Consider the following 72,089-nt stretch of genomic DNA (forward strand, 5'->3'; position numbering starts at 1 on the left):
AACACCGGTACCGTGGGTCAAGATTAATCTCGACCAATAAATATACGATGGGGGTTTTTATTTATTTCATTGGGGGTTTATTAAACACCTAAAAATGAACCATTAAAATTGAATTACTAACATCGGACTGCTAACTACGGACTAAGAAATTATTAAAACTATTAAAAGTATAAAAAGTATATATATGTGACGATTGTTTAAAATAGAAATATATTGATAAACTATATATGGATAGGTTCGTGATATCAATCGGAGACCAAGTCGAAATTACATATCTTCAAGACAAAAGTGAGTATATAGTCCCACTTTTAAGCTCTAAATATTTCGGGATGAGAATACATGTATTTTATGTTTTACGTTATGGACACAAGTAACTGAAAAATATATTCTACGTTGAGTTGTACCACTGGCATACTTCCCTGTAGCTTGGTAACTAATATTTACAGCGGTATTGTAAACGCGAATCCTGTTGATAGATCTATCGGGCCTGACAACCCCAACCGGACTGGACGACCAGTATTCAACGGTTGCACAGTACTTCGTTTCGTGACTACACTTGGTACGGTGTAGTAAGATTTCATAATAAAGGGAATATGCGACGTGATTAAATGTTAAGTATGGTTACCAAGTGCTCAACCACTTAGAATATTTTTATTAAAATGTTTACATATGAAATCTTGTGGTCTATATATATATATTGCTGCCGGCATTAAACCTATATCTCACCAACTTTATGTTGACGTTTTAAGCATGTCTATTCTCAGGTGATAATTAGAAGCTTCCGCTGCATTATGTTGAATTTGAGCAGGATCTTGCGTACGCATATTTGTGTCAAAAATAAGACTGCATATCCAAGAACTTGTGTTGTAAAATATGCTAGAAATCGTGTTGTTATCATCATTTGTAAAGTTTGTAAGTCGAAGATTATCGCTAAACGATAATCATCTTTATTTCGTCCAAAGCTTGTATCAAAAATAAGAATCATGGTTTGTAATGTATAATATATGCAGTTTTTCTTTTAAAAATGTCGCATATAGAGGTCAATACCTCGCAATGAAATCATACGTTATCTAACACGTTCTTACGGTTAAGGACGGGTTATGACATTAAGACTTGATTAATTGAAATATGTTTCATATAGACAATTGACCACCCAAGTTGACCGGTGATTCACGAACGTTAAAACTTGTAAAAACTATATGATGACATATATATGGATATATATATATAGTTAACATGATACTATGATAAGTAAACATATCATTAATTATATTAACAATGAACTACATATGTAAAAACAAGACTACTAACTTAATGATTTTTAAACGAGACATATATGTAACGATTATCGTTGTAAAGATATTTAATGTATATATATATCATATTAAGAGATATTCATACATGATAATATCATGATAATATAATAATTTAAAATCTCATTTGTTATTATAAACATTGGGTTAACAACATTTAACAAGATCGTTAACCTAAAGGTTTCAAAACAACACTTACATGTAACGACTAACGATGACTTAACGACTCAGTTAAAATGTATATACATGTAGTATTTTAATATGTATTTATACACTTTTGAAAGACTTAAATACACTTATCAAAATACTTCTACTTAACAAAAATGCTTACAATTACATCCTCGTTCAGTTTCATCAACAATTCTACTCGTATGCACCCGTATTCGTACTCGTACAATACACAGCTTTTAGATGTATGTACTATTGGTATATACACTCCAATGATTAGATCTTAGCAGCCCATGTGAGTTACCTAACACATGTGGGAACCATTATTTGGCAACTAGCATGAAATATCTCATAAAATTACAAAAATATGAGTAATCATTCATGACTTATTTACATGAAAACAAAATTACATATCCTTTATATCTAATCCATACACCAACGACCAAAAACACCTACAAACATTTTCATTCTTCAATTTTCTTCATCTAATTGATCTCTCTCAAGTTCTATCTTCAAGTTCTAAGTGTTCTTCATATATTCTACAAGTTCTAGTTACATAAAATCAAGAATACTTTCAAGTTTGCTAGCTCACTTCCAATCTTGTAAGGTGATCATCCAACCTCAAGAAATCTTTGTTTCTTACAGTAGGTTATCATTCTAATACAAGGTAATAATCATATTCAAACTTTGGTTCAATTTCTATAACTATAACAATCTTATTTCAAGTGATGATCTTACTTGAACTTGTTTTCGTGTCATGATTCTGCTTCAAGAACTTCGAGCCATCCAAGGATCCGTTGAAGCTAGATCCATTTTTCTCTTTTCCAGTAGGTTTATCCAAGGAACTTAAGGTAGTAATGATGTTCATAACATCATTCGATTCATACATATAAAGCTATCTTATTCGAAGGTTTAAACTTGTAATCACTAGAACATAGTTTAGTTAATTCTAAACTTGTTCGCAAACAAAAGTTAATCCTTCTAACTTGACTTTTAAAATCAACTAAACACATGTTCTATATCTATATGATATGCTAACTTAATGATTTAAAACCTGGAGACACGAAAAACACCGTAAAACCGGATTTACGCCGTCGTAGTAACACCGCGGGCTGTTTTGGGTTAGTTAATTAAAAACTATGATAAACTTTGATTTAAAAGTTGTTATTCTGAGAAAATGATTTTTATTATGAACATGAAACTATATCCAAAAATTATGGTTAAACTCAAAGTGGAAGTATGTTTTCTAAAATGGTCATCTAGATGTCGTTCTTTCGACTGAAATGACTACCTTTACAAAAACGACTTGTAACTTATTTTTCCGACTATAAACCTGTACTTTTTCTGTTTAGATTCATAAAATAGAGTTCAATATGAAACCATAGCAATTTGATTCACTCAAAACGGATTTAAAATGAAGAAGTTATGGGTAAAACAAGATTGGATAATTTTTCTCATTTTAGCTACGTGAAAATTGGTAACAAATCTATTCCAACCATAACTTAATCAACTTGTATTGTATATTATGTAATCTTGAGATACCATAGACACGTATACAATGTTTCGACCTATCATGTCGACACATCTATATATATTTCAGAACAACCATAGACACTCTATATGTGAATGTTGGAGTTAGCTATACAGGGTTGAGGTTGATTCCAAAATATATATAGTTTGAGTTGTGATCAATACTGAGATACGTATATACTGGGTCGTGGATTAATTCAAGATAATATTTATCGATTTATTTCTGTACATCTAACTATAGACAACTAGTTGTAGGTTATTAACGAGGACAGCTGACTTAATAAACTTAAAACATCAAAATATATTAAAAGTGTTGTAAATATATTTTGAATATACTTTGATATATATGTATATATTGTTATAGGTTCGTGAATCAACTAGTGGCCAAGTCTTACTTCCCGACGAAGTAAAAATCTGTGAAAGTGAGTTATAGTCCCACTTTTAAAATCTAATATTTTTGGGATGAGAATACATGCAGGTTTTATAAATGATTTACAAAATAGACACAAGTACGTGAAACTACATTCTATGGTTGAATTATCGAAATCGAATATGCCCCTTTTTATTAAGTCTGGTAATCTAAGAATTAGGGAACAGACACCCTAATTGACGCGAATCCTAAAGATAGATCTATTGGGCCTAACAAACCCCATCCAAAGTACCGGATGCTTTAGTACTTCGAAATTTATATCATATCCGAAGGGTGTCCCGAAATGATGGGGATATTCTTATATATATGCATCTTGTTAATGTCGGTTACCAGGTGTTCACCATATGAATGATTTTTATCTCTATGTATGGGATGTGTATTGAAATATGAAATCTTGTGGTCTATTATTATGATTTGATATATATAGGTTAAACCTATAACTCACCAACATTTTTGTTGACGTTTTAAGCATGTTTATTCTCAGGTGATTATTAAGAGCTTCCGTTGTCGCATACTTAAATAAGGACGAGATTTGGAGTCCATGCTTGTATGATATTGTGTAAAAACTGCATTCAAGAAACTTATTTTGTTGTAACATATTTGTATTGTAAACCATTATGTAATGGTCGTGTGTAAACAGGATATTTTAGATTATCATTATTTGATAATCTACGTAAAGCTTTTTAAACCTTTATTGATGAAATAAAGGTTATGGTTGTTTTAAAATGAATGCAGTCTTTGAAAAACGTCTCATATAGAGGTCAAAACCTCGCAACGAAATCAATTAATATGGAACTTTTTTAATCAATAAGAACGGGACATTTCAGGTTTATAGTGTTCTTAGTTTTCCCGTGTCTTTATATTTATATACGCATCGATATACACGGTTTGTAATTTCTGCGTTGTCTTCGTGCTTATATTTTTCCTTATATTTTGGAGTTTCATGCTTCCGTCTTCTTTTCCTGACTTCAAGTCAAGCGAATAATGGTCTAGAATTCATAGATATGAAATTCGGAATGAACATAGCTAATGCTCTAAGAGAGAAATTGTAATAGCACAATTTGACTTGTGAAATTACCAGAATCCAAAGGAAAAGATAGAACTATCAATAAAATATGTTCTTGATATGTTTAGAGATTAGATTGAATGTAAGAGTCATGTAACATGGCACATGATGACGTTATGGTCTGTGAATCATTACGTTCCATTTAGAAACTCAGCATGACTTACTGTAATATAATCACGTTGATCAAGTGTCATTATATTATACTAACTCATACTTCAGTTCCCAACATTACTTCAAAAAACATTCATACTTTACACTCAGAGATTTCAGATATTTAGAAACTAAAACAGTTTTCTTTATGATGTGATACAGATAACGCGAAAGAATAAATGATTTCAGATAAGAATGGTTATGAAAATATCTTCAGAAATATGAAGGATATTTATAATGAAAGATACGATGATATCTTAGAATATTTAAGATAAGAGGATGATGAAGAATATTGTCCGTAAGGGTTTTAGAGTAAGGAGCAAGGTATTTGCTAAGGATTTTAGCAGACACCGAATCATTTGGATTCTTTGAAGGTAGATTTCGTCCTTGTGATTTGTCCACAGCCTCCTTCAGGGTTTGCTCAATTCGTTTTCCAGTTCCAAACCTTCTCTTTTTCTGTGCTTTGCTAACACAATATTCTTTATCATCAACTTTTGACTGTTACGATTGTCTACAGTTTCTGCTGCTTCATTCAGCTTTTTCAAAACTTCATAGTACTGATTCGTAGGCTGAAGTGCTATTCCGGATTTCAGAATTATAATTCCAGGAAATAACGTTATATGTATATGCAGAAATGATGTGAGATTCTAGAATAATTATTGATGCTTCCTGGGGTTTGGTATGACAATTATTATTACAAGATGTAGATGGGTACATGACAAGGTTTTATAGTGATATTTCAGAGAGATTTAAGTCAAAGAGCAATAAAGTTGCTGGTAAGCTTACTACTAATGTGGTGGAATATAAAAGGTTCCCCAGTAACGATGGCGAAAAGACAACGTATATATCAAGGTTATAATAAGGCTACTCCGGATGAAAAGTCGAAGTTGTCTTTTTGGAGCTGTGATAAAATTCGCTATTTTGAAAAGGGATTGTAAAGTTATTTTGAGTAATAATAATGCTAATGGATCTGACACGGATACGTGTTGAACCTTTGCTTAGGTTCAAGTGTCCTCCGAATGCATATCTATATGCATATATTCTTCGTATGTATCGTGTGATTGGTTCATTCTCTCGATTGTTCCTTAGTTGAGACGTTTTCAAGAATTTTGAAGGGTTTAGACGCAGGTTGTCATCGTCAATATCCGTATAATGAATTCGTCGTGAATCTTGAATGATAAGAATATCTTTATGAGTTCTGTGAATGAAAGTGATGTTCTAGTATAGTTTGAATTTAAAGTATGATTTTGAAGGATGTAGGAATCTAAGAGTGTTGTCATCTGTTTAATCTTGACTTGGATTCTGATCTGTCAAAACCAGAATATGTAATTGAATTTGAATGAGAATGGTTGTTCTGGTTTCTATGAAAGAATGTATATTGTTGTGAAAGTAGTGAGTATGGTTAATGATTATTGAATCAGAATTGAAGAATGTTCAGTATAACATATTAATTGTGAATTTGTATAATTCTCGGGTATTACCTACCCGTTAAAGTTTCACAAGTAATATTTTATACAAGAGAATTTTTATTACAGTCTTTATGAAAATATATGTTTTTATATTTTCTGCAGATGTAATATAGATTTAATGAGTTAATATACTATTAAACTCATTTGATTTTTGATGGAGCTAGAATGAATAACCCATAAAACTTTAGAGATTACATAATTTTTGCAGAGTATTTCTTCAACGTAAATGAAATTATGAATCAATACTTCATTATTCATTTTTATTGATATTTCCTCGGTGATTGATGTTGGTGTTCGTAGAATTCTTGTGAACTTCACAAGACACGAATGACATTTTCTAGAAAGTTTCGAGTACATCGAAAATGAAAGTGTGAAATCTAACACGTACTCGAACAATACACTTGTTTTATTATGAAATGGAATCTATTGAGTTGAAGCAAAGATTATAATTAATGATTGTTAAGTCATTAACGAAGGATGTACATCATAGCATATTAGTAATATGAATTAACCGAGTAGTATCTACCCTTTAACATTCAAACGTAATAGCTTAGTACGAAAAGATATTGATGTGTGCGAGGCGTACTAGGAAATAGTTATATTTTTACTAGGAAAAACTATTAAATACGATGCAATTTTACACAAGTTATTTATTTATTTATAGAGTGGATATACCTAAACCTTGCTACAACACTTATAGGCAGTGTACCTAATCGTACAGTAGTGTAGTTTTTAGTAAGTCCGGTTCGTTCCACAGGGAGACTTAAACTAGTTCAACGCTATATTAATTTTAACTTATAATTGTAAAAATATAAATATATAAATAAGTAATATTATTATTATAAAAAGGGGGGTTTTTTTACCGTTTAATGACCGGTTTGTCGATTTTAAAACTTTATTCGCAGTTAAAACCTAATGTAAAATATTAAAAATAAGACTTTATTTAAAAGCGTAAAGTAAATGACAATAATGAAATTGTGATAAATAAAAGTGCGATAAAATGAAATTGCGATAATTAAAAAGTACGATAATTAAAAGTGCAATTAAATAAAATGACAGTAAATAAAAGTGCGATAATTAGAAGTGCAATTAAATATGAAATAAAGGAATTATGCTTATTTAAACTTCCGTAATCATGATGTTTGACGTGTTGATTTTAGTTTATTCCCATGGGTTAATTGTCCTTTGTCCTGAATTATTCAATATGTCCGTCTGGTTTTTGTCCATAACAGTCCATCAGTCATAAATATAAAGTGCGAGTGTCCTCATCAAATTATCCTTATATCCGAAGTTAAATATTCCAACTAATTGGGGACTTAAACTGTAACAAGGTCTTAATACTTTGTTTAATAATTACACTAGGATATCGACTGCATGTAACCCAAGGTTTTAATACTTTGTTAACAATTACGCCAAGTGTCCTTGTACATAATTCACCCCTGTTTTAATAAGTCCATTAGCTATTAATTCATTCCCGTGTCCGGTTAAATGAACGATTATTAGTACTTATAAATATCCCGCCCATCGTGTCCGATCGAGTGTATATAGTTATTTATAGGTACGTCCAATTGTAAATCTTTATACTAAATTAACAAACTATCATTTAATTAAACAAATATAAAGCCCATTAATAGCCCATAGTCTAATTTCCACAAGTGTCATTCTTTTGTCCAAACCCCAATTATGGTACAAAGCCCAATTACCCCGTCTTAATATTTTTAGCCCAACATCATGATTACTTCGGCTTAAATAAGCATAATAATAACTTAGCTACGAGACATTAATTTAAAAAGGTTGAACATAACTTACAATGATTAATAATAGCGTAGCGTTACACGGAAAGAATTTCGACTTACACCCTTACAACATTCGCTAACATACCCTTATTATTAAAATTAAAATTAAAATTATAATATATATATATATATATATATATATATATATATATATATATATATATATATATATATATATATATATATATACGTTGATAGATGAGAAGAAGAAAAAGATGGTGTAAAAGATCAACCAAAACTGCGAAATTTATAGGATGTCACCAGAAACTATTCACCATGCGATCGCATGGGATTTAGGCCTTCAGGCCATGCGATCGCATGGCCACTTTTTCCAGCTCATGTACTTTTGTTTGGTTCTTTGCCGACGGTTTAATAAATAAATATAATATATAAATAATTTTAAGAATTATTTAAATATTATATTATATTTATGTGCATAGTTGACTTGTAATTTTTAGTCCGTTGCGTCGAGCGTTGAGAGTTGACTTTGGTCCCGGTTCCGGATTTTCGAACGTCCTTGCGTACAATTTAATATCTTGTATTTTACGTTTTGCAACTTGTACTCTTGTAATTTTGAGACGTTTCTCATCAATAATTTGAACCATTTTGATTGTACTTTGTACTTTTGAGCTTTTTGGTCGTTTGCTTCTTCAATTCGTCGAATCTGTCTTTTTTCTTCACCTTTTATTATTTAAACGAATATCACTTGTAAATAGAACAATTGCAACTAAAAGCTTGTCCTTCTTGAGGGATAATGCTATGAAATATATGTTCGTTTTTAGCATTATCAAATATTCCCACACTTGAGCGTTGCTTGTCCTCAAGCAATATAGTCTTAAAATAAAAATACTAGAATCACTTATTTATTCTTCACACTTTGTACATCAGTGATTTCTATACGGCGGTATGAACAATGGTAGTAACGTTGTGGTTTACAGTCCCACATGACTATGAAAATTTAGATCCTTAAGGAAATTGGATCTTTATGAAAACATTTGATCTTTTGAAAATTCAATCTAGTTTTTACCCTAGATAAGTTTTCTGGAATAACCCTTCACCGGTGTTTGCGAAATTATTTTTGTGGGTTTGGTGGGTTTCAAATTTGAAAATTTTAGCTCAAAACTTGCGGTTTTGTGTCACCCACTTGCTAACCTTGTATTGGGAAAGCAACACGTCCAGTATACTTGCTCCGTATATTACCTTTCGGTAAACTACCATCCGGTTGTAAAGGAAAGTGTTGAACAAGCAACTGTTAAGGCAATGTCCCATGACATGCTTTTAATTATGGTCTATAACGTGTTGGATGCAATTACTATCCTTGGTAGGAGCAATAGTAAAGCTCACCCTATAGTTTTTTGGTCTGGCACAAGGTCATGTCTTCGACCATGCTGTGTAACCACCGTTCTTACGGTTGACACCCGATTTGGTTCTGGTGACCTAATGAATTCCAGGTGAATTCCTAGAATTTTACGTTCAATGGTAATGAACGCATTGAAAATGGGTTTTCAGAAAACAAATTGGTTTGTAATTTGATCAAAATATTTTCTCGTTCAAGCTCGAGTTTAGATATCATCGAATTCCATGAGTTTGTAATTCTCAATCTTTAAGGGTCAATCTCAAGGATTGAGTAATATCAGGCTTAAAAGCTGATTTTTTATCTTTAAGGAGATTATCCTTTCTGGGGGTCTAATTCATTAGTCTTATCCAGCTAATTTGCACGGCGCCCTCCCTATTTTACGAGACAGATCCTCTCATGGCTAGGATAAGTCTGATCACTTGGTGACCCTGTTTGATGCTGAGGTCCGTGGATTTCCAGCTGATTTTCGAGAAAACTCTTCAAGGTTTTTCGTAGACTCTACAACTGGTCTGGACGACAACTTCCTGACCTAAATCAAGAAGCGCGTATCTTTTTCGGAAGACTTTACTTCCTTTTAATGATGGAATTGATTCATCGTGTAGATCCATCTTTCTTTCAAATATATTACAGTAAATCGGGTAAAACTGATTAGTTTAGTCCAAAGCAAAAGTATTTTCAATTATTTGTACAAATATATTTGACATATGTTTTAAATAACTTGGTAAATTTTTCTCACACTTGGCTTTTATTTTCCTTTCTTTGCCTTTTTATTGTCATCTATTCCATTTTAAATGAATTCTAACATTTTGGGTTGTTTCTCAATTTATGTCCTTTCCGAGGTAACAATAATTTCGGTGTTAACACCTAGTTTAATCGTTCATAAATATGTATAAACATAATTTTGAGTTCATTTATTTGAAAATTTTGAAAAATTTTACTAAATTGGGTAGTCAGTATATAAGACTAGGGCTGTTCTTTATTATCAGAGAGCACTAGATTCTAAGACAACTACTGCGTTACTAGTATTTTTAATGGTAACCAAGTGTATAAGTTAAAATTTTAAAAATTCGAAAGAATTTAACCCCTTCCCACACTTAAGATCTTGCAATGCCCTCATTTGCAAGAAATCAGTAACAATTTAAATTATTGAGGGTGATTAGCGTAGAAAAATGATTAAATTTTACCAAAGTTTTCAAACATATTGGCGTTTGTTTGTTGAATGATAAATGGTGCACATCATTTGTTCATTCCGTCTTGTTGTTACATCACATTTGTTTTTCGTTTTGTCGTCAAAAGTACTAGCTTTTGCTGAACTTAATGCCAGTCTTTGAAAATGCGCTGTTTTACCCTGTTGTGTACAATTGACAATATACATACAATACAAATATAAACATGCATGGTAATTTGAAATGGGACTTAAAATCCCACTTGCAAATCAAATATGAAATATTAGTACAACATAATAAAAATATTAAACTTACATAAAAGTATCAAAATATAATGTGTTTAAACAAAAATAAATAGAAATAATAAAAAGATAAAAATCATAGAAATCACCAACAGGAACTATATCAATCTGGATAGGGGTTCCAGTTCATGTCGTCGTCCGGGTTCCATGGTTGGTGATAGGTGTACTGGTAGGCCTGGTTAGGGTCGTAGAGAGTAAATGGTGGTCTCATCTCAGGCTGGTGTGGAGGATAGTAAGCGGGTCGGGTCAGAACGTAGTGATCCTGTGGTGACAGCCGGCTCATGATCTGACGCTGATGATAGTCCCATCTATCATGCTGTCGTTGCCTGGAATGCTCGTAATCATTCCGGGCTTGCCACTGCTCCATCCGACTAAATCTCTCCTCGTTTGTCATTTCCACCTCATCTACACGCTGGTAGACGTCAGTCATAGCCTCCCTAATGACATCCCTAATGTCATCCGCTTCCTCCATTTCCTCATCTGAAACTCTCTCTACCTAAGGATGACTACCTTCATAGGGTACTGCCTGGTTGCGTCTGCTCTTTAATACCTTAGCACCCTGATAGACCTTCAATCCTAAAGGCTCAACCTGTTCCCTACATACCAAAAGTGGACCCCCTTGATCCCTATCTACACCTAAATACTCTCCAATGAGAGTAACAAAAATACCTCCTCCTATTATCCCCCCTTCCTGTATTCCTTCCACCATCTTAGACAAATAAAAACCAACACAGTAGGGGATATTAACAAAGCCTCTTGGGTCTCGAATACACTTTAGGTAAAATAAATCATGTAAGGTCATTTTCTCCTTGTTGTGACCTCTCTGTGTAATCGAGTTAGCCAAAAATCTATGAATTATATGAAGCTCGGCTTTGTTAATATGTAAGTAGGAGTGTTTTCCTCCCAGCATAAAAATATTATAGTTTGACATACGCCTCCAGATGGCGTTCGCGTCAAAATTCCTATCTACCCTTTCACCACGATAAATCAAATTCATACAATCGGGTAGTAGTAATTCACCAGGAGTATATATCTGCAAAGCCCTGGCCATGTCCAGCATGGACATCCTGTACATCCTACGGCCAAGTATAAATCTAAGAAAACTTCTATCATCTAATCTATCTACATCTACATTCAACGCTATAGTACTCATAAGCTCAACACACCATTTCTTATATACAGGCCTACGAATGGTGAATAGACGTTCCCAATCGGGAAAAGAAGAACTGCCATACCTTTGTATCAGATGCTCCCTAACTGAGTTAACTAGTTAGACCATTTCTAAAAGCTCCCAATCAATTACCCTTGGCACTTCTACATTTTTCGGTATTAGTTTGAATTTGTTACTTTGATATGTCGGGTAATCTCTCCAGCTTCTATCGAATCTCAGATTAGGATGCAACGTGTGTTCAGGAATCGTTGGGTATTCTACTGGCGGATGCATCGGAAATACTATGAAGTCATCAAAAAATTATAGCGGATCATAATAAGGTACGTGTTGATCAGGCTGATGTTGTTGTTCCTGTTGTGGTTCTTGTTTGGGTTCTGGCTCGTATTGCAATTCTGGCTCAGGTTTCGGTTGTGGTTGTCTAGATGATGATGATGCACCTCCAGTTTCAGTATATTTCTACAAAACACATTAAACACAAAATTTGTGCATCCAAATATGCATTAGTGTTAGCAAGATAACAAACTAAAACAATCACAATGACATGTTCAATCAAAATTAAACTTATGCTCATTTTCACAATTTTATCAATTCTACACTTTTTCAAATAAGCATATATGAAAATGTATACAAAGTTCATAAGCATTTAACTCAAATAACATGTCAAAATAGTCATTACTAGCAATTAAACAAGTCTCAAATGGCAATTATATCAAATTAATCAAGTTCATGAATTTTATACCTAAAAAGTCCACTTTAATTCTCAAAAATCATGTTTAGGATCAAAGTTTGGATCCTTTAGCTACCTAAACATGTTACACTACTTAATTTAGCAATAATTCATGAAAAAATCGGCCATAACCTGTTTATATCAAAAAGCCCCAAATTGCTCAAGAACACAAACCCTAGATTCCTGAAAATTTTGAAGTTTTTGGCTTCAAATCATGTTAAATAGCATCAATCTATATTATACATGCATAATATACTAACAATTTAACACTAATTACACTAGAAATTAACAAAATCAAATTAGGTAAAATATTGGTAATTATCACAAAAATTAAGAAATTTAAGAGTTTAGGGGTGTAATTTTTACCTTTTTGTTGAAAAATCCGAACCTATGCATGATTGTAGCTGATTGTAGGACGAAATTTGGTGAAATTTGGGTGAAAAATGATGATTTTTGGTGATAATATGTGTATATGCTCGTGTATGTGTGTGTGTAAAATGTGGAGTAGCAGCAGCAGGTCGATGAACTTTATGTTTCTGGACAGTTTTCCAGCCTCATACGATCGCATGAGGTTACAGGGTAAATCTCATGCGATCGCATGAGGTCTCCTTTTTTTATATATATATAAAACCTTTAACTTATTAAAACAGATAATTAATTAAATTTAAAATTTTGTTTCTTTTTAGGATGAGGGCGTTTCGGATCGTTGTCCTAGTCTGTACCTCAACAAAATTTTAAAATTTGTCATTTTTAAGCGCGGTTTTAAAATCAAAGATTTTTGGGTTTTTTTTAAATGTTTTTGGCATACTTTAATTTCAATAAGATTAAAAATAATGATAATAAAAATTCTCGTCTCTCCCTTGGGTAGAGCAATTTCGGTTCAACGACCTAGTTTTCAACTCACGACGAATTTTTAAAAATTAAATTTTTAACTTAGCGAAATAAAGTAAATTTTTATTTTTAAATTCACACCAAACTTAAATTTAAAATGCATAAAATTTAAAAATTAAAAATTCATACCAAATTTATATTATATTTTTGTTTTTATACATACAAACTTATATGAAAAATATTAATTTTTCAAATATTTACAAACTTAAATATATTGATTTTAAAAAGTTTATAATAATAATTTAATATTAATTTTAAAAACAAAGTAAAAATAAAATTAAAAATCTTTTTGGTCTTTTATCCCACTTTAATCAATCAAATATTATCAAAAATATACGCCCCTCTTTTTGGTAAAGTAATTTCGGCTATATTACCTAGTTTTACTCCTGACGAATTTTTGAAATATTTTGGGTTGATTGATTAAAGATATTTATACCTTAAGAATAAACGGTAAATTTCGCAGTGATGTAATAAATTTTTGTATGATATCAATAATTTCGGTTGCAGAACCTAATTTTATTGAATACCAATTTAATACTTTATAGCGAACGATTTAGCGTTTATTATCAAAAAGTTAAAAATAATAAAAATAAAAATAAAAACTGTACATACTTACCTATGAGAAAGAATTCTCAGTGACCTGCTTTAGCCCACTCATAAGATAGTCGGACTAATTGGTTTTCCATAGCTACATAGGCGTAACCTCGAGCATTCAACGATTTTTCTTCTAAACATATGAACGGTCCTTCTCTGCATAAAGTAACGAACTCGGTATTGGAATATGTCTGATTCGTCGAGCATTTTCCTTCGTGTGACCATTTTCCGCATTTGTGACATCTTTCAAGGTGTCGTGCTCTTCTTTTCGCTGCGGATTTTGATTTTTCTTTACCAAAATGTAACTTATTATTTTCGTTCCTGGATTCTTTTCGTACTCCGTCCAATTTGCCTCTGATTAATGATACCAATTCACTTGGAAGGGTGTCATTATTACGTTTAGTGATTAAAGCGTGTAGCATTAGACCATGGTTTAGTTCACAGGAAGTCTTCATCTTGTAAAACCTAAAAAAAAAAAAATTCAGAATGGGGGGAGAAGACTGGTTCTTTAGGATCTGCTAGAGAAAGACCATTCGGATTCCATTCTCGAAAACTACACGAAAACAGAATATCTAACTCTAACAGAAATATATATTACCCTAAAAAGATTCGAACCTTCCCACACTTAGTTAGCTGTGGTGTCGAAATTGTGATTAACTTCATCTTCAACTTTCATTGGACTATCTATGTCATGTTTAACTCTGTGACCATTAACCTTAAATTCAGTTCCATTTGAGTTTATTAATTCTACTGTTCCGTACGGGAAAACTCTTTTGACTATGAATGGTCCAGACCATCTTGATTTCAATTTTCTAGGAAATAGCTTGAATCGTGAATTGAAAAGAAGAACTCTGTCTCCTTCTTTAAATTCTTTTAAACTTTTGATTCTTTTATCATGCCATTTCTTCGTTCTTTCCTTATAAATCAACGAATTTTCTTATGCTTCATGTCTTAATTCTTCTAATTCGTTTAATTGACTTAACCGTAGACGTCCAGCTTCATGTAAATCAAGATTACATGTCTTCAAAGCCCAAAATGCTTTGTGTTCAATTTCTACTGGAAGATGACATGCTTTTCCGTAAACGAGTCTAAAAGGTGTGGTTCCAATTGGAGTTTTGTAGGCTGTTCTAAAAGCCCAGAGTGCATCCTCCAATTTCATGGACCATTCCTTCGGATTTGATCCTACGGTTTTCTCTAGAATACGTTTTAAAGCTCGGTTGGTATTTTCAACTTATCCACTTGTTTGTGGATGATAAGCGGTGGAGATTTTATGAGTTACTCCGTATCTTTTGAGAACTTTCTCAAGTTGATTAGTACAGAAATGAGTACCCCGATCACTTATTAAAGCTTTCGGTGTTCCAAACCTTGCAAAAAGACGTTTTAAGAAGTTGACAACAACTCGTGCATCGTTAGTTGGGAGAGCTTGTGCTTCCGCCCATTTAGATACATAATTAATAGCAACGAGAATGTATAGATTATTATGAGATTTTGGAAATGGACCCATAAAGTCAATACCCCAAATGTCAAATACTTAACATACTTGAATGACATTTTGTGGCATTTCATCACGTTGACTTATTTTTCCGGCCCTTTGACAAGCATCACAGGATTTGCAAAGAAGGTGTGCATCTTTGAAAATTGTAGGCCAATAGAATCCAGCATCGTAAACTTTTCTTGCTGTGAGTTGAGGCCCATAGTGCCCTCCTGTTGGTCCTGTGTGACAATGGTTCAAGATTTGACTAGCTTCATCTCTGAATACACATCGGCGTATTATTCCATCGGGACAACTTTTAAATAAATGTGGATCTTCCCAGAAATAGTGTTTTATATCACTGAAGAATTTCTTTCGTTTTTGGTACGACAATCCTTTTTCAAGGTATCCACATACTAAGTAGTTTGCATAGTCTGCAAACCATGGTATTTCATTATAATCTATCTTCAATAGATATTCATCAGGAAAGTTGTCTTGTATGGCCGATTCATTTAGAACTTCTAATTCAGGATTTTCAAGACCAGAAAGATGATCAGCGGCGAGATTTTCTGCTCCTCTTTTATCTCGGATTTCAATATCGAACTCTTGTAAGAGTAAGATCCAACGGATTAATCTTGGTTTGGCATCTTGTTTTGAAAATAGGTATCTAAGAGCATAATGGTCGGTATAGACCACCGTTTTTGCTAGAACGAGATATGAATAAAATTTGTCAAAAGCAAAGACAATAGCAAGGAGTTCTTTTTCAGTAGTTGTGTAATTTGTTTATGCTCCTTGTAACGTCTTACTAGCATAATATATAGGTTGAAATCGTTTTTCAATCCTTTGTCCTAAAACGGCTCCCATTGCAAAATCACTTGCATCGCACATAAGTTCAAACGGTAGATTCCAATTTGGCGTTATCATAATCGGCGCATTAGTGAGTTTTTCTTTAAGAATATTAAAAGATTTGATGCATTCATCTGAAAAGATGAATGGAGCATCCTTTTCTAGGAGTTTATTCATAGGAGTGGCAATTTTAGAAAAATCTTTTATGAAACGTCGGTAAAAACCGGCATGCCCTAGAAAACTCCTAACTCCTCTAACATTGGTGGGATGTGGAAGTTTAGCAATTACATCTACTTTAGCTCTATCCACTTCAATTCCTTCTTTTGAAATTTTATGACCAAGAACGATGCCTTCTTTAACCATGAAATGACATTTCTCCCAATTAAGAACTAGATTTGATTGTTCGCATCTAATAAGCATTCGTTCAAGATTAACTAGACATGATTCAAAAGTATCACCGAAGACTGAAAAGTCATCCATGAAAACTTCCATGCATTCTTCTATCATGTCGTGAAAAATCGCCATCATGCACCTTTGAAAGGTTGCAGGGGCGTTGCAAAGTCCAAATGGCATGCGTTTGTAAGCAAAAGTACCAAAAGGGCACGTGAATGTGGTTTTCTCTTGGTCCTCGGGTGCTATTGGAATTTGAAAGTATCCGGAAAAACCATCAAGAAAACAATAGTAACTATTTCCGGCTAATCTTTCCAACATTTGATCAATAAAAGGTAAGGGAAAGTGATCTTTTCTGGTGGCGTCATTTAATTTTCTATAATCAATACATACACGCCATCATGTTACAGTCCTAGTTACAGTCCTAGTAGGAATAAGCTCATTTTTTTTCATTTGTAATGACAGTCATGCCACCCTTTTTAGGCACGCATTGAACTGGGCTTACCCATGGGCTATCAGAAATCGGATAAATTAAACCTGCGTCTAGTAGTTTAATAATTTCTTTGTTTACTACATCTTGCATATTCGGATTTAGTCTTCGTTGGCGTTGCACATACGTTTTATGACCTTCTTCCATAAGGATTTTATGTGTGCAATACGAAGGACTTATTCCTTTTATATCATGAATCTTCCATGCAATAGCTGGTTTATGAGCTTTCAACACAGAAATGAGTTGTGATTTCTCATTTTCAGTAAGAGAAGACGATATTATTACAGGTAATTCAGATTCACCATGTAAATAAGCGTATTCCAAATGGTTTGGAAGTGGCTTTAACTCTAATTTCGGAGGTTCTTCTATCGATGATTTATATCGATATCTGTCTTCTTCTTTTAGCATTTGAATTTCTTCTGTTGTTGGTTCATATCCATTAGCTATAAGTGTAGCTAACATTTCAGCTTCATCAATTTGTTCAGTTCCTTCTCCTAAAGAACATTCTCCTGTTCCTTGTAATTCTGAAAATTCTTCTAACAATTCTGCATGTGAATCTATAGTTTGAATATAATAACATGTATCATCTACAGATTGTGGTTGTTGCATTGCTCTATCAACTGAAAAGGTAACACTCTCGTCCTCTATACTTAGGGTCAATTTCTTACCAAACACGTCTATCATTGCTTTAGCCGTGTTTAAGAATGGTCTTCCTAATATGAGAGCAACTTGAGAATCTTCTTCCATGTCCAGAACAACAAAATCTACTGGAAATACTAAAGTACCAACTTTAACTAGCATGTTCTCCATTATCCCTCTAGGATATTTTATTGATCGATCGGCTAGTTGTATGCTTATTCTTGTTGGTTTCAATTCTCCAAGGTCTAGTTTAGCGTATAGTGAATACGGCATTAAATTTATACTAGCACCTAAGTCTGCCAATGCTTCTATTGAACTAAGACTACCCAGAAAACATGGAATTGTGAAACTTCCTGGATCAGATAATTTTTCTGGTATCTTATTCAACAGCACTGCTGAACAATTAGCGTTCATAGTAACAGCCGAGAGTTCTTCCATTTTCTTTCTATTCGTGATCAGATCTTTCAAGAATTTAGCATATCTAGGCATTTCTGAAATCACATCAATGAAAGGAAGATTTACATTTATCTGTTTAAACATATCCAAGAATTTGGATTGCTCGGCTTCAAGTTTCTCTTTCTTCATTTTACTCGGGTAAGGAAGTGGTGGTTGGTATGGTTTAACATAAGGTTTAGCCTTAACTGTGTTATCTTCATTAACCTTTTCAACTACCGGTTCTTTTTCCTTATCTTGATCAGGTTGTGGTTCTTGTGGAGTAGGAATAGCTTCATCAGAAGTTACAGGTTTTTCAGGTGGTTTAAGTGTTGTACCACTTCTTGTGGTAATGGCTTTAGCTGTTTCATTCTGGGGGTTTGCATTTGTATCACTAGGTAAACTTCCCGGTTTTCTTTCACCTATTAACCTTGCTAGGTTACTTACTTCTTGTTCCAAGTTTTGAATAGAAGCTTGTTGATTTCTAAATGCTTGAGCATTTTGTTCATTAGTTTGTTTTTGAGATGTGAAAAACTGCGTTTGAGTTTCAACTAGCTTCGTCATCATATCTTCTAAATTCGGCTTTTTATCATCGGTTTGTGGTGGTTTGTTTTGAAAATTAGGTCTTTGCTGGTTGTAAGTATTGTTAGATACTTGTTGATTGCTAGGACCTTGTTGGTTGTTGTATGGAATATTTCGATTATAATTCTGGTTTTGATTGTAGATCGGTCTTGGCGGTTGATAATTATTCTGATAATTATTTCCAGGCCTTTGGTTTATGTATGAAATATTCTCTATTTGTTCCATTGTTAATTCAATACTGAGACAATCTTTTGTCAAATGTGGTCCTCCACACTGCTCACAACTAATTCGTATTGAGTGGATATCCTTAGTCATCTTTTCCATTCATCTCTCGACAGCATCTATCTTTGCAGAAATGGAATCTAAGTCATGGCTAGAATCGGCTCTAGCTGCTTTAGATGATCTAACGATATCTTTTTCTTGGTGCCACTCATGTGAGTGGGAAGCAGTGTTATCAATAATTTTGTAAGCATCAGTTTCGGTTTTCTTCATAATGGAACCACCAGCTGCAATATCTATGTCTTTCCTTGTAGTGATGTCGCATCCTTGGTAGAATATTTGTACTATTTGACAGGTATCTAAACCATGTTGCGGACATCCTCTTAATAACTTTCCAAATCTTGTCCACGTCTCATATAGAGTTTCATTTGTCTTCTGTGTGAACGTAACAATTTCTCCTTGAAGTCTTACGGCTTTAGATGCCGGAAAGAATTGTTTAAGAAATTTTTCAACTAAAACGTCCCATGTATCGATCGCCCCTTCAGGTAACGATTCCAACCAATCTTTGGCTTCTCCCTTTAAAGTCCAGGGAAATAACATGAGATATATCTGTTCATCCTCAACTTCTCTTATTTTAAATACTGTGCAGATCCTATTAAAGGTACGAAGATGTTCATTTGGATCTTCCTTCGGCGCACCACTAAATTGGCATTGATTAGTCACCATATGTAGAATTTGTCCTTTGATTTCATAATCTGGCGCATTAATGTCTGGATGAGTAATTGCGTGACCTTGGCCAGTGCGTTTAGCTCTCATTCGGTCTTCCATACTTAAAGGTTCCAGATTCTCCATAATTGAATCGGAATCACTAAAGGATTCTGATTTAATGGTTCGTTCCTCAACAATCTCTGTTTGAATGATTGGTGGTTCCGGAGGAAAATTTAATGGTTCATGATCTATGAATTGTCCCTGAATATTATCCGGATTCTTAATTGTGAGGTCGGGTTCAAAAAATGGATTATCGGAAATTTGAATTGGAGTACTTGGTCGACTGGATGATGATTCTAAAGGAAAATCAACGCGATAATATTTGCTAGATGTCTTGATCTAGTTACAGGTGGTGAACGTACAAAAGGTAGTGAACGTCTTGCTCGGTGCATTCACTGAATATCCTATTAGTTTTTAAAAGGAAAGAAAAAATTATATAAGTTATCCAATTAATAGACTTTTCTGATTTTGCCCACGTTTCGAATAGCCAAAAGATGCAGCAGAGGAGCAGGATTCGTTTGGTCTCAATATAATTGAGGACTGTTTGGCTCCAATAACCCAGTCCACGTACAAATCCAACTATTACTACGAACCAGAAAATTTTGATGTCTATCAATTTAACCACTTAAAATAAATTTTCGTAATTTTAAGAAATTTAGATAAGAAGTAGAATAAAAATCTATGTCCTAAAACTAGAATAGCGAGAAATAAGAAAGAAAAAGAGTGCGTCGAAAAAGGTCGAAAAATAAAAAGGGTTGAAAAATAAAAGGCGTCGAAAAAATAAGAAAGAAAAAAAAATGACTATAAAACTTAAAAAAAAACTCGACTAACCCAACCTTATTACTATCACTAACTTAAAATTATAATCGCAAATTGAGATTACTAATTGGAATGATAATTGATACATAGGTAAAAGGCGTCGAAAAATATTAAAGCTTACAAGTAAAACTATATCTCAAATGGCAATATCTCAAAAAGGTACTAAAACTTAAAAAGGCGTCGTAAAATTCTAAATCACCTAAATCTTAGTCTAAAGAAAAAGCACTTAAGGGATTTTACGGCAAAGCCTAAAAATCTAGAAATAAAAATAACTATGGATAAAAAATTAAGTTTAAAACTAAAAACTAGCGAAAAACACAAATATTACGCTAAAACAATTAAAAAAGGATAAAATATAAAAATATACTAAAAGTTGTAAAAAGTACAATTTTTATAAAAATATTATTTTTATATTATTTATTTTATAAAATTATTAATTTTATAATCTAATTAAACTAAATAAAATTAAATAAAACAAAATAAACTAATTAAAACTAAATATTATAATAAAAATACCCTAATTAGGGTTTAGAATTAATAATAATAATAATTATCCCGTAATTAATGCTGTTAGGGTTTTTGTGTACCCGTGTCAGAGCTGCTCCGCGACTTGCGGTGCCCGAGGCTGGAAAACTCCGCGAGTCGCGGGGTTTTAAATTTCAGATCAGGTTGCTTCGTTTGACAGGTTCAACGTAATTTTATTTTTATATTTTTTTTATTTTTCTGTTTTTAATTTAATTAAAATATTTATATAATTTAAATAAAACTTATATTTTAAAAACTAGAATAGAAATAAAAATATGTTACAATTTTATAAATAAAAATCTTAAAACTAGATTTATATATAAATTTTTTTCGGTTTTTGATTTTATGTTTTAAATAAAAACAAAATATTTAAATAAAACTTATATTTTTATAAAATAAAAATAAAGAAACTTTATAAAACTTAAATATTTAACAAAGTCTTAAAAATATTATATTTTTGTTTTCTTTTTATATTTTCGAATATTTAAAACGTATTTTTACAAAAGCGTATTTTTTATAAAAGTAAACTAAAAAAAATCTTTTTTTTTTATATATTTATTAGCGTTGCGCTTCCGGCTTTTAAGCTAGATTGTCCCCGGCAGCGGCGCCAAAATTACTTGATGTCAAGTCTAAGGGGTATAAAATACTATTAAATTTTACAAGGAAATACTATTAAATACGATACAATTTTACACAAGATATTTATTTATTTAGAGAATCGATATACTTAAACCTTGCTACAACACTTATAGGCAGTGTACCTAATCGTACAGTAGTGTAGTTTTTAGTAAGTCCTGTTCGTTCCACAGGGAAAATCTTTTCACAAAGCTTAACGCTATATTAGTTTAATTTATAAAAATACAAATATATATATATAAGTAATATTATTATTATAAAGGGGGTTTTTACCGTTTAATGACCGGTTTGTCGATTTTAAAACTTTAGTCGCAGTTAAAACCAAATGTAAAAATATTAAATAAATAAAAGACTTAATTTAAAGTGTAAAGTAAATAACGATAATGAAATTGCGATAAATAAAAGTGCAATAAAATAAACTTGCGATAATTAAAAGTACGATAATTAAAAGTGCAATTAAATACAATAATAATAAATAAAAGTGCGATAATTAGAAGTGCAATTAAATATAAAATAAAGGAAATTAAATATGAAATAAGATAATTATGCTTATTTAAACTTCCGTAATCATGATGTTTGACGTGTTGATTTTAGCTTTATGCCCATTGGTTAATTGTCCTTTGTCCTGGATTATTTAATATGTCCGTCTGATTTTTGTCCATAACAGTCCATCAGTCATAAATATAAAGTGCGAGTGTCCTCGTCAAATTATCCTTATACCCGAAGTCAAATATTCCAACTAATTGAGGACTTAAACTGTAACAAGATTTTAATACTTTGTTTAATAATTACACCAGGATGTCGACTGAGTGTAACCCAAGGTTTTAATACTTTGTTAACAATTATGCCAAGTGTCCTTGTACATAATTTCACCCCTGTTTTAATAATTCTAGTGGCTATTAATCCATTCCCTTGTCCGGTTAAATGAACGATTATTCGTACATATAAATACCCCGCCCATCGTATCCAATGGAGTGTATATGGTTATTTATAGGGACGTCCAATTGTAAATCTTTATATTAAAATTAACAAACTATCATTTAGTTAAACAAATATAAAGCCCCATTAATAGCCCATAGTCTAATTTCCACAAGTGTCGTTCTTTTGTCCAAACCCCAACTATGGTACAAAGCCCAATTACCCAATTTTAATATTTTTAGCCCAACATCATGATTACTTCGGATTAAATAAGCATAATAATAACTTAGCTACGAGACATTAAATTAAAAAGGTTGAACATAACTTACAATGATTAAAAATAGCGTAGCGTTACACGGACAGAATTTCGACTTACACCCTTACAACATTCGCTAACATACCCTTATTATTAGAATAAAAATTAAAATTAAAATTAAAATATAAATATAAATATATACTACGTATATAGATAGAGAGATTGATATTATTGATTTAAAACTCGTCGAACTGCGTTGGCTTTTAAAGGAATTTGAGTCCAGGTGAACTCCGCGAGTCGCGTAATTTTTTGCCTTCAAACTCCGCAACTCGCGGAGTTTGAAATTACAACCCACCCAGCTTTGGCTCTTTGTTTGTCGACGGATTTTTAATATAAATATAATATATAAATAATTTTAAGAATTATTTAAATATTATATTATATTTATGTGCATAGTTGACTCGTAATTTTTAGTCCGTTGCGTCGAGCGTTGAGAGTTTACTCATGTCCCGGTTCTGGATTTTCGAACGTCCTTGCGTACAATTTAATATCTTGAACTTTGCGTTTTGAATCTTGTACTCTTGTAATTTCGAGACGTTGGAATCACTTTGATTGTATTTTGTACTTTTGAGCTTTTTGGACCTTTGCGTCTTCAATTCGTCGAATCTGTCTTTTGTCTTCACCTTTTATTATTTAAACGAATATCACTTTTAAATAGAACAATTGCAACTAAAAGCTTGTATTTCTTGAGGAATAATGCTATGAAATATATGTTCGTTTTTAGCATTATCAACTACCCAGAAAACATGGAATTGTGAAACTTCCTGGATCTGATAATTTTTCTGGTATCTTATTCATAGTAAAAGGTGAAGACAAAAGACAAGCTTTGGCTCTTTTGTGATTAGATCTTTCAGAAATGTAGCATATCTAGGCATTCCTGAAATTACATCAATGAAAGGAAGATTGACATTTATTTGTTTAAACATATCCAAGAATTTGGATTGCTCGACTTCAAGTCTCTATTTTCTCATTTTACTCGGGTAAGGAAGTGGTGGTTGGTATGGTTTAACATAAGGTTTAGCCTTAACTGTGTTATTTTCATTAACCTTTTCAACTACCGGTTCTGTTTCCTTATCTTGTTCAGACTGTGGTTCTTGTGGAGTAGGAATAGAGTCATCAGAAATTACAGGTATTTCAGGTGGTTTAAGTGTAATACCACTTCTTGTGGTAATGGCTTTAGCTGTTTCATTCCAGGGGTTAGCATTTGTATCACTAGGTAGACTTCCCGATTTTCTTTCACCTATCAACCTTGCTAGGTTGCTTACTTCTTATTCTAAATTTTGAATAGAAGCTTGTTGATTTCTAAATGCTTGAGCATTTTGTTCATTAGTTTGTTTCTGAGATGTGAAAAACTGCATTTGAGAATCAACTAGCTTCGACATCATATCTTCTAAATTTGTCTTTTTATCATCGGTTTGTGGTGGTTTGTTTTGAAAAATAGGTCTTTGCTGATTGTAAGTATTATTGGATACTTGTTGATTACTAGGACCTTGTTGGTTGTTGTATGGAACATTTCGGTTATAATTCTGGTTTTGATTGTAAATTGGTCTTGGCGGTTGATAATTATTCTGATAATTATTTCCAGGCCTTTGGTTCATGTATCAAACATTCTTTCTTTGTTCCATTGTTTGTTCAATACTGAGACAATCTTTTGTCAAATGTGGTCCTCCACACTGCTCACAACTAATTCGTATTGAGTGAATATCCTTAGTCATCTTTTCCATTCGTCTCTCGAAAGCATCTATCTTTGCGGAAATGGAATCTAAGTCATGGCTAGAATCGGCTCTAGGTGCTTTAGATGATCTAACGATATCTTTTTCTTGGTGCCACTCATGTGAGTGGGAAGCAGTGTTATCAATAATCTTGTAAGCGTCAGTTACTGTTTTCTTCATAATGGAACCACCAGCTGCTATGTAGATGTCTTTTCTTGTAGTGATGTCGCATCCTTGGTAGAATATTTGTACTATTTGATAAGTGTCTAAACCATGTTGCGGACATCCTCTCAATAACTTTCCAAATCTTGTCCACGCCTCATATAAAGTTTCATTTAGCTTTTGTGTGAACGTAACAATTTCTCCTTGAAGTCTTACGGCTTTAGATGCCGGAAAGAATTGTTTAAGAAATTTTTCAACTAAAACGTCCCATGTATCAATCGCCCCTTCAGGTAACGATTCTAACCAATCTTTGGCTTCTCCCTTTAAAGTCCAGGGAAATAACATGACATATATCTGTTCATCCTCCACTTCTCTTATTTTAAATAAAGTACAGATCCTATTAAATGTACGAAGATGTTCATTTGGATCTTCCTTCGGCGCACCACTAAATTGGCATTGATTAGTCACCATGTGTAGGATTTGTCCTTTGATTTCATAATATGGAGCATTAATGTCGGGTTGAGTAATTGCGTGACCTTGGCCAGTGCGTTTAGCTCGCATTCGGTCTTCCATACTTAGAGGTTCCAGATTTTCCATGATTGAATTTATTGAATCTGAATCACTAGAGGATTCTGATTTAATGGTTGGTTCCTCTACAATATCTGTTTGAATGATTGGTGGTTCCGGTGGAAAGATTAATGGTTCAGGATCTCGGAATTGTCCCTGAATATCCTCCGGATTCTCAATTGTGATGTCGGGTACAAAAAATGGATTATCGGAAATTTGAACTGACGATTCTAAAGAAAAATCAACGGCGACAATATTTGCTAGATGTCTTGATCGAGTTACAGGTGGTGAACGTACGAAAGGTGGTGAACGTTTTGCTCGGTGCATTCACTAAATATCCTATTAGTTATAAAAGATAAAAATTATTTAAGTTATCAAATTAATAGACTTTTCTGATTTTGCCCACGTTTTGAATAGCCAATAGATGCAGCAGGTAGCCAGGACCCTTTAAATCGGAAGCCCACAACTCGCCACTAACAAATCCAACTATTACTACGAACCATAAAATTTAGGATGTCTATCAATTTAACCGCTTAAAATAATTTTTCGTTGAAGTTTTAAAGAAATTTTAGAGAAGAAATAGAAAATTCTATGTCCTAAAAACTAGAGCGGCGAGAAATAAGAAAGAAAAAGAGCGCGTCGAAAAACGTCGAAAAATAAAAAGTCGAAAAATAATAGGTGTCGAAAAATAAAAATAAGAAAGTAGCGCGTAGAAACTTAAAAAGAAACTAAAAACTAAGAATTAAAAGTTGCATCTAAAAATATTAAAGCTTAAAAGAAATACTATATCCCAAATGGCAATAACTTAAAAAGGTACTAAAATTTATAAAACGGCGTCGCAAAATTCTAAAGCACTTAAATCTTAGTCTAAAGAAAAAGCACTTAAGGGATTTTATGGCAAAGCCTAATAATCTAGAAATAAAAATAACTATGGCAAAAACTATGACTTAAAACTAAATATGAACGAAAAATACAAATATTACGCTAAAACAAATAAAAAGATATAAAATATAAAAATAAACTTAAAGTTGTAAAAAGTACAATTTTTATAAAAATATTATTTTTATATTATTTATTTTATAAAAGTATTAATTTTATAATTTATTAAAACTAATTAAACTAAAAAATACAAATTAAATACTAAAATTAAAATAAAAACTAATTAAATACACTAACCCTAATTAGGGTTTTTAATTAATAATAATTATAATAATTATTACTCCGTAATTATTGCAGTTACCAGTCAAAACTGGCGTGTCAGACAGGGCCATGCTATCGCATGGTATTTGCTTTATAAATCCATGCGGTCGCATGGAGTAAGGTTTCGGGCCAGAGTTGGGCTGCTACAGTACCAGGCCTCGACACTTATATATATATATATATATATATATATATATATATATATATATATATATATATATATATATATTTTTCTGTTTTTTGTTTTAATATTTATATAAAATATTTATTAAATAAAAACTTATATTTTTACAAACTAAAAATAAAAATAAAGAAACTTTATAGTTTTATATATATTTAACAAACTCTTAAAAATATATATATTTTGTTTTTCTTTTTATATTTTTGTATTATTAATATATAAAACGTATATTTTTATAAAAAAGGAACTTAATAAAAATCTTATTTTTATATATAGCGTTGCACTTTCGGCGTTTAAGCTTTCCCCGGCAGCGGCGCCAAAAATACTTGATGTGTGCGAGGCGTACTAGGAAATAGTTATATTTTTACTAGGAAAAACTATTAAATACGATACAATTTTATACAAGTTATTTATTTATTTATTTATAGAGTGGATATACCTAAACTTTGCTACAACACTTATAGGCAGTGTACATAATCGTACAGTAGTGTAGTTTTTAGTAAGTCTGGTTTGTTCTACAGGGAGACTTAAACTAGTTCAACGCTATATTAATTTTAACTTATAATTGTAAAAATACAAATATATAAATAAGTAATATTATTATTATAAAAAGGGTTTTTTTTTTACCGTTTAATGACCGGTTTGTCGATTTTAAAAGTTTAGTCGCAGTTAAAACCTAATGTAAAATATTAAAAATAAGACTTTATTTAAAAGCGTAAAGTAAATGATAATAATGAAATTGTGATAAATAAAAGTGCGATAAAATGAAATTGCGATAATTAAAAAGTACGATAATTAAAAGTGCAATTAAATAAAATGACAGTAAATAAAAGTGCGATAATTAGAAGTGCAATTAAATATGAAATAAAGGAATTATGCTTATTTAAACTTCCGTAATCATGTTGTTTGACGTGTTGATTTTAGTTTATTCCCATTGGTTAATTGTCCTTTGTGCTGGATTATTCAATATGTCCGTCTGGTTTTTGTCCATAACAGTCCATCAGTCATAAATATAAAGTGCGAGTGTCCTCGTCAAATTATCCTTATATCCGAAGTCAAATATTCTAACTAATTGGGGACTTAAACTGTAACAAGGTCTTAATACTTTGTTTAATAATTACACCAGGATATCGACTGCGTGTAACCCAAGGTTTTAATACTTTGTTAACAATTACGCAAAGTGTCCTTGTACATAATTCACCCCTGTTTTAATAAGTCCATTAACTATTAATTCATTCCCGTGTCCGGTTAAATGAACGATTATTAGTACTTATAAATATCCCGCCCATCGTGTCCGATTGAGTGTATATGGTTATTTATAGGTACGTCCAATTGTAAATCTTTATACTAAATTAACACACTATCATTTAATTAAACAAATATAAAGCCCATTAATAGCCCATAGTCTATTTTCCACAAGTGTCGTTATTTTGTCCAAACCCCAATTATGGTACAAAGCCCAATTACCCTGTCTTAATATTTTTAGCCCAACATCATGATTACTTCGGCTTAAATAAGCATTATAATAACTTAGCTACGAGACATTAATTTAAAAAGGTTGAACATTACTTACAACGATTAATAATAGCGTAGCGTTACACGGACAGAATTTTGACTTAAACTCTTAAAACATTCGCTAACATACCCTTATTATTAAAATTAAAATTAAAATTAAAATTAAAATATAAATATATATATATATATACGTTGATAGATGAGAAGAAGAAAAAGATGGTGTAAAAGATCAACCAAAACTGCAAAATTTATAGGATGTCACCAGAAACTATTCACCATGCGATCGCATGGGATTTAGGCCTTCAGGCCATGCGATCGCATGGCCACTTTTTCCAGCTCATGTACTTTTGTTTGGTTCTTTGCCGACGGTTTAATAAATAAATATAATATATAAATAATTTTAAGAATTATTTAAATATTATATTATATTTATGTGCATAGTTGACTTGTAATTTTTAGTCCGTTGCGTCGAGCGTTGAGAGTTGACTTTGGTCCCGGTTTCGGATTTTCGAACGTCCTTTCGTACAATTTAATATCTTGTATTTTACGTTTTGCAACTTGTACTCTTGTAATTTTGAGACGTTTCTCATCAATAATTTGAACCATTTTGATTGTACTTTGTACTTTTGAGCTTTTTGGTCGTTTGCGTCTTCAATTCGTCGAATCTATCTTTTGTCTTCACCTTTTATTATTTAAACGAATATCACTTGTAAATATAACAATTGCAACTAAAAGCTTGTCTTTCTTGAGGGATAATGCTATGAAATATATGTTCGTTTTTAGCATTATCAGATATATTGTGGTTTAAAAACACACACATATATATAAAATATACATATAAATTTTTCAGGGGGAATGAGTGAAGGTATTTCGTATGCCCGAGAGACATATTTAATTAATGTGGCTAATGTGTTATGATCCAAGTCGGGTCATACCCAATAACAAGCTTACCGACACCTTATAAGTATTTAATCATAACGAATGGATCGTTAAATAAATACGCGACACTTGGATTTCAGAAAATCGGTTTTCTGAAATATTATTACTTGAAATAAATTATTTGGATAATTTATATATATTTTAAGGATTTAATTATTTATAGGTTTAAATAATTAAATTGTGTTGTATTTTATAAAAGGATTTATAAAAATGTGAAAGTGACATAAAAATGCATGGGTTTAATTCCTAGTTTTATAAAAAATTAATAAGGTTTTATAAACCTTATGGGAGGCCCTTTTTTTGGGGTTTCCAAGGACCTCACCCATGCTTGGTTGTTGCTTTTGAACTTCACAATTCCTTAAGAGCATGCTTGACAATTTTCAAGACACACATGCATTGCAACTTCAAGTAAAATAACAAAAACTCTCTCTCAATATTCTGCACCATTGCTGGCTAAATTTCACAGCAGAAACAAGAGTGTTCTCGAGCTTGTTTTGAAGCTTATATTCAAGTGTTATCAAATCCTAACCAAGCACTAGGTGTTGGTACATAGTTTGGGGTATTATCTCTTGAGGTCTCATTGTTTTGAGGCTCCATTTAGCATCATCTTTGAAGCTTACTGCTGCTGAATTTTTAGCAACATTCAAGAGGCTTTCAAGCTTGTGTTTGAAGTGTTTAAGGGTTAACATTAGCAAACTTAAAGGTATTGTTGGTGCATCAAAGGGTCGAAGTTTAAGACACTTGAAGGTTCAAGTTGGAGCTCATTTCATCATCTTAATCACCAAACTTTCTGCCCATTTATAGCAGCCCTCAAACCTTAGTTTGAGGAGGTATAACATCATTCCTTCTCTTGTTAATATGTAAGCATAATGTTCACAAATTGATCCATGGGATTTAGCTTTAAATTGGTTTAAAGATGACAAGTAAAATTTGATAATTACACGCTTCCGTTTATAATGATTCTTAAAAGGTTTTAAGACTTATCAAACTTGTTAAAGCCTAACAATGGTATCTAGAGCCGAAGTTGTTGAAATATGCTTCGAATTGTTGTTTAAAACCCACTATATTTGCAATCTACTAACATGCATGAATGTAGATTGCAAAAACAAATAGGTTTGGGTGGGTATTAGGAAATGGCCGAATTCAAGAGGGCTTCAAAAGTGGGTTTTGGACTCTCTAATTTGGTCATACTTGGTTGCATGTTGAAGTTCACAATCTATGCCTTAACCTTGTGTTTGGTTGAATGTTTGAATGAATTGTATGATTCATATGGTTTGTAATATTATTCATTCATATGGCTTGTAATATTATTCATTTGGCATGTAATAATTCATTCATAAGGCTATGTAATTTATTTTATATTTGGTATGTAAAATAGATTAGGTTGTATTTTCATTTTCTAGATAAAATGTATTAGGATACATATTTTGTAAAAATGAAGATACAAGATGATGAAGACTTGAAGAACACATGGAGCATATGGATGCAAGGTTAAGTGGGAGATTGTAATCTCCTACTTTGTATTATTACCCCTTAACCCGGTGACATTTGTTTTCGGCTAAACAAATGTCCACCAAAATGGCTAGATTGTGAACATACTTATTTTGCATGTGTGGTTGTTTGTATGTTTATGGATTGTATGTTTAATTGCAACAAATTTATCACACAAGTTAACAACAAACAAAACGACAATTTAATTGGTTAAATTAGACGCATTAAGTGCATGCAAAACGGCAATTTAAATGGTTAAATTGAAAAGGCAACTAAAGAACTTAATAAATGGTTATTAAGAACAAGAAAAGGATAACACATATAAAATGGTTTATATCAAGTAATTGGCTCAATTACAAGGTATGAAATTGGTTTTTCATAAGTACCATACACTAAATGCATGTTGGTGTATGGCATACAAGTTTTCTCAAACTAGAATTAACGAAAACTTAAAATCCCTTTTTTACAAACAAGGCAACAAGTTTAACGCCATCCTTTTGTGTGACACTTGAACATATTAGGGAACTCATGATGGGATAAAGGTCACCTAACCGTCATGAACAAACTAATGTGGTTAAGGTGAATTTGACATGCTTGTGGGATAAAGGTAACCTAACCATTTGTATGTTAAATTCACATGTTTACACAAGTAGGACGACTTGATTTGGGAATCATGAACTTAGGGTCACCGAAGCATGAGGAACAAATAGGCGTTGATGGGATAATATGCCATGCAAAAGGATTGCATGATCCCATACTCTAGAAGTTGCAAATGGATTGCAATTGTCATATAAGACTACCTAGCTAAATCAAATTACGGGATAAAGGTCACCTAACCGGAATTTGGTTTACCGTTGGATTCTAGAATTTAATATATCAATTGGATTTAAAGGGTATTGAATATTGAATTGAAATTGATACTTAAACGAACTTTGTTAAATTTTATAGATGGCCGCCAATAACAACAACAACATCGCAAACGCACCAATGAACCTAAACAACCTATCATTAAGGTCTCTCTTAGAGAAAGACAAACTCAACCATACCAACTTTATGGATTGGTTCCGCAATCTTCGGATTGTCCTCAAACAAGAGGATAAAGCGTATGTACTTGAGGACCCCATTTCCGATCAACCGGATGAGAATGATGTGGAAGCAATGGCCTCTTACTATAAGTATTGCCACGACTCCCTTCAAGTCTCATGCTTAATGCTTGGGACTATGATACCCGAACTCCAAAAGGATTTCGAGCATCATAGTGCATACGACATGATAACGCAATTGAAGGAGATGTTCCTCCAACAAGCGCGTGTCGAGCGTTTCGAGACCGTTCGGGCGCTACATGCTTGTCGTATGGACGATACCCAATCGGTTTCATCTTATGTGCTTAAGATGAAGAGCCTTATTGATCGTGCTAACCACCTTAACCTAAACATATCAAATGAGTTAGCCACCGATCTTATCCTTAACTCCCTATCAAAAAGGTTTGATCAATTTGTAATTAATTACAATATGAATGGGATGGATAAGAGCATAGGTGAGCTTCACGGTATGCTTAGAACGGCGGAAACTAGCATGGGTAAAAGGGCTTTACCCGTGTTAGCAATCGATCAAGGTGGATCCAAAGGTAACACCTCTAAGCCAAAGGTGGCCAAGAGAAAAGGACCCGCCCATCAAGGCAAAAGGAAAGGGAAGATGGTTACCCCAACCATCAACAAGGCTAAGAAGCAAAAGGTAACCGAGAAGGCAAACCCCAAAGAAGACCCATGTTTCGGTTGCGGTGAGATGGGTCATTGGAAACGAAACTGTCCGGTCTATCTTAAGGAGTTGAAGGATAAGAGGGATGCAGGGCAAACCTCAGGTAATATATATATGGTATATATAGAGCTTAGTATTACTTCTTCTAATACATGGGTATTAGACACGGGATGTGGAACTCATATTTGCAATTCTTTGCAGGGGTTCAAAAGAAGTGATCATAAGGCGGGAACATCAAGTCTCTATATGGGCAATGGTGCAAAGGTGCATGTTAAAGCTCAAGGAGATTTTATTTTGAAGTTTCCAAGCGGATTGGAACTTATTTTAGAAAATGTTTTGTATACTCCGGATTTGTGTAGAAACATTATTTCTATTTCTCGCTTAAAACAATGTGGTTACGTTGTTAATTTTATTAATGATGATATTCATGTTTCTAAAGACAATGTATTCTATTTCAAGGCTTCGCCTTCAAATGGAATTTATGAATTGGTTCATGATGACGCATCATCGAGCTCTATATACCATACAAGCACCAAGAAACTCAAAAGGGATTTGAGTGATTCCTATTTATGGCATTGTCGCCTTGGCCATATAAACAAGAACCGAATGCATACACTTCAAAAGAATGGACTTTTGAAATCAACTGAAATGGATTCGTTTGATGTATGTGAATCTTGTTTACAAGGAAAGATGACTAAAGCACCTTTCAAAGGGACCTATGAAAGGGCTAAAGACTTATTGGGATTAATACATTCGGATGTGTGTGGACCCTTTAAGCCCATGACTAGGAATGGTGAAAGATACTTTGTTACTTTCATTGATGACTTTAGTCGTTTCGGATATGTCTACTTATTAAGACACAAGGACGAAACGTTTGAAGCATTCAAAGAATATCAAAACGAAGTACAAAATCAACTCAATAAGACAATTAAGGTACTTCGTACCGATAGAGGAGGTGAATACCTAAGCGATGCCTTCCAAGATCATCTTAGGAGTTGTGGGATCATCTCACAACTTACTCCACCCGGAACACCCCAACTTAATGGAGTTTACGAAAGGAGGAACCGAACCCTAATGGATATGGTTCGATCTATGATGGCAAGAAGCTCGTTACCTCTATCATTTTGGGGTTATTGTCTAAGCTCCGCGGTTCGTATTTTAAATATGGCCCCAACCAAGAAAGTGGAACGAACTCCTCATGAGATGTGGTTTGGAAAACCTCCTTCTCTTTCATACTTGAAAGTATGGGGATGTGAAGCTTATCCTAAGCAATATGTAGCTAATAAGCTACATGCTCGATCCACAAAGTGTATCTTCATAGGATATCCCAAAGATGACATGGGGTATTACTTCTATGATCCATCCGAGCAAACGGTATTTATTACTCGGAAAGCGGAATTCCTTGAAACCAAGTTCCTTATGGAAGGTGATGGTGAAAGGAAGATAGATCTTGTAGAGGTACAAGATCAAACCGATCATACACAATTGGTTGGCACTAGTACTCAACATGAGGATGTTGAAAATGATCAAGTGGATGATCAAGGTACACAAGACGTTCGAAGATCTAGTAGGATTAGTAATCCTCCCGAGAGATATGGGTTTCTCGTGGATGGTTGCTATACGGTTGATTTGGATGAACCGACAAACTACGAAGATGCTTTATCAAGGATTGATAAAGATAAATGGCAGGAAGCCATGAACGCCGAGATGCAATCCATGTATGAAAATCAAGTTTGGGAACTTGTTTTGCAACCTCCTAGCTCCAAGCTAGTTGATTGCAAATGGCTTTTCAAAATGAAAACCGACATACATGGAAACTTGGATACATACAAAGCTAGACTTGTAGCAAAAGGTTTCACTCAAACTCAAGGGGTTGATTATGATGAAACTTTCTCGCCTGTGGCAATGCTAAAGTCTATTAGGATATTATTTGCCATTGCTGCTCACTATGACTATGAAATATGGCAAATGGATGTCAAAACCGCTTTCCTGAATGGATATCTTGAGGAAGATGTCTATATGGTACAGCCCGAAGGTTTTGTTGATCCGGAAAATCCTAAGAAGGTATGCAAGTTAAAGAAGTCAATCTACGGATTGAAACAAGCATCTAGAATGTGGAATCATCGTTTTAATGAAGAGGCAAAGAAATTTGGCTTCATTAAAAATGGTGATGAAGCTTGTGTATACAAGAAGGCTAGTGGGAGCTCCATAATGTTTCTTGTGCTATATGTGGATGATATATTATTATTTGGGAATGATATTACCACAATGCAAGAAGTCAAAACTTGGCTAAAGAGTTGCTTCTCCATTAAGGATCTTGGAGAAGCACAATACATATTGGGGATAGGGATCTATAGGAATAGATCCAAGAGATTGATAGGTTTGAGTCAAAGTACATACATTGATAAAATCTTGAAAAGGTTCAAGATGGAAAACTCTAAGAAAGGTTTGGTACCTATTCAAAGAGGAACCGTTCTCAGTTCATCTCAGTGTCCTACCACGAAAGATGAACAAGAGAGAATGAAGAAAGTCCCATACGCATCTGCTATTGGGTCTATCATGTATGCAATGATATGTACTAGACCGGATGTGTCATGCGCTCTAAGCTTGACAAGTAGATACCAGAACAACCCAGGAAACAGTCATTGGATTGCTGTTAAAAGTATATTGAAATACCTTAGGAGAACTAAGGATATGTTTCTAATATATGGGTCTGGTGAGGAGGAACTCGCTGTAAAAGGTTACGTGGACGCGAGTTTCCAAACTGATCGAGATGACTCTCGATCACAATCCGGTTATGTCTTCATGTTAAATGGTGGTGCAGTCTCTTGGAAGAGCTCAAAACAGGAAGTTGTTGCGTTATCCACTATAGAGTCGGAGTACATTGCCGCCTCATTGGCAGCTCAGGAAGCTGCATGGATGAAGAAATTCATAGATGACTTAGGAGTGGTCCCTTCCATTCAGGACCCTCTTGAGATCTTTTGTGACAACGAGGGTGCGATTGCTCAAATCAAGGAACCTCGTGCTCATCAAAAGACTCGTCACATTGAGCGGAGATTCAACTACATCAGGGATGAGGTTGAAAAGGGAAAGATATGTATTCACAAAGTTCACACAGATCAAAATGTTGCGGATCCACTCACGAAGCTTTTACATGGGCCAAAACATGAGGGACATGTTTGTGCATTAGGGCTTCGATATTCTAGTGATTGGAATTGATCTATTTTATGTATTGTAACGGAATGAATTAGTTCAAACTCATTAATATAATTATGGTATTAATTTAATTATGAGTCATGTTCCAATTTTGCATATTTTATCCATGAATAAACTATTATTCTAAATTCCGTAGTTGATCACATTTGTGGGAACAAGTGTGAGGTCTAGACTATTATGAACTTGGATTGGTTAACATTCAAATGGTGAATGTGAGGCAAGGTTGCAACCAAGGTTCATAGATATTTGTGGGATACAAATATTGGAAGACCCGCGCTCAAGATTTACTGTATGGAGCCTTTGTGGTTGATCACATGTAATCTTGAGTAAAGGCGAATATCATCGTATCCTCTGACCTGAGATACATATTGGGTCCTGATATTCACCGAGTATTATGCCTTGACTCTTTCCTTCGCTATTCTGAAATATGGTAGTACATAAGGAAGAGCTCAGGTATAATACAAAGTGTGTATCTAGGACGTATGTAGTCAAGATGGAATTTGTCCCTCTTATTCATTGAGAGTAAGATGTCTAAGGCCTGATAAAGTTGAGTCTATAAGAGAGTGGTCACTCTGTATCTCTTGGATTTGACATGACATCTAGGATAAAAGGATATAATGAAAGATTCACCTAATCATATTCGAGATGGGACTCGAAAGGGATGATGTTATTGAATGGCACAAAGTCATAACATATTGGGGGTGATGGACGGTCGTTAGGTGGTATCCGTCACTTGCATTAATTCTTATGTTTCTCGTGCAAGTGGGAGATTGAAGGTATTTCGTATGCCCGAGAGACATATTTAATTAATGTGGCTAATGTGTTATGATCCAAGTCGGGTCATACCCAATAACAAGCTTACCGACACCTTATAAGTATTTAATCATAACGAATGGATCGTTAAATAAATACGCGACACTTGGATTTCAGAAAATCGGTTTTCTGAAATATTATTACTTGAAATAAATTATTTGGATAATTTATATATATTTTAAGGATTTAATTATTTATAGGTTTAAATAATTAAATTGTGTTGTATTTTATAAAAGGATTTATAAAAATGTGAAAGTGACATAAAAATGCATGGGTTTAATTCCTAGTTTTATAAAAAATTAATAAGGTTTTATAAAACTTATGGGAGGCTGTTTTTTTGGGGTTTCCAAGGACCTCACCCATGCTTGGTTGTTTCTTTTGAACTTCACAATTCCTTAAGAGCATGCTTGACAATTTTCAAGACACACATGCATTGCAACTTCAAGTAAAATAACAAAAACTCTCTCTCAATATTCTGCACCATTGCTGGCTGAATTTCACAGCAGAAACAAGAGTGTTCTTGAGCTTGTTTTGAAGCTTATATTCAAGTGTTATCAAATCCTAACCAAGCACTAGGTGTTGGTACATAGTTTGGGGTATTATCTCTTGTGGTCTCATTGTTTTGAGGCTCCATTTAGCATCATCTTTGAAGCTTACTGCTGCTGAATTTTCAGCAACATTCAAGAGGCTTTCAAGCTTGTGTTTGAAGTGTTTAAGGGTTCTAAACATTAGCAAACTTAAAGGTATTGTTGGTGCATCAAAGGGTCGAAGTTTAAGACACTTGAAGGTTCAAGTTGGAGCTCATTTCATCATCTTAATCACCAAACTTTCTGCCCATTTATAGCAGCCCTCAAACCTTAGTTTGAGGAGGTATAACATCTTTCCTTCTCTTGTTAATATGTAAGCATAATGTTCACAACTTGATCCATGGGATTTAGCTTTAAATTGGTTTAAAGATGACAAGTAAAATTTGATAATTACACGCTTCCGTTTATAATGATTCTTAAAAGGTTTTAAGACTTATCAAACTTGTTAAAGCCCAACAATGAGTTAATACTTCATAACTCGTTGATACAATACGCTCGTTGTTGTTTTGTGATGATGTCGGTGATTATGGAACTGGCGGAGCTTGTGATGTTGTAGGTGCTGCTGGTACTAGTGATGTTTTCGGTACTGCTGGTGCTGCTTGTATAACAAGTCTATTTTGTAACGCACGCACCATTCCTGTCAGGGTTTCTATTCTCCCCTCTATCATCTCTATCCATCCACTCATCTTGATTTATGGTTATGATTAGAATAAATAATCTCTAAAACTTTAGAGATTACATAATCACCGTAGAATATTTCTCCGATTAAGTTATGAATCAATACTTCATCATTTGATGTTGTTGGTATTCCTTGGTATCTACAGGGCGTATGACGTTGATGCTCGTGGGACAGATTGTGATGTTGGGGCTTGTGATGCGGATGTTGTTGGTGGTGGTAATGGTAATGTTGGTGTGGATGTGGGTGGTGCAGTTAGTGCTTGTGGGGTTTGTGATGCTTGTAAGTTCTGCATCATATTCTTCAAAGCCGCCACTCTAGCGCGAAGCTTGTTGACTTCTTCTAGTACACCGGAATGATTGGCGGTTCGGACGAGCGGATGAATAAGATCTCAAATTTGAGATAGTATATAATCGTGACGAGATACTCTAGAAATGAGAGATAAAATGGTGTTTCAGACAGGTTCGCCGGTAAGTGCTTCTGGTTCTTCGCCAAGAGGGGATGTGGTGGAAGGAATGGATCACCTTCTTCTTGTCTCTAATGATTAAGTAGACTGCGAACCCATCCCCAATTCATCCAGAATAGATGATGGCTAATTGGTTGATCCATTCCAGTCACACTGGTTTCGGAGCTCGAGTGAAACTCCATATCGGAATTCGAGGGACTTGAACTAGTGGCGAGTTCCATTTCGTACGATTGAATAAAGGATTTTCTTTTTGATATGAAATGATTTCCGACTATCCGATGGTATTCTAATTACATAGAATATCTATATATATATATATATATATATATATATATATATATATATATATATATATATATATATATATATATATATATATATATATATATATATATATATATATATATATATATATATATATATATATATAGAACAAAAGATTTCGTAGATTACAGAGGAATTTACGGAATATGTCAGGCAAAGTTTACAGTAACAGATACGCTAAGATATGATTTAGTAGATATACTATGATATGAATTTTGTCTATACACCATTCATGTAATCAATGCAGTAAGATGTGCCTAGACTAAGAATGATAAGCAAGTAATTTTCGACAAGAAATGATTGGCAAAACTTTTAACATGTAGACATGGTCGAAATCCAGACTCACTAATGCATCCTAACTGTGATGACCTGGAAATTTCCGATCAAATTTAAACTTTAATCTTTATATGTTTCCGACACGATAAGCAAAATCTGTAATGTTGAGTCTCGAAAATTTTGGAACTATGTTCATATATTCAATTACCATTTGACTTCGACCATTCTCGACGATTCTCGAACAATTATTTGAAAATAAATATGTATATATATATATATAAGTGCATAAATAATAATTAGAGGTATTAAATAAAGTATTATGTGATTTGATGTTTTGAATTAATAATTAAATTGTTAGTTAATATATATTTATGTAAATATAATGTAATTCGAAAATTAATTGTTTTAAATTCAGTTAGGAAACAATAATAACACTCGAATATCATTCAAATGGTTATTTTAACAAACTTATTCAATTTTAAAATAAACGATGATTCGAAAATGAGATCTATAAATTTTAGGCTTACTAAAAATGTATTTAGGATCTAGTCATTAAATTTTAACACTTTTTATATTTTACCCAAAAATGAGAGGGACAGTTGATGTAATTTTATTTAACAAATTAATGATCGAATTTTATACCATAATGACTGAAATAAATAAAGAAGTTTAAAATAAAAATATGGGATTTTTCTGAAGACTTTTTTATTCACCACTGATTAACAACGGGCACGATATAATATCCGTAATCAAAACTGTAACGGCTGCTCAACTATTAATCAATAATTCACTATTGTAATTGAAACTTTGATTGAATTATTGTTTGGACACTGTGCTTACATTTCAAATCTATTAGAATTATAGATATACACCACACAAGACATATTGGCAAACCCATAAAACTTTCCATCTCCTCACTAAACCATGGTTCAACACTTATCACCATTTTCATCAATAACAACAAACACCATGAACATCCACCTATGTTGCATCTGTTTTTATCCGAGAACAAATGCCATTACAAACTGTTGGATTATTCATACAATGAACTCAATATTAATTAATTAATTGAGTATAAACGAACAAAAACATAATTGACTACATCTTTGTAATTCTCTGCATATTTTATTTTATTTCTACTAACAAGGACTTTTATATATATAGCCAAATAAACACCCATGTGCAAATAAACTACTACCTATTTTTTTCCTACCTAAAAAGTAGCTGTACACACCCACTATTATTTCACCCTTTACTAATTCAATTATCTTCTACAAATCACCAACTCCTTTTCCCTTTCTTTGATTATGCTGCTCGAAAAATAGAAACCACCAAAATGGTGTCGCTTGTACAGCCATGATCACAAGTATCAACCCTTCCACCACCATAGCAACCATCACCGGCTATCATCACTTTCACCTTCTCTCTCATTCGATTACTACCAACACAAAACTACCACCCGTCGCCTTTTTAAGTCACCATTGTTTACCATCATGTTAAGCACCTTTAACCACCCTAAACCGACACCCAACACCATCGGTTACCACCACCTCCGTATAACACAACCACATCGAGCCGTTATATTTTTTTTTCTGCTCGTTACCGAAACACCCATCAAGCATTATCTTGGAACAGCCGCCACCGGTACCTCTCAACCATCACCTCTCCTCCTTCAATCTCCGGTCACCTCAACAGTACCAATCGTCATCACTCCTCACCTTTCCTTCTTGTCTAACCTTTCTCTCCCTCTCTTTTTTCTCTCTCTCTTATTTCTAACCGAGAAAAAAAAATCGATTACTGTTCGGTTTATGAGAAAAGAGACCAAGGCCTGCTACTGCGTCAGCTTTCTCCTTCTGTTCTGTTAACAGCCGCAACTAATGTTGGACGAAATTACTGTACGCTGCTGCTTACTCATTCTATTCTATTCGTGTTTTAAAAGAAAACAGAAAAAGAAACGAAACTCTACAAGTTTCCTACTGGACTGCTATTCTGTAAATGGGATTCAATTTGGATTAATATTATTGGGCCACTTATACTATTGCATGCTTCATTTAACATAGGCCTTATTCAATTAGGATTGTTATTGGACCACGAAATTTGCAAGCCCATCGTTCGTTTCTTTTCTGGTTCCTGTCAACGATAACACACGTATACACTTAGTTAGGATGATGGTTACGGTGATGATTATGATGTTTTGAAGAAGATGATAACAATTCGTAAATAGTAAATAATTAAAACACGCGAATTATAACATGAATGTATCAAGCGGTTCAATGGTTTAGAAGGGTGCTTTATAATCGAGAGGTCATGGGTTCGAGCCCGGGCAAGGGGACTATATTATTTTTAGCCTATTCTTGTGAGGTATAAATTTTATTATTGTTATTATTACCATGATAATTGTTATCACCCTTAATATTTAGAAGTATCATTATCATTATTATTAATATATGTATTATAATCATAATTAGGATTATTATTATTATTATTATTATTATTATTATTATTATTATTATTATTATTATTATTATTATTATTATTATTATTAAATATTAAGTGCTATTATCAAAATATTACTTTCATTATCATTATTATTAAACTTTTAGTTTTTATTAAAAACTACTGTTATTATCATAAGTATTATTATTAATATCCTTATTATTATCATTATAAAAATTATTATTATTATTAACATTCCTATTATAAGTGTCATTATAACTAAAATTTTCAAAGTTATCATTTTATCAAAACCATCGCTTTTATCAAAAATTTAACTTTATTAGTAAAGATATTACCTTATCCTTATTTAAAATTAACTTTTTATATAAATAATATCATTAATAAAAACGATTAGTAATATCATTATTGTTATTACAAATATATTTATATAAATTTTTAATATATGATATTTCTAAACATCAATATAGGGTATTTATAATCAGTGACATATTATCTGATATATACATATATTTTAAGTATTTAAAATATATAAATGAATATAGTTAATAAATTATTAATATAAGAAGTATATTAATAATATAAATATAAGAACTGGTTAATTGTCATCATGTGTTTTAATATATACGAATGATATAGGTTCGTGAATCCAAGGCCAACCCTATACTTGTTCAATGTCGTTCTATATATTTTTACTACAAAATACATTAGGTGAGTTTCATTTGCCCTTTTACTCTTTACATTTTTGGGCTGAGAATATATGCAAATTCTTTATTAACTGTTTTACAATATTTATATGTGTGAGTTTCATTTGCTCCCTTTTTAAATGCTTTTGCAATATATATTTTTGGGACTGAGAATACATGCGCTGTTTTTATAACTGTTTTACGAAATAGACACAAGTAAATGAAACTACATTATATGGTTGAATTATCGAAATCGAATATGTCCCTTTTTATAAAAGGCTGGTAATCTAAGAATTAGGGAACAGACAACCTAATTGACGCGAACTCTAAAGATAGATCTATCGGGCCCAACAAGCTCCATCCAAAGAACCGGATGCTTTAGTACTTCGAAATTTATATCATGTCCGAAGGAGGATCCCGGAATGATGGGGATATTCCTATATACATTTTGTGAATGTCGGTTACCAGGTGTTCACCATATGAATGATATTTTTGTCTCTATGTATGGGACGTATATTTATGAGAAATGAAAATCTTGTGGTCTATTGAATTAATGGAAATGATCGTTTATGATAAACTAATGAACTCACCAACCTTTTGGTTGACACTTTAAAGCATGTTTATTCTCAGGTACGAAAGAAATCTTCCGCTGTGCATTTGCTCATCTTAGAGATATTACTTAGAGTCATTCACGACATATTTCAAAAGACGTTGCATTCGAGTCGTTGAGTTCATCAAGTTTATTATTAAGTCAATTATAGTAAGATATATTATGAAATGGTATGCATGTTGTCAACTTTCGATGTAATGAAAGATTGTCTTTTCAAAAACGAATGCAATGTTTGTAAAATGTATCATATAGAGGTCAAGTACCTCGCGATGTAATCAACTGTTGTGAATCGTTTATAATCGATATGGACTTTGTCCGGATGGATTAGGACGGGTCTTTACAGTTGGTATCAGAGCGGTGGTTTTAGCGAACCAAGTCTGCATTAGTGTGTCTAACTGATAAGTCGTTAGGATGCATTAGTGAGTCTGGACTTCGACCGTGTCTGCATGTCAAAAGTTTTGCTTAACATTTTGTGTCGAAACATTACCTGCTTATCATTCCTAGTCTAGACACGTCTTGCTGCATTGATTGCATGAATAGTGTATAGACAAAATTCATATCTTAGCGTATCTGCTGAATCATATCTTATCGTATTTATTACTGTAAACTTTACCTGACGTATCCCATAAATTCATCCGTAATCTACGAAAATTTTATTCTATATATATGGATATTCTATATAATTAGAATACCATCCGATAGCCGAAAATCTTTTCATATCAAAATCCTTTATCCAATCGTACGAAATGGAATTCGTCACCAGTTCAAGTCACTCTGATTCCGAAATGAAATCCCACTCAAGCTCCGAAAGTAGTGTGACCGGAATGGATCAACCAATCAGTCATCATCTATTCTGGATGAATTCGGGATGGGTTCGTAGCCTCCTCAATCACTGGAGACAAGAAGAAGGCGATCCATTCCATCCCCCACATTGCCCTCTTGGCGAAGAACCTGAAGCACTTACCGGCGAACCTGTCCGAAACACAATTTTCTCTCTCATTTCCAGAGTATCTCGTCACGATTATATACTATACCAAATTCTAGATTATATTTATCCGCTCGTCCAAACCGACAATCACCCCGGTGTAATAGAAGAAGTCAACGAACTTCGTGCTCGGGTATCGGCTTTAGAGAATATGGTGCGAAGGTTACAAACACCAGCAGCAGCACCAGCAGCATAACCAGTACCACCATCATCCACGCCAATAGTACCATTACCACCACCAACAACAACCGCATCGCAAATCTCAACTTCACCATCTGTCACACGAACATCAACGTCATACGCACCATAGATATCAAGGAGTACCAACAACAATGAACGATGAAGTACTAATTTATAACTTCATTGAAGAAATATTCTGCGAAGAATATGTGGTTTCTAAAAGTTTTAGAGATTATTTATTCTAGCTCAAACCGAAAATCAAATGAGTTTAATATCATATTTACTCATTAAATCCATGATTACATCTGAAGAGAATATATATGTAAGTACCTTTTCATAAAGATTGTAATTAAAAATTCTTTTGTATAAACAATTAATGGTGAAAATATTTTAACGGGTAGGTAATACCCGCGAAATATTTAGATTTCACATTAATAAGATACACTGTACATTCTTCGAATCTGATTCAATAGTCATTTACTATCCTACTTACATCTACTGATATACGAATCCGTTCACTACAGAATAACCATTTTCATTCAAATTCAATTTCATATTTGGATTTTGACTTACCAGAATCCAACAAGTGGCATAATGAAGAAATATTGAACACAATAAAAATTGATTAGAAACAGACTAATTAACAATATGAAATTTTGTTAAGAAACCACGCTAACAAGATCCTAGCTAACTGTTCCTAGCTAACTGATTACATTTTATTTATAGCAGTTTATTTATCGCAATTTAATTATCGCAATTTAATTTATCGTCATTTAATTTCTGTTATTTATTTTACGCACTTTAAATATCGTGACACGTATACAAGGTTTTGACATATCATATCGACGCATCTACATATATTATTTGGAATCACCATAGACACTCTATATGCAGTAATGATCGAGTTCTCTATACAGGGTTGAAGTTGATTCTCAAATAATATATATACTTTGAGTTGTGATCGAGTCTGAGACATGTACACGGGTCACGATATTTATTAATTAATTCGAATATTATATATATAACTATATATGAATTATTGGACTGTTAACTGTGGACTATCAAGATTTGACAATTAAAAATGAATAAAAATAAGGATTATAACATATGAAACTAAACAATTCTTCAAGTTTGCCACTTGATTTCACCATAAACCTTATTTGTATCTTGACGATTACAATCTGCGTTCAAACCTTTCATGATTCTTGAAAACACCTCAATCGATAGGATGAACCAACCGCACGTCATCTACGGAAGAAAAGTGTAACATCCCGCGTTTTTCCGTTAAATTTATTTTTAACACCGTCTTTTTTTTTATAATATCTTTCGTTATTTAAATTCGTATTTTCCGATGACTAACGTTCTTAATTTTTCCCGTTATTTAATTATAACATCACTCGTTTACTCGAGCGTTTTTAAAATATTCGTTTGGTTAATTCCCGCACCCGCTTTGAAACTTGAGGGATCGAGGTTGCCAAGTGGGCAAACTAGTTGACTAGGTCAACTAGTCAACCCACCATTCTCATCCATTCATTTCCATCCACCTTCCACCTCCTTTCTCCTCTTTTTCTCTCTAGTTGCAAGAACAACCATAACACCCAATTCATTCAATCATCATCTAAATTCGATCTAGGAGGCCAACATCAAAACAAATTACATATTCGTGATCCTCTCTTCATCCTCTACATTTTGGTACCAATTTCATCTCGTTTGGGTAACATTTCTAAAACTCTAGATTTCTCTAAATTCGTGTTTTTGACTTGAAATGATGTTAGTTAGTGTCGATGGCTCATTGTGATGTCGTGTATGTAATTTGTATGCTCGATCTTGTTATTTGGTGTAACTAGCATGAACACTCAAAATGGGTTAGTTTAATCTTTGATTTTGATTGATTAAATGTTGTTAGATGTTAAACCCATTGTGTTAAAAGTGTTACTAGCATCGTTAGTTTCGTTTTGGTATGTTTGATGATATGAAAACCTTGCGTTAACATGATTATTGATTTTGTGATTCTTGATTAGGGTTTGATGAACTTGAAATGAACTTTTGATACTTTGGATGCCATGAAATATTGTTAGTAAGTGTTTAGTTGTAATGCACGTTTCATTACCTTCAAAACGGCATATCATATGTGTGAATTGGATTCCCGAAACTTAAAAATGCATTTGATGAACTTGAACTTTGTAAATAAACCTTTATTGATCAATTGACGAGTTTTCGGTTATTGTAATTGATGTTTTTGCTTGGTGAAAAGTAGTTAGTTGTATTCCTTGTCAAAATACCTTTCCAACGATATAAGATACTTGTTTTGGATGTTTACGGTTTAGGATTTATGGGTATTTGAAGTTGGATTCGTGCTTGAGTGTAAAAACTGCCAGAATTCTCTGCACAGGTAATGGCGCGGCGCGCCATATACCTGCGCGGCGCACCAAAGTGGTCTGTCCAACTTTGTCGATTTTTGAATAATGTTTGCTATGCTACGCACCTCCGATTCACATGTAACTTGTTCTAACATGCTCATATATGATTAAAAACCTCAGAAAAATAGTTCGGGACCCGACCCGAACGTGTTGACTTTTCGTTGACTTTGACCGACCGAAGTTCGACTTCTTGTCAAACTTAACCAAATGATTGTGCAATCTTCCTAACTTGTTTCTATACTTGTATCTTGCATGAAACTTGACAAATTGATTCACATGCTATATTTAATCGAGTCGTAACGAGCCATAGGACTAATTGAACACATTTCGCTCGACCTTGTGTCGTAACCGGTTAATTGATACAACTTACTTGTTTAGGTCAAGGCTAAGCAACATTCATGCACACGTTTACTTTGTGAAGTACATTTATACTCGTGCACTCGAGGTGAGATCATAGTCCCATCTTTCAAACAACTTTTATGCTTTAAACTATGGGATAAGAAACATATACGTATCATACTTTTACACTTTGAACACAAGTACGAAAACGAACATTCCACGTACGGGTTTGAACAAAAAGCCTCAATTCAATTATCATTAGTTACACTTGCAGGGTGTAAACGTGAACTTATATTATGTGATCACATGGGCTTGACGAGCCTCATTCGGACGGTTCGCTACCGTTAGCGGATGAAATATATTTTCGGGTCTAGTGTATGTTCTAACACTACGCAAAGGGTGCAAAACAGTTAAGTTTGATAATTGGGTGCCAGGGATACAAACAACAACTTTGGAATGCAAATGATTTTGATAATCATCTTATACTAAATCTTGTGGTTCAAATACAACATTTACTAAAACACCTATGATTTCACCAACGTTTTTCGTTGACAGTTTTCTACATGTTTTCTCAGGTTCATACTTGGCTACTTGATACATGCTTCCGCACTCTTTGATTACTTGATTGGAGTCAACCATGCATGCATACGCTAGGGATAGCACTTTTGGATTCAAACTTTTGTTTACATACTTACGCTATTTATAGCAACTGTGTTTTTAAACTAATTATGTCGCAAGTTATTTCATTTATACTTTATGACTTTTGTAAACTTAGACTTGTTGTCGAACGGTTTTGTAAACTAAACTTGAAAGTCTTGTACCTTTCAAATGAATGCGACATAATTTTGGTCAAACGAGTCTCATATAGGGACTACGACCACGCAACGGGACCTAAGTTAACGGCGCCGTCAATAACGGTTTTGGTCGGGTCGTTACAAGTGGTATCAGAGCGTTGGTTGTAGGGAACTAGGATATGCATTAGTGTGTCTGACAGAGTCGTTAGGACGCATTAGTGAATCTAGACTACAACCAGATAGTTAGCCATTGCATTCTGACATACATTTGCTATAGATAGCACTTACTTGACTACTTGTGCATTATACTTGAATCATTCTTAGGCAAACTTCTTGATGGTACCAAGCTTTCATCATACGAATCCGTATTCTGCCACTTTCTGGTAACACACGTAAATTCAAGATTCATACACGTATGGATGACGACGACTTCATTAGTCACACTTGTTCGGGAACTCTGTCTCCCGGATTGTTATTTGCCACCGTTTCAACTTACTATCGGTTTCCCACTGGTGTTTCTTACTATCTACTTTTTGGTGTTACTACCATCACTACTCTAGGTGAGTATCGTCATCAACATTTATCACTACGGTTGCGTGCTACTCGTTATCATGACTCGTTACTCTTTTCATACCTGAATACATTATTGTCTGACTCGAACCGCATTGACGTGAACAAACATTTATACACTTCCCTCGGGGAACGCTTCTTTAGAGTTGCAGAAATTCTTTCGATTTAATACGAGTCACGTTTGAGACGTCGTTACACTTTGTTCATTCTAGATCTTCACAGTTACACGAACTTGATATTATGGAGTGATGTGGGAATGGAGGTATGAGTTAGCGTAATATAACGACACTCGATCAACGTGGTTATATTACGATAAGCCATACCAAAGTTCTAATGACTCGTGATGGTGATTGGACTCGATCAACCTAATCACCACCATGTGCCATGTACATGACTTCATTTTTCTTGTTTGAATATCCAAAAACTCCGAGAATGTTGATAACAACCAAACCAGGGACACATCTTCGATTATTGTCGAACCATACCCATGCTTCCGAAGGAATGACAAATTCTTTCATTTTCAAACATATGTTACACGTGTATACTATCTCGTTTTCGCACAGTTTTATCGACGAACTACGATATGCTTGTTATGCTCATATCGAGGCGGAAACTTCTCCCGCATTACACTCGTACTTTCGTATAAAGAAACCTTCTACCTAAATTCTCAATGGAGAGAGAGACTCTTCACACTATACAAGCATTCGCCACGAGGGTGAATAGTCCTAACGAACATTTTCGAAAATCGATAAATCTTCCGCGACGCGAATTTCTTGAGAAACTTGTTCTATCTAACGTTTTCATGTCCTAACAAACTCTTTCAAATATACCTTAAAGAGATGTACCTCGTTTCGGATGGAGATCGTCGTTTCACTTTTAGATTTCGGGGTGCCTTACAAAAAGCCTCGGGACCACGTTTAAACATGAGTACAACACATCAACCACAACCCGACGGACCGAGCAAACATACGATTCAAACCTTGGAAACCATAAAACGAATTTGCGTTATCAACTTCAATTTACTTGAGAAAAGTAGTTGCCTTTAGCCGAATTCTCTTACTACAATAATTTTCATTCGAGTATTAACGTCACACTTTTCGAGGACCCGTATAGCCGTAATTGTCGTTTTCTTAAATTGTTGAACCGAAGTAGGTGACAAGCGAACCACCGGACCCGAAATCATTCATGAAACAACCCGAAAATTTTTCAATTCCAAGAAAGGCTCAAGGCGGATCGTAGTCGCCAAAAGAACTATGCCGATGTTAGACGTGAACCTCTCGAATTCCAAGTGGGCAACCGCGTAACGTTAAAAGTCGCACCTTGAGAAGGTGCAATCCGTTTCGGGAAAATAGAAAGCTAAATCTGCGATACACAAAACCTTTTAGAATCCGGGGGCGATTTGAACCCGTTACTAGCCGTTTAGATTTTCCGACACGTTTGAGTCTCCGTTCATCCTACATTCTATGAATCAACTTACAGAAGTGTCTTGCGAAACAAGAACTTGTTATTCCTTTTGATGAGCTTACTATCGATGACAAACTTCACTTCCTAGGAGGACCGGTTGAATTATAAATCGTGAAACCAAACTTTGAACCAACGTAAAATCGCGACTGTCGAAGTTCGTTGAAATACCCGAGGGAGTACCTTCACTTATTCGTAGAACCGATAACGCAAGATCTCGAGGAAGAAACAACGACTACTACTTCCAACTAAATTTCGGGACGAAATTTCTTTTAAGGTGTAGGTAATGTAACATCCCGCGTTTTTCCGTTAAATTTATTTTTAACACCGTCCTTTTTTTTTATAATATCTTTCGTTATTTAAATTCGTATTTTCCGATGACTAACGTTCTTAATTTTTCCCGTTATTTAATTATAACATCACTCGTTTACTCGAGCGTTTTTAAAATATTCGTTTGGTTAATTCCCGCACCCGCTTTGAAACTTGAGGGATCGAGGTTGCCAAGTGGGCAAACTAGTTGACTAGGTCAACTAGTCAACCCACCATTCTCATCCATTCATTTCCATCCACCTTCCACCTCCTTTCTCCTCTTTTTCTCTCTAGTTGCAAGAACAACCATAACACCCAATTCATTCAATCATCATCTAAATTCGATCTAGGAGGCCAACATCAAAACAAATTGCATATTCGTGATCTTCTCTTCATCCTCTACATTTTGGTACCAATTTCATCTCGTTTGGGTAACATTTCTAAAACTCTAGATTTCTCTAAATTCGTGTTTTTGACTTGAAATGATGTTAGTTAGTGTCTATGGCTCATTGTGATGTCGTGTATGTAATTTGTATGCTCGATCTTGTTATTTGGTGTAACTAGCATGAACACTCAAAATGGGTTAGTTTAATCTTTGATTTTGATTGATTAAATGTTGTTAGATGTTAAACCCATTGTGTTAAAAGTGTTACTAGCATCGTTAGTTTCATTTTGGTATGTTGGATGATATGAAAACCTTGCGTTAACATGATTATTGATTTTGTGATTCTTGATTAGGGTTTGATGAACTTGAAATGAACTTTTGATACTTTGGATGCCATGAAATATTGTTAGTAAGTGTTTAGTTGTAATGCACGTTTCATTACCTTCAAAACGGCATATCATATGTGTGAATTGGATTCCCGAAACTTAAAAATGCATTTGATGAACTTGAACTTTGAAAATAAACCTTTATTGATCAATTGACGAGTTTTCGGTTATTGTAATTGATGTTTTTGCTTGGTGAAAAGTAGTTAGTTGTATTCCTTGTCAAAATACCTTTCCAACGATATAAGATACTTGTTTTGGATGTTTACGGTTTAGGATTTTTGGGTATTTGAAGTTGGATTCGTGCTTGAGTGTGAAAACTGCCAGAATTCTCTGCACAGGTAATGGCGCGGCGCGCCATATACCCGCGCGACGCGCCAAAGTGGTCTGTCCAACTTTGTCGATTTTTGAATAATATTTGCTATGCTACGCACCTCCGATTCACATGTAACTTGTTCTAACATGCTCATATATGATTAAAAACCTCAGAAAAATAGTTCGGGACCCGACCCGAACGTGTTGACTTTTCGTTGACTTTGACCGACCGAAGTTCGACTTCTTGTCAAACTTAACCAAATGATTGTGCAATCTTCCTAACTTGTTTCTATACTTGTATCTTGCATGAAACTTGACAAATTGATTCACATGCTATATTTAATCGAGTCGTAACGAGCCATAGGACTAATTGAACACATTTCGCTCGACCTTGTGTCGTAACCGGTTAATTGATACAACTTACTTGTTTAGGTCAAGGCTAAGCAACATTCATGCACACGTTTACTTTGTGAAGTACATTTATACTCGTGCACTCGAGGTGAGATCATAGTCCCATCTTTCAAACAACTTTTATGCTTTAAACTATGGGATGAGAAACATATACGTATCATACTTTTACACTTTGAACACAAGTACGAAAACGAACATTCCACGTACGGGTTTGAACAAAAAGCCTCAATTCAATTATCATTAGTTACACTTGCAGGGTGTAAACGTGAACTTATATTATGTGATCACATGGGCTTGACGAGCCTCATTCGGACGGTTCGCTACCGTTAGCGGATGAAATATATTTTCGGGTCTAGTGTATGTTCTAACACTACGCAAAGGGTGCAAAACAGTTAAGTTTGATAATTGGGTGCCAGGGATACAAACAACAACTTTGGAATGCAAATGATTTTGATAATCATCTTATACTAAATCTTGTGGTTCAAATATAACGTTTACTAAAACACCTATGATTTCACCAACGTTTTTCGTTGACAGTTTTCTACATGTTTTCTCAGGTTCATACTTGGCTACTTGATACATGCTTCCGCACTCTTTGATTACTTGATTGGAGTCAACCATGCATGCATACGCTAGGGATAGCACTTTTGGATTCAAACTTTTGTTTACATACTTACGCTATTTATAGCAACTGTGTTTTTAAACTAATTTTGTCGCAAGTTATTTCATTTATACTTTATGACTTTTGTAAACTTAGACTTGTTGTCGAACGGTTTTGTAAACTAAACTTGCAAGTCTTGTACCTTTCAAATGAATGCGACATAATTTTGGTCAAACGAGTCTCATATAGGGACTACGACCACGCAACGGGACCTAAGTTAACGGCGCCGTCAATAACGGTTTTGGTCGGGTCGTTACAAAAAGATTGATGCATATAGTTATACACTTGAAAAACTCTTGGAAACTGAGTAAACGTTTAACACATAACTGTGCTAATTTCTTTAGTGTTATTATTACCCAAAATAACTTTGCAGTTCTTCTTCAAAATAGCCAATTTTGTCACAGCTCCAGCAAGACAACTTCGACTTTTCGTACGAAACAACCTTATTATAACGTTGATATATACGCGTGCTCTTTTATTGTTACCAGGGAACCTTTCATATTCCACCATATTACCATCAGCGTTTAATCATCTAAAAACACAATTCTTCTGAAACCACCTCGGATTAATAACCGATGATTCAGATATCATAGCATTAAACGCAGAGGAAACAGAAAAATGGTAGATGGTCTAAACGGCCAAAAGTTTGATGATAAAGAAAGGAGTGTTAGGAACGCTCGATAGAAAATTAGGTATTGAAAAACAGATTGAGCTACCCATGAAGGAGACCAAGGACAAATACAAGGACCAAACCCTATATTCAAAGGATTCAGGTAATTTTGGATCTGTTGAAATCTCTAGAGGATATCTTACTTCGAAGTCATGTTAAAATCTTGCGGAAAATCTTTCTCCATCAACCATCGAACTTAGAAATTCCAAAATATCAACATCAATATCTTCGATATTTCTGAGGATATTTTCATAAATATTCTCGTCCGAAATTATATACCTCTTCGTGCTTCCTGTGTATCATTATATTGGAAGGATTCAATAGAAAATTTAGTACCGAAAAATAGATTATGTGAAACTATGAAGAAAGCGTGGACAAATCACAAAGAATAAGTTTGACTTCAAAGAATCCAAATGATTCAATGTCTGCTAAAGTCTTTAGTGAATATCTTGCTCCTTACTCTAAACCATTGCAGACAATATTTTCTATCATCCTCTGATCTTAAATATTCCGAGATATTATCGTATCTTTCATTATAAATATCCTCCATATTTCTGGAGATATTTTTATAACTATTCTTATCTGAAATCATTAATCTCTTCGTACTATCAGTATTACATCATATAGAAGCCGTTAGTTTCTACATTCTGTAAACTTTCGAGCTTAAAATATGAATTTTATTGAAGTAATGTTGGGAACTGATGCATGAGTTAGTATAATATAATGACACTTGATCAACGTGATTATATTACAGTAATTCATGCTGAGTTTCTAATGGAACATGATGATTCACAGAACATACCGTCATCATATTCCATTTACACGACTCTTACATTCTACTCAATCTCCAAATATATTAAGAATATATCTTCTTGATAGATCTATCTTTCCGGATATTCTGGTAATTTAACCAATCAAGATCGTGCTATTACAAGCTCTCTCTTGGAATAATAGTCATGTTCATTCGAAACTCCATACCTGCGAATTCTGAACCATTACTTGATGTGCTGATTGGATAGAAGAGAAAACAGAGCATGAAGCTTCGAAGTGTAAATAGGGGTATAAATCGCAGCAAACAGGAGAGAGCATTAACTGCGAATGACAATGATTATAGGAGACAGAAGCAGGGACATTGAAATATAAGAGAATATATATAAAATCAACAACAACGCAGAAATTACAAACTGTGTAGGTCAATGTTTATCGCAACATAAAGACACGGGAGAAGTAAAAATACTATAATCCCAAGGGCGACGTAGAAGAAAACAGATTCCTCCGGTGGAAGTTGGAAAAGGAGAATGATTGTTGCTATAGTAAGGATAAGGACAAGGATTAGAACTGGATTAAGCATTTTCACAATCTTTTGGATGTAGGAGATAAGAAAGAAAGTATAGGAATTGTGAAAATAATGGAACGGAAAAAGTTTAATTTATAAGAGAAATATCAGACAGGGCAATCGAGGCAGATCACCGTATTTAATTATAGAGATCTTAATTTCCTTACTCGCCGAAGAATCAAATCTTTTGGATTTCGAAGATTTTCTTTAAATCCCATGAATTCCGAAATTCAACCAAGACAACGTCAAAAGCTAAGACGCACCTTATTTTCTAAAATCAACCCTGACTCCGTCAAAAGTTAAAACGAATCTTTACTTTTTGTATTTCAATCTTTTATGATAGCTTCATTCGTACTGTTCGAATAATCAAATTGTTTTATTCATCTTACTCAATGATGATAAAACTCTATTTATCAACTCATATTCGTTATGAAATCATATTTATTGATAGCAATGACCATCCCAACCAAATTTCGGGACGAAATTTCTTTAACGGGTAGGTACTGTGATGACCCGGAAATTTCCGATCAAATTTAAACTTTAATCTTTATATGTTTCTGACACGATAAGCAAAATCTGTAATGTTGAGTCTCGAAAATTTTGGAACTATGTTCATATATTCAATTACCATTTGACTTCGACCATTCTCGACGATTCACGAACAATTATTTGAATATAAATATGTGTATATATATATATATATATATATATATATATATATATATATATATATATATATATATATATATATATATATAAGTGCATAAATAATAATTATAGGTATTAAATAAAGTATTATGTGATTTGATGTTTTGAATTAATAATTAAATTGTTAGTTAATATATATTTATGTAAATATAATGTAATTCGAAAATTAATTGTTTTAAATTCAGTTAGGAAACAATAATAACACTCGAATATCATTCAAATGGTTATTTTAACAAACTTATTCAATCTTAAAATAAACGGTGATTCGAAAATGAGATCTATAAATTTTAGACATACTAAAAATGTATTTAGGATCTAGTCATTAAATTTTAACACTTTTTATATTTTACCCAAAAATGAGAGGGACAGTTGATGTAATTTTATTTAACAAATTAATGATCGAATTTTATACCATAATGACTGAAATAAATAAAGAAGTTTAAAATAAAAATATGGGATTTTTCTGAAGACTTTTTTATTCACCACTGATTAACAACGGGCACGATATAATATCCGTAATCAAAACTGTAACGGCTGCTCAACTATTAATCAATAATTCACTATTGTAATTGAAACTTTGATTGAATTATTGTTTGGACACTGTGCTTACATTTCAACTCTATTAGAATTATAGATATACACCACACGAGACATATTGGCAAACCTATAAAACTTTCCATCTCCTCACTAAACCATGGTTCAACACCTATCACCATTTTCATCAATAACAACAAACACCATGAACATCCACCTATGTTGCATCTGTTTTTATCCGAGAACAAATGTCATTACAAACTGTTGGATTATTCATACAATGAACTCAATATTAATTAATTAATTGAGTATAAACGAACAAAAACATAATTGACTACATCTTTGTAATTCTCTGCATAATTTATTTTATTTCTACTAACAAGGACTTTTATATATATAGCCAAATAAACACCCATGTGCAAATAAACTACTACCTATTTTTTTCCTACCTAAAAAGTAGCTGTACACACCCACTATTATTTCACCCTTTACTAATTCAATTATCTTCTACAAATCACCAACTCCTTTTCCCTTTCTTTGATTATGCTGCTCGAAAAATAGAAACCACCAAAATGGTGTCGCTTGTACAGCCATGATCACAAGTATCAACCCTTCCACCACCATAGCAACCATCACCGGCTATCATCACTTTCACCTTCTCTCTCGTTCGATTACTACCAACACAAAACTACCACCCGTCGCCTTTTTAAGTCACCATTGTTTACCATCATGTTAAGCACCTTTAACCACCCTAAACCGACACCCAACACCATCGGTTACCACCACCTCCGTATAACACAACCACATCGAGCCATTATATTTTTTTTTCTGCTCGTTACCGAAACACCCATCAAGCATTATCTTGGAACAGCCGCCACCGGTACCTCTCAACCATCACCTCTCCTCCTTCAATCTCCGGTCACCTCAACAGTACCAACCGTCATCACTCCCCACCTTTCCTTCTTGTCTAACCTTTCTCTCCCTCTCTTTTTTCTCGCTTTCTTATTTCTAACCGAGAAAAAAAAAATCGATTACTGTTCGGTTTATGAGAAAAGAGACCAAGGCCTGCTACTGCGTCAGCTTTCTCCTTCTGTTCTGTTAACAGCCGCAACTAATGTTGGACGAAATTACTGTACGCTGCTGCTTACTCTTTCTATTCTATTCGTGTTTTAAAAGAAAACAGAAAAAGAAACGAAACTCTACAAGTTTCCTGCTGGACTGCTATTCTGTAAATGGGATTCAATTTGGATTAAGATTGTTGGGCCACTTAAACTATTGCATGCTTCATTTAACATATGCCTTATTCAATTTGGATTGTTATTAGGCCACGAAATTTGCAAGCCCATCGTTCGTTTCTTTTCTGGTTCCTGTCAACGATAACACACGTATACACTTAGTTAGGATGATGGTCACGATGATGATTATGATGTTTTGAAGAAGACGATAGCAATTCGTAAATAGTAAATAATTAAAACACGCGAATTATAACATGGATGTATCAAGCGGTTCAATGGTTTAGAAGGGTGCTTTATAATCGAGAGGTCATGGGTTCGAGCCCGGGCAAGGGGACTATATTATTTTTAGCCTATTCTTGTGAGGTATAAATTTTATTATTGTTATTATTACCATGATAATTGTTATCACCCTTAATATTTAGAAGTATCATTATCATTATTATTAATATATGTATTATAATCATAATTAGGATTATTATTATTATTATTATTATTATTATTATTATTATTAAATATTAAGTGTTATTATCAAAATATTACTTTCATTATCATTATTATTAAACTTTTAGTTTTTATTAAAAACTACTGTTATTATCATAAGTATTATTATTAATATCCTTATTATTATCATTATAAAAATTATTATTATTATTAACATTCCTATTAGAAGTGTCATTATAACTAAAATTTTCAAAGTTATCATTTTATCAAAACCATCGCTTTTATCAAAAATTTAACTTTATTAGTAAAGATATTACCTTATCCTTATTTAAAATTAACTTTTTATATAAATAATATCATTAATAAAAACGATTAGTAATATCATTATTGTTATTACAAATATATTTATATAAATTTTTAATATTTGATATTTCTAAACATCAATATAGGGTATTTATAATCAGTGACATATTATCTGATATATACATAAATTTTAAGTATTTAAAATATATAAATGAATATAGTTAATAAATTATTAATATAAGAAGTATATTAATAATATAAATATAAGAACTGGTTAATTGTCATCATGTGTTTTAATATATACGAATGATATAGGTTCGTGAATCCAAGGCCAACCCTATACTTGTTCAATGTCGTTCTATGTATTTTTACTACAAAATACATTAGGTGAGTTTCATTTGCCCTTTTACTCTTTACATTTTTGGGCTGAGAATACATGCAAATGTTTTATTAACTGTTTTACAATATTTATATGTGTGAGTTTCATTTGCTCCCTTTTTAAATGCTTTTGCAATATATATTTTTGGGACTGAGAATACATGCGCTGTTTTTATAAATGTTTTACGAAATAGACACAAGTAAATGAAACTACATTATATGGTTGAATTATCGAAATCGAATATGCCCCTTTTTATTAAAGGCTGGTAATCTAAGAATTAGGGAACAGACACCCTAATTGACGCGAACTCTAAAGATAGATCTATCGGGCCCAACAAGCCCCATCCAAAGAACCGGATGCTTTAGTACTTCGAAATTTATATCATGTCCGAAGGAGGATCCCGGAATGATGGGGATATTCTTATATACATTTTGTGAATGTCGGTTACCAGGTGTTCACCATATGAATGATATTTTTGTCTCTATGTATGGGACGTATATTTATGAGAAATAAAAATCTTGTGGTCTATTGAATTAATGGAAATGATCGTTTATGATAAACTAATGAACTCACCAACCTTTTGGTTGACACTTTAAAGCATGTTTATTCTCAGGTACGAAAGAAATCTTCCGCTGTGCATTTGCTCATCTTAGAGATATTACTTGGAGTCATTCATGACATATTTCAAAAGACGTTGCATTCGAGTCGTTGAGTTCATCAAGTTTATTATTAAGTCAATTATAGTAAGATATATTATGAAATGGTATGCATGTTGTCAACTTTCGATGTAATGAAAGATTGTCTTTTCAAAAACGAATGCAATGTTTGTAAAATGTATCATATAGAGGTCAAGTACCTCGCGATGTAATCAACTGTTGTGAATCGTTTATAATCGATATAGACTTCGTCCGGATGGATTAGGATGGGTCTTTACACTAACAACTATCAGTTAGACACACTAATGCAAGACCTGGTTCGCTAAGACCACCGCTCTGATGCCAACTGAAACGACCCGTCCATATTACTATAAACGCAGTACGTTCTCATTGGTCCCATAGCGAGGTATTTGACCTCTATATGATATGTTTTAGAAAATATTGCATTCGTTTCATAAAAAGCACATCATTATTATACATAATGCATGTTTTAAACAAGTGGGCGATTATTTAAGAAATAATCCCCAAAATACATCGGTTTCCAAATACTACACACGTGACGTAACAGTTGAATATAATACATGACAAAGGTTTTATTGAATGCAACACTTTATTTAAATAAAAGTATGAGACTCCATGCACATCTTGCTCATATAACGCAACAGCGGAAGACTTTCTTAAGGACCTGAGAATAAACATGCTTAAACAGTCAACACAAAGGTTGGTGAGATATATAGGTTTATCATCGATATAAATATAGACCACAAGATTTCATAGTTATAAATATATGTACACTCGCAAGTGTATAAAAGTATTCTATAAGTTGTTGAGCTCTTCGGTAACCATACTTAATCATTAATGTGGCATATTCCCTTTATTATGAAATCTTCCTACACTGTACCAAGTGTAGTAAAAACGAAGTACTATGAACTGTTTACGATACTAGAGCGACTAGCCCGGTTTGGGTTGTCAAACCCGATAGATCTATCAATAGGATTCGCGTATACATGTTCTTACAACATGTAAATATTAGTTACCAAGCTATTAGAAAAGATATGCAAAGTGGTACAACTCAACGTAGAATATATTTTAAGTACTTGTGTCTATGGCGTAAAACATAAAATGCATGTATTCTCATTCTAAAATATTTGTAGAGTTTAAAAATGGGACTATATACTAACAGTAGTAAAAGTATATTAATAATAAGTTTTTAACTTATTAAAAATATGACCGTCGTCCTTGGATTCACGAACCTATAACAATAATAACGATTCAGATAATAATACGACATATGAATAAAATAAAGCAAGTTCCTAGAATACTTATATAATAATTTTTAACATTTTATGTTAGTAGTCCATTGTTAGTAGTCCTTTGTTAGTAGTCCAAAATAGTCCGAAAAGTCCAACAGTCCAATAATCGGTATATATATATATATATATATAATCTTAGAATTACCCCCAAGACGTATTGTATACGTATTGTCTTTGCATCAACCCAGAGACGTATTTTATACGTATTGTCTTAGAATTAACTAAGACGTATTGTGTACTTATTGTCTTAGGATTTATCAAAACGTATTGTATACTTATTGTGTTAGGACGTACCAAGAATATTATTATACATATATACAATCACAGAATTAATCAAGATTATAATATTTTGTTATACTACTGATAACATGTCCAAATATATATAGGATATAGGAAAAGTTAATAAGGATATGGTTAATATAGTTTTTATAATATAAATTTCGTCCATACAACGTTAATTTTAGCAGATTTTGTTTTGCTCGCCAAATATTCATTACAACTCCGTTTAAAGCGAATCAAATTGTTATGGATTCATTAAGAAGTAAATTTTTCAAAACCAATTCGAAAAGTTCATCCCAAGTAATTTTTAGAGCTTTACCCTCTTTTTGTGTCGGTGGACAGATTTAGAAAAATCCCGGCATCCACCCAATATATGATTTTTGATAAAATACTTCCACTTTGTCTAAAATCATTAAAAAAATACTGGAAGTCTTATTTACATATATTAACATATTTCCAAAGTCTTAGCCTCGAACTCAAAGTCTAAGATAGGTTTTTAATTCCCAACCCAAAACAGCCCGCTTTTTACCGAATTGAGATTAAAGAATATATGTTAAGTTTCAAGGTGTTCTTCATATGTACAAGTTATAAGTTCTTATATTAACTTAATATAACATCATAATACATATAAATAAGTGTTATTAGAGTTAAGTTAGAAAGATTAGATTAGTTTTTCAAACAAGCTTGGTGTTCACCAAAACAAGCTCTAGTTTTTACAAGTTTTATAAGTATAATAAGATAGCAACTATACAAGGAATTGAACAAGGATTTTGAGAAGTATTTTACCTTGATTATGAAGAGGAAAGTTGCTGAGATTAAAGTATGATATGAGAGCATTCAAGTGTGTGACGATCGCTCCAAATCCATATGGACAATACGTCATTCATTGATTTCATTGCGAGGTATTTGACCTCTATATGATACACTTTGTAAACATTGCATTCTTTTGAAAAGGCACACCATAAATGAATATTTAAATCAAAGGTTTTAGACATCTGATGATTTCTACATATAGACAATCACCATAAATAATAGTTTACAATAGTACTTCCGTTGACAATGCAGTCAAAATAAGATACATGGTGATGATTGGGTGAATGCAACGTTTCCTTGAAAAGTATGTCATGTAAGACTCCATGCACATAGCTTGTCTAACATATAAGCAACAGCAGAAGACTTCTAGTAAACCTGAGAATAAACATGCTAACAAGTGTCAACACAAAGGTTGGTGAGTTCATAGTTTTATTGTTTCGTATAATCTGTATGTAAAGGTGAATCACAAGTTTTCAGTTGTTTCATCCAGAAACATTTATCAAAATATTCTACGAAATTGAGCACCCTGGTAACTAAACTTAACGTATATATAATTTGTACCCTTTGTATAATCATCTTAATAAATACACGCAAACCAACGTGTACGCTTCTCAAATAGCATACGTCCGTTAAAAGGCTAGTGCTCTAGCTCGGACGGGGATATCAAGCCCTATGGATCCATATACTACTACTCGCGCCCACCAGTTCTTATAACTGGCAGTTAACAGTTACCAAAGCTAAGGGATTTTCGGTTCAAACTCAGTGTAGAATTAAGTATGTACTTGTATCCATTGCGTTTAAAATAAATTGCATGTATTCTCAGCCCAAAAATATAGATTGCAAAAGCAATTAAAAAGGGAGCAAATGAAACTCGCGCATATAAATATTGTAAATCAGTTAATAAAGCATTTGTATGTATTCTCAGCCCAAAAATGTAGAGAGTAAAAAGGGATCATATGAAACTCACGCATATAAATATTGTAAATCAGTTAATAAAGTATTTGCATGTATTCTCAGCCCAAAAATGTAAAGAGTAAAAGGGATCATATGAAACTCACGCATATAAATATTGTAAATCAGTTAATAAAGCATTTGTATGTATTCTCAGCCCAAAAATGTAGAGAGTAAAAAGGGATCATATGAAACTCACCTTAGCAGCATATAAAGTTGTTCATCGTAATGTGACCGAAACTCGGATTATCAAATAATCGTAGATCTCAACATATCAATATTGAGATTCAATATTGTAGGAAAGTACGTAGACGTAACGGAGATGATAAACACTAGGTTTGATTCATAAATATATCCCCGAATATTACCCATAACCTCCTTGGCAATAACCCATAGTTTCCTTAGTTATAATCGGTTTGTAACCCAAATTAAAATACCCATGTATCACTTGTTACAGTACCATACTACTAATTTAAAATTTTAAGCTAGAAAATATACAGAGTGATTTATTTATGTGAGTGTGTGAGTGTTTTTTTTTAGTTCCTAATAAGTACTTCGTTTATATATATATATATATATATATATATATATATATATATATATATATATATATATATATATATATATATATATGTAAAATAATAATATAATAATATAATATATAATATAATAATAATAAAAAGGTAAGCCGCCATCACTTTTTATGTCGACAAACTTTTTATGTCAACAAACATTACGCGTTTCGCATAGATAGGTACGCTGTCCGCGTATCGTGTCTTCAAGAAAGTTGTAGATTTTTGAGTTACGGACGTCTGGACACCGGAATCACCCTTTTTCGAGTCAGTATGATTTAGTTATGATTTTTCTCGTGCAAGTGCACAGGTTTAGTGATTTCCATCATTTTAACTTGAAATCTTGAGATGAAATGTTGTAGTATTTTAGTGCTCATTAGAAATCTTTATTTTATCTTTATTTTCATTTTCATATCATTGAAAATCCATAAAAACATTTTAACAATCAAATTCTATTATATCGAAAAACGTGCCCATACTAAATCAAATAACTATAGTTCTCTAAAACTAATTACATTCACATCTTTTTATCGAAGCGTTATAATAATTAAAAATCTATTATTTCGAAGAACGCTTTCATATATTTGACCTAAATCGAATAAATATAATTTAGTTTTCCAGAATTAGTTATATTCAAAATCATTCTTTAAAAGGTTTCATCTATGTCGTAAAAAGTTTTCAATATTAAGAAAACTAAATAATTAACTTTATCAAGAGACACGAGACAATCATTGTGTTGAAAGTTAATCTCTACTAACCTTTGTCCAGTAATCGTTAATTGACATATTTGTTCACTTTACCATTTATTTCGAATATCGTTAAAAAGAAAAGGTTTCCTACATCAAAGTGGACCTCTCAATAGAGACTCACGATCATACAATGTATCTGATAAATCAATCGTTTGATATTATCTTTTAATTCCGTTGATAATTATATTAAACCTATATCGAAACAAATACGTTCGTGTAAAGTATTATACGTCTAATACTTTGTTAACGTTTTCAAGTTATAATATATACACATATACATATATAATCATGTCCGTTCATATAATGGTTCGTGAATCATTGGAATTTGGTCGAGGTTAAATGAATGTATGAACATAGTTTAAAATTTTTGAGATTCAACTTAACAAACTTTGCTTATCGTGTCGGAATAATATAAAGATTAAAGTTTAAATATGTTCGAAAATTTCCGGGTCATCACAGTACCTACCCGTTAAAGAAATTTCGTCCCGAAATTTGAGTGAGGTCATCATGGCTAACAATAAAAATGTTTTTATGACGAATATGAGTCGATAAATAAAGTTTTATCACCGTTGAATAATATGGATAAAACAATCCAATTAATCGAAGCGTATGAGGGAAGTTATTGTAATAAAGTGAAATAGAGAATAGAGATGCGTCTTATCTCTTGACGTAGTAACGATTGATTTCCGAAATTTAAGGAATAGAAAATCTTCATAATAAGATTTGATTCTTCGGAATTTAAGGAAATTAAGATTTCCTTTGATTAAATGCGTAATCTGCCTCGATTGCTATGTCTGATATTTCGCTATAAATTGACCTCTTCCGTTTCATTTATTTTCACCACTCCTATAATCTTCTTCCTTATTCAAACATCCCAATAGATTGTGAAAATGCTTAATCCAGTTCTGATTATTGATATTTTCCTGGCTATCGTATCCTTCATTCTTCTTTTTCATCTCCCACCAGAGGAAGTTATTTTCTTCTACTATTACCTTGGAGTTGTAGTATTTTTCGTTCTCCCGTGTCTTTATATTGCTATACGCATCGATATACACGGTTTGTAAATTTCGGGGTTGTTATCGGGCTTTATATTTTCCATTATATTTCAGAGCTTCATGCTTTCGATTTCTCTTCCCGACCTTAAGTCAAGCAGATAATGGTCCAGAATTAGTAGGTATGGATTTTGAAATGAACATAGTTAATGTTCTAAGAAGGGAATTGTAATGGCACGATCTTGATTTATCAAATTACCATAATATTCGGAAAAGACCGAATCATCAAGAAATATATTTTCTTGATATATTTAGAGATTATATAGAATGAAAGAGTTATGTAACATGGTTCATGATGAGGGTGGGATCTGTGAACCTTTATCACGTTCCATTAGAAACTCAGCATGACTTACTGTAATATAATCACGTTGATCAAGTGTCATTATATTATACTAATTCATGTTTCAGTTCCCAACAATACTTCAAAACATTCATATTTTAAACTTGAAGGTTTCAGAATTTAGAAACTAAAATAGTTTCTTTTATGATGTAATAAATATAGCGTGAAGAGATGAATGATTTCAGATAAGAATAGTTATGAAGATATCTCCAGAAATATCGAGGATATTTATAATGAAATATACGATGATATCTTAGAATTTTTAATATCAGAGGATGATGCGGAAAATCTGTCTGTGAAGGTTTAGAATGAGGAGTAAGGTGTTTGCTAACGATTTTAGCAGACACTGAATCATTTGGATCCTTTGAAGGTAGATTTTTTCCTTGTGATTTGTCCACAGCCTCTTTCATGGTTTGCTCAATCCGTTTTCCAGTTCCAAACCTTCTCTTTTTTTTCAGCTTTACCACCATACTATTCTTTATCATCAAACTTTTGACTGTTAAAGTCATTTACAGTTTTTGCTGCTTCATCAGCATTGTTCCAATTTCAAAGAACTATTTCATAGTTTGGGATGTTTTTCAGAAACTTCACCTTCGAAGTATGTAAGTCTAGAAGATAGATGCTATCTATATATAACTGTTGTCATAGAAAATGCAGCAGATTCAAAATACTGATTGCTAATTCCCGGTAGTTGGTATGGCAATTACCGTTATGAGATGTGGATGAGTACATGATAGGGTTTCAATGAGTATAAGGATTTTTCGGAAGGTCAAGGATCAATGAAGTTGTTGGTAAATTTACTGCTAATGTGGTGCAACATAAAAGGTTCCCCAGTAACAAGAACGTATATATCAAGATTACAATAAGGCTTAATCTGAAAAGTTGAAGTTGACTGGTTGGAAGTGTGGTAAGACTGGATACTTTGAAAAGGGATTGCAAGATTATTTTCGGTAATAACAATGCTAAAGGATCTTTCACATTTTTTTTTGAAGTCAAAGTATAGCTTTAAAAGATGTAGAGATCTAAGAATGATGTCACCCATTAAATCTTGGCTTGGATTCTGATCCGTCAATATCAGAATATGTAATTGAATTTGTATGAAAACGATTGTATATCGCTGTGAGCATAGTTAATAATTTTTGAATCAAAGTTGAAGAATGTACAGTATAACATATTAATTGTGAACTTATATATTTCCCGAGTATTACCTACCCGTTAAAGATTTCACAATTAATACTTTGTACAAAAGAATTTTTATTACCGTTTTTATGAAAATATATGTATGTATATTTTCTTCAGATGTAATACAGATTTAATGAGTTAATATCATATTAAGCTCATTTGATTTTTGGCTGGAATTAGAAATGAATAATCTCTAAAATATTAAAGATTACTTAATCTTTGCGGAGTATTTCGCTAATGAAATCAATACTTCATTATTTATTCTTATTGATATTCATTGGTGAAGGATGTTAATGCTCGTGAAATTCTTGTGAACCTTACAAGGCACATATGATGTTTTCTGGATAGTTTCGAGTACATCAAAAATGAAAATGTAAAATCAATTATGTAATTGAATAATACACTTGGTTTATTATGAAATGAAATTCATTAGATTGAAACAGAGATTGTAGTTAACGATGGTTAAGGTGTTAAGGAAGGATGTACATCATTGCATATTAGTAATATGAACTAACCGGGTAGTACCTACTAGTTAAGATTCACACGTAATAGCTTAGTACGAAAATATTTATTTTGATTTCAAAATTCATATATATTAAATATACATAAAATTTCTTCAGAGGAAATGAGTTAATACTTCATCGGTTATTGTTGCTGGTATTTCTTGGTAACTACGGTGCGTATGACGTTGATGCTCGTGGAACAGATTGTGAAGTTGAGGTTTGCGATGCGGATGTTGTTGGTGGTGGTAATGGTACTGTTGGTGTTGTTGTCGGTGGTACTGTTGATGTCGGTGATGCTGCTGGTGCTTGTAACCTTTGCACCACATTCTCCAAAGCCACTACCCGAGCGCAAAGCTCGTTGACTTCTTCTACTACACCGGGATGATTGGCGGTTCGGAAGAGCGGATGAATAAGATCCAGAATTTGAGATAGTATATTTTCGTGACGAGATACTCTGGAAATGAGAGAGAAAATAGTGTCTCGAACAGGTTCGCCGGTAAGTGCTTCAGGTTCTTCGCCAAGAGGACAATGTGGTGGATGGAAGGGATCACCTTCTTCTTGCCTCCAATGATTAAGTAGACTACGAACCCATCCCCAATTCATCCAGAATAGATGATGGCTAATTGGTTGATCCATTCCGGTTACACTATCTTCAGAATTCAGGTGAATATCTATATCGGAATAGCTGTCAGAGTTTAAGGAATTTGAACTAGATAGGGATCCATCTTGTATAATTAGGGAGATGATTTTTGATATGAATTAGATTATAGAATTTAGTTTGGTATTCTTCATTACATAATTTACATATGTATATATAATACCAAATTCCATAAATCACGGAGAAATTTTCGGAAGATGTCAGGAAAAGTTTACAGTAACAGATACGCTAAGATATGAATTTTTGTCTATACACTATTTATGCAATAAATGCAGGAAAACGTGTCTAGACTTAAGAATGATAAGCATGTAATTTTCGACAAGAAATGATAAGCAAAACTTTTAACATGCAGACACGGTCGAAGTCCAGACTTACTAATGCATCTTAACAACTATCAATTAGACACATTCATGCAAGACCTGGTTCGCTAGGACCAACGCTCTGATACCAACTGTGACGATCGCTCCAAATCCATATGGACAATACGTCATTCATTGATTTCATTGCGAGGTATTTGACCTCTATATGATACACTTTGTAAACATTGCATTCTTTTGAAAAGGCACACCATAAATGAATATTTAAATCAAAGGTTTTAGACATCTGATGATTTCTACATATAGACAATCACCGTAAATAATAGTTTACAATAGTACTTCCGTTGACAATGCAGTCAAAATAAGATACATGGTGATGATTGGGTGAATGCAACATTTCCTTGAAAAGTATGTCATGTAAGACTCCATGCACATAGCTTATCTAACATATAAGCAACAGCGGAAGACTTCTAGTAAACCTGAGAATAAACATGCTAACAAGTGTCAACACAAAGGTTGGTGAGTTCATAGTTTTATTGTTTCGTATAATCTGTATGTAAAGGTGAATCACAAGTTTTCAGTTGTTTCATCCAGAAACATTTATCAAAATATTCTACGAAATTGAGCACCCTGGTAACTAAACTTAACGTATATATAATTTGTACCCTTTGTATAATCATCTTAATAAATACACGCAAACCAACGTGTACGCTTCTCAAATAGCATACGTCCGTTAAAAGGCTAGTGCTCTAGCTCGGACGGGGATATCAAGCCCTATGGATCCATATACTACTACTCGCGCCCACCAGTTCTTATAACTGGCAGTTAACAGTTACCAAAGCTAAGGGATTTTCGGTTCAAACTCAGTGTAGAATTAAGTATGTACTTGTATCCATTGCGTTTAAAATAAATTGCATGTATTCTCAGCCCAAAAATATAGATTGCAAAAGCAATTAAAAAGGGAGCAAATGAAACTCGCGCATATAAATATTGTAAATCAGTTAATAAAGCATTTGTATGTATTCTCAGCCCAAAAATGTAGAGAGTAAAAAGGGATCATATGAAACTCACGCATATAAATATTGTAAATCAGTTAATAAAGTATTTGCATGTATTCTCAGCCCAAAAATGTAAAGAGTAAAAGGGATCATATGAAACTCACGCATATAAATATTGTAAATCAGTTAATAAAGCATTTGTATGTATTCTCAGCCCAAAAATGTAGAGAGTAAAAAGGGATCATATGAAACTCACCTTAGCAGCATATAAAGTTGTTCATCGTAATGTGACCGAAACTCGGATTATCAAATAATCGTAGATCTCAACATATCAATATTGAGATTCAATATTGTAGGAAAGTACGTAGACGTAACGGAGATGATAAACACTAGGTTTGATTCATAAATATATCCCCGAATATTACCCATAACCTTCTTGGCAATAACCCATAGTTTCCTTAGTTATAATCGGTTTGTAACCCAAATTAAAATACCCATGTATCACTTGTTACAGTACCATACTACTAATTTAAAATTTTAAGCTAGAAAATATACAGAGTGATTTATTTATGTGAGTGTGTGAGTGTTTTTTTTTTAGTTCCTAATAAGTACTTCGTTCATATATATATATGTATAATAATAATATAATATATAATATAATAATAATAAAAAGGTAAGCCGCCATCACTTTTTATGTCGACAAACTTTTTATGTCGACAAACATTACGCGTTTCGCGTAGATAGGTACGCTGTCCGCGTATGGTGTCTTCACGAAAGTTGTAGATTTTTGAGTTACGGACGTCTGGACACCGGAATCACCCTTTTTCGAGTCAGTATGATTTAGTTATGATTTTTCTCGTGCAAGTGCACAGGTTTAGTGATTTCCATCATTTTAACTTGAAATCTTGAGATGAAATGTTGTAGTATTTTAGTGCTCATTAGAAATCTTTATTTTATCTTTATTTTCATTTTCATATCATTGAAAATCCATAAAAACATTTTAACAATCAAATTCTATTATATCGAAAAACGTGCCCATACTAAATCAAATAACTATAGTTCTCTAAAACTAATTACATTCACATCTTTTTATCGAAGCGTTATAATAATTAAAAATCTATTATTTCGAAGAACGCTTTCATATATTTGACCTAAATCGAATAAATATAATTTAGTTTTCCAGAATTAGTTATATTCAAAATCATTCTTTAAAAGGTTTCATCTATGTCGTAAAAAGTTTTCAATATTAAGAAAACTAAATAATTAACTTTATCAAGAGACACGAGACAATCATTGTGTTGAAAGTTAATCTCTACTAACCTTTGTCCAGTAATCGTTAATTGACATATTTGTTCACTTTACCATTTATTTCGAATATCGTTAAAAAGAAAAGGTTTCCTACATCAAAGTGGACCTCTCAATAGAGACTCACGATCATACAATGTATCTGATAAATCAATCGTTTGATATTATCTTTTAATTCCGTTGATAATTATATTAAACCTATATCGAAACAAATACGTTCGTGTAAAGTATTATACGTCTAATACTTTGTTAACGTTTTCAAGTTATAATATATACACATATACATATATAATCATGTCCGTTCATATAATGGTTCGTGAATCATTGGAATTTGGTCGAGGTTAAATGAATGTATGAACATAGTTTAAAATTTTTGAGATTCAACTTAACAAACTTTGCTTATCGTGTCGGAATAATATAAAGATTAAAGTTTAAATATGTTCGAAAATTTCCGGGTCATCACAAAGTGTGTGTTTTTAGTTTAAGAAAATGTGAAGTAAAAATGAGTTAAAATTGTCCTTATTTATAAGCTTATAATTTTAGCTTTTAGTGAAAATATCTAAGATAAGTTAAATTGTATTAAGTCATGCGTGACATATTAAATTGATTAGGTCATGGATGACATATTAAACAAATAATTGCAGATTTCTATTGGTATATACCAATAGTAAATACTTCTAGAAGTTGTGTATAATACGGGTAAAACTACCGTATGAATGCGAGTAGAATTCTTTGAGGAAATTGAACGGAAATACGAGTATAGCTATCCTTTATATGTATTGGTATATTATAAAGTATATTCAATACTTGTAAGGATGTATTTACACTCGTAATACATTATATGTAAATACATTTTAACATAAGTTAATTACGTCGTTTAAATAGTAATATATATATTGTTTGAAAACTCTTTAAATTAGTAGTATAATACTTTGTTAATATACTTAATGAGATATTTAATTATCATATTTTCAAGTTAAATATATATAAATTCATATATACACACAATAATTAAACAATTAAATCAAGTTATGACGTTCGTGAATCGTCGGAATAAAAGGGTGATCAAAACCTTGTGTAAAACTCTTTTCGGAGGTTCAAGATTTATTAAAATTCATTGCTTATCAAGTAGGAATTATATTAAGATTAAGTTTAAATTTCGTCGGAAATTTTCGGGTCGTCACACATCCAAAATCATATCTCCATCCAGACGCGATTCTATGTTAATGGGTGTGGGGTCAAAGGACCCTGCTACTTTGAAAAATTTTTACACTACGTAGTCTTCAAATTGTAACACCATTAAATTTAAGTATAGGACCCCATATTTTTTAAAAATTTAAGGTTTTTTAGAGGTAAATAACCACTAAAATACTCTTCAAATATAATTTTATTTGAAAATTTTTTTGGAAGCCCATTGAGTTTCCATCCTGGAGTCGTCACTGTCCCCATCAGTGTTGATGGAGCTGTACGAACACGAATCATCATTCCCGTTACCTTGATTATCATTTATCTTATCGATGTTTATCTTTAAAGAACCATGCGAATTGGGTTTACTGTTGATAGTAGCACAAGACGAACACCGAGAGTTAGGAGGTTGATTTTATATGCACGTGCAAACTGTTTCACGTCTTAATTCACATTGTACAATATTGGGTATTCCTATCCATTTATTTATTTTATTTTATTTATAATTAAATGATTTTCTAATTCTATTTATTCATTTATTTATCATTTAATACGGAGTAATATTTTATGAGTGTAGCTTCTCGACACGGAAATCACAAATTGTTGTCATTGATGTTGCTTTCACATCCCTATTTTACCGGCAAATAAGATAATTTAAACAATCATCGATTTGAAAATAATACAAGTATCCAATCTTCCGCGCGTTTCATTAGATTGTCATAGGGTGTTTGGATGAAAGTAGCTGAAGCTGGAGCTTATTTTTTAAACTGGTAGCCGAAACTTATTATTTTTTATAAGTGTTTGGTAAACTAGCTGGAGCTTATTTTTCAGTTCATAAACTCTACTTTTTTTCATAAGCTACTAAAAGTAGCTTATTTTTTCAGAGTTTATGATTTTCCTAAGCTCTACTTTTTTTCTCTACCAAACGAAGCTTATTAAAATCATAAGCTCAAGCTCCTATAAGCTCCAATAAGCTTCAACAAGCTCGTAACCCAAACACACTCGTATCCTTGACCAATAGACAATTATTTTATTACATATCTTTCTTTATTATATTCCGAATCACATCAAACATAAATTCATAATTCATAATTAATAAAACAAAACTAAAAGTGTTCAAAAACTCAAACAACACTACTTGTTAGGTGTTTTAATGTATGCTAAATGAGTCGAGTTTCCTACTCTTGTTAAAGTCGTCAAATCATACGCAATCCAACATCTCGATTGATCCGTATGATAAAAATACCCCATGCACTTGCAATCCTTCGTGCATTTGCTCTCACAATCGCTCTGTTTCGTAGAATCACCCCTGCTGTACTTGATCATAAAATGATCAACACCTTCAAGCTTATAGTACCCAAAATCACTAGCTTTACATGACGTCACCTTTTTTACATCACAATCTTTACTCCACCCGGTCAGCCCATTCGGCGTTGGGCACGCAACACACTGATTATTCTCACATAGCCCAAATTTCCCGCATCGTTCGGGCAACTGGCACTCGCCTTCCATCGAATCCCTATCGAGAAACGTGTACACATTTTCCCATGCTACTCCTTGTACATTCGGGTTGTACGTAAAGA

The 72,089-nt window shown here is 33.0% G+C and overlaps 1 protein-coding gene across 1 annotated transcript in view; it reads right to left on the minus strand.

Moving 5' to 3' along the window:
* Positions 1–71,630: 71,630 nt before the first annotated feature.
* The window catches only part of LOC139886082 (EP1-like glycoprotein 4), a 1,216-nt gene continuing 757 nt past the window's right edge, over positions 71,631–72,089 (minus strand). Inside the window, exon 1 of the mRNA XM_071869825.1 lies at positions 71,631–72,089. This exon is cut by the window's right edge and continues 757 nt beyond it. Within this exon, the coding sequence (XP_071725926.1) occupies positions 71,641–72,089 (449 nt within the window). The 3' untranslated portion in view covers positions 71,631–71,640.

Source organism: Rutidosis leptorrhynchoides, chromosome 1 (assembly GCF_046630445.1).
Source record: "Rutidosis leptorrhynchoides isolate AG116_Rl617_1_P2 chromosome 1, CSIRO_AGI_Rlap_v1, whole genome shotgun sequence".
NCBI classification, from domain to species: domain Eukaryota; kingdom Viridiplantae; phylum Streptophyta; class Magnoliopsida; order Asterales; family Asteraceae; genus Rutidosis; species Rutidosis leptorrhynchoides.